This window comes from Pleuronectes platessa, chromosome 4 (assembly GCF_947347685.1).
Source record: "Pleuronectes platessa chromosome 4, fPlePla1.1, whole genome shotgun sequence".
Classification (NCBI taxonomy): domain Eukaryota; kingdom Metazoa; phylum Chordata; class Actinopteri; order Pleuronectiformes; family Pleuronectidae; genus Pleuronectes; species Pleuronectes platessa.
The window spans coordinates 5,809,621-5,881,709 of NC_070629.1; the positions used below are offsets into that span (position 1 = coordinate 5,809,621).

The window sequence follows — 72,089 nt, forward strand, 5'->3', positions numbered from 1 at the left end:
AGCAGGTACAGGGAAACTGGTCAGAATAGAGGGAAAGATGGATGGAGCCATATACAGGGAAATCCTTGAAGAAAATCTGATGCAGTCTGCAAAAGACTTGAGACTGGGGCGGAGGTTCATCTTCCAGCAGGACAATGACCCTAAACATACAGCCAGAGCTACAAAGGAATGGTTTGGATTAAAGAATGTTAATGTCTTAAAATGGCCCAGTCAAAGCCCAGACCTCAATCCAATAGAGAATCTATGGCAAGACTTGAAGATTGCGGTTCACAGACGGTCTCCATCCAATCTGACTGAGCTTCGTCTTTTTTGCCAAGAAGAATGGACAAACCTTTCCATCTCTAGATGTGCAAAGCTGGTAGAGACATACCCCAAAAGACTTGCAGCTGTAATTGCAGCGAAAGGGGGTTCTACCAAGTATTGACACAGGGAGGTGAATACTTATGCACCCAACAGATGTCAACTTTTTTGTTCTCATTATTGTTTGTGTCACAATAACATTTATTTTGCACCTCCAAAGTACTATGCATGTTTTGTTGATCAAACGGGAAAAAGTTTATTTAAGTCTATTTGAATTACAGTTAGAAACAGTACATAATGGGAAAAAGTCCAAGGGGGGTGAATACTTATGCAAGGCACTGTATGCTACTTTACAATCAATGATTCATTTTTAATGTTTTTCCATTTCAAATCTTGAGCTGGTGAAGCCATTGAATTTCCATGAGTATTATAGTAGCTTAACTTTTATCCAAAATCAGATAACCCTTGTTTTGTCTTTCCTTACCATTGTTCTAATGGGATGCTTTACAGGAAAAAGCCCTAGTGCACCCCCGAAAAAAGTCCCAGCAATGTCTTAAAGCTGTACTTCCTTGGTGTATTTTGTACAAAATACATATCATGTACATGCATTGCACCTTATATGCACCATATTGATGATATTTTACAGTATCTGGAGCTAACCACAAAAAATGGTTAAATATGTAGGAATTAACTTGACGTCTAGAATATTATCTTCATGTGATAAGTCAAATGTTTACTTTTCTCATTCTTGACTGAGAAATCACAAATCCTTTTGCGTGGTCAAACCTTTCAGAGGGTATGTGATTATTTTTTCAGAGATTATGTTGTTTACACTTGTTGCTGTGCCTTTGTCTCTTTCTCTCTTCCTCTGCTTTATCCATCAAAATAGATGGAAAACTTGTTTTGTATTAATCAAGAGTCAAAATCCAAAACACGAGTTGTGCTACGAGTTTGTAGTTGAGCTACAAACTCTAAAGAGTTTGTAGCTCTGAAATGTGTGTGTCTAGAGGGAAAGAGACATTCTTTAATCATGGAGTACCTGAGAATTTCATATTAAGAAAGAATTTGGTTTGCTAAGTTCCTATCGCTTATCTATTTATAATGTTTAATCACAGCAAAGTGTCTCACAGTGGCCTGAAATCCAAATGTTAGCGATTGTTGTGCATTGGACTTGTCTTCTTTATGCTGGTGGGCGTGGAGCAACGATGGCGGGATATCTGAGTGAAGCATCACTTCCCAGAGAGCTCATCAGTGGAGAGGCTTCTTTACAGTTCCAGCTCTCTTTAACGTCCAGCCCTCAATCCATCTCTCTCCGTGTCAATAAGCTAATAGTTCTAATGTGTCAAAATTGATTTCTACAGACCCTCTCACGGCTCTCTCTCATCCCCTTTCTGCAGACACCTTCCAATACAACTGATTTATGTGTTGTGGGTGCTAGAAAAAAGAATATTGATTTTTCTTTTGCATAAAACCTTTCTTTTCTTATTTTACATTTAAACAAAACTCTGTGTACGGTGAATTGTACTTATTCAAAGGTACTTTTTATAGGTTAGGTTAGGTATATACTTTATATTGTCACAGTGTAGCGCTGGCATCAGGACCGGACTCTCCTTAGATAGTAGCCTGACACCAGTCTTTATGATGTGCATCGATATAACACTGTCTTCTAGAAGTTGTGCGTGTAAAAGATTAAACAGCAACAGAAAAAACCTATTGCAGTCTACCGGATTTCTAAAATTTATATTAACATTTTATGAATAAGTTGTTGATTTTTGCATTTTGCAAGTCACAAATGGTAATTGGGCTTTATATCTATACAGCACTTTTCCAGTAATATTGACCAAGCAACGTGCTTTACAGTACATTGATACAACACATCTAATCATAGCAACAGTCACAAACTGCCAGCACAGTCAAGGGCAGTTTGGGGTTCAATGTCTTGCTCACCGACCCTCTGGTTGGTTGGAGATTTGCTTGCCCTCCTAAGCCACAGCCGACCTAATAATAATAATGTTAATAATAATAATAAATAGAATGGCACTCAGAGAGCACATATATCAACACTCGACAGTCCCCTCATGAGACTTTATTTATATTCATTAGATCTGGAATTTATTTGGATCTGCACCAAATTGCATTAATATAAGTCTCGGAATTTTTCATTTAAATATATATTTTTTATTCTCTATTTTGTTTCCTCAAAAAAACTTCAAGGTTCAGTGTGTAGAATTAAGTGAAATTTAGTGGTGAAGTTGCATGTTGAAGCTGAATATCCCTCACCTCCCTTTCCCCATCTAAACATGAAAGAGAACCTGTGGTAGCCTTCAGTTATAATAAAAACTCAAAATGTGTTTAGTTTGTCAAGTCTGGGCTCCTGTAGAGAGGACTCACTCCTGGTGTAAATATAAAAGATGAAACAAAGTACACAGTACATTTCATTTCATTTAGCTGACGCTTTTATCCAAAGCGACTTACAATAAGTGTATTTAACCTTGAGGGTAACAAGAAGATAAAAAAAATACCTCACTACTTATTGCTGTTACTACCTAGGCCTGATTAAAATGCGTCTTAACTGTCTCTGACTTTTTCCAGAGGGATTCTGAGGAGCTGGGAAATGTGAGGAATGCTTTACATCACTTTGTGAATCCTTTGCTTCAAACACCTCACTCATGCCACCAGCTCAGAGGTTATCTGCCGCTGCGCTGGTCTGCACACACAGTGTAATTCTGACACGATGCACACTGGTGTGCATCATGTTCAACACAAGCATCTGAAATATACTGAGGTATGTGGCTCTGGTGTCCACATTCCTGACACTGGCTGCTTGTAGCGCAGGCAATAAAGGAATACAACTTATTCTAATGCAGAAAATATAGGATCTGCCTCTGAGAGAGAATCAGGTGAATATACAGCTTCGAAGACTTATCAGTTTCTCTGGTTTTACTATGTATTCAAATAAAATACATTGTTTCTTCATTCTTTATTGTACTTACAATATGTTTTTCAACCTCCCAATTAAACAACCACTGGAATTATATGGCTGTCACATGTAGAGATGCAGATTTTGTTTTCTCTAGAGCTACATACTCTATATAAAATAATTCAGTCAGATGAACTTATATATACATAATATTTGTATGATCATATAAGTCCGGTATTGAGCAGGTCTAAAAATACAGCAAATAAATAATAATAATAATGAATACTGAATAATTGAACAAATAGGTCAGACCTTGCGTTATAAACAATATTGTTTAAACGTGGTCAATGTTTAAGTGTGTGGTCAATGGATATTGGCAGTAACGAAATAAAGAGAAGAACTGGGGAACATCCTCAACTTTACTTTTGAGATAGGAGATTATTGTAAGTCGTCTTCTTCAGTGTGTTTTGAGAAGTTGAGTGCAGCTTCGTTTAGGCAAATATAGTGTTATATCATTGTGGCAGTTGACCATGCCACGGGGCTCCCCCATACACAGCCAGAGACCGAACTGTTGCTTTTTAGCATACTTTATAAACCCACCACACACTTAAAACAGGCACAAATAAACGGACCCAAAGGGACAAGCTTTGCAGCTTTGCAGCTTTGCAGCTCTGCAGCTTTGCAGCTCTGCAGCTTTGTAGCTCAGCGTCTCTGAGTGTTCTCTGAGTGTCTTGAGAGTGACTTCTTGAGGGAGCTCTGCTGCTGCCTTTTAAACCTGAGGATCAATCAGCTAACAGCTCTTACCTGCGCTGATGGATCCTCTGGTGTAGGTGAAGGTGCTCTCCCAGCTACCTCCACAGTCATGCTTTAAGCTTAATGTGAATAAAGTTGATTGTATCTCATATTACAAGGGTTTTACATAATTTTTTGCATAGTTAACCATCTTTACCATCAGCCTGTCCACTTCTCTATACATGAAAAATAGACTTAACATAATCCAAGAGGTAGATGTCTTTTCATCGAGACAGGGTTTAGTGTAAATGTGCAATGTAGAGACTGACAGCAATACAGCACATAAATCTGACATTATACAGCAAGTGATTATTTCCCTATTGTAATTCATATTTTCGTCTGTTCCTCACATGATTGAAAATAGGAATAGGAACATATTGCTACAAAATAAATGTAGACTATAAATATTCTTCCTAAAAGTTTAATATTTTATGTATTGAACTTGAAATGAGCAGAGTAATGAAACAACATACTGTATTCTGGTGGGGGCTGCCTTCACTTGACTTTCTCATGGCTCCTCTTCCAGTCTGTCCCACCTCGAGACGTGTGTGTGTGTGTGTGTGTGTGTGTGTGTGTGTGTGTGTGTGTGTGTGTGTGTGTGTGTGTGTGTGTGTGTGTGTGTGTGTGTGTGTGTGTGTGTGTGTGTGTGTGTGTGTGTGTGTGTGTGTGTGTGTGTGTGTGTGTGTGTGTGTGTGTGTGTGTGTGTGTGTGTGTGTTTGATACCAACCCAGGCCCTGTCTCCTTTAGCACCTCTGCTCTGCTGTTAAACTACATTCCTCCCACCTACGAAGCCCAAATATGTTCACTCGCACTAACCTGTTACCACTGGGCAATTCATCAACGTTCAACTGTCCAAACACGAGAGGTGTTAGGGAGACAGCGCGGCCAGGGGAGGTTTGGAAGCTTTCCAGTGACCCCGGCTGCTGAGACGATTTCCAGTCAGAGGACCGTAGTCGGCTGGAAAATCTGATCTGAGATGTTACGGAGTTTAACATTCTTGTCAGAGATATGATCACTATTGCTGCAGCTTAGTTCAGATGCAGTGACTCACAGCAGCAGAGGTACAGTAAAAGCTTCGTAGGCTCCTGCACCTGCTTCCCCAAATACTCACAAGAGCAATAAAATGTGGATTAATCCACGGCTGAAAATAGTGCCAAACCCAATGCACATTATTATTTAAGTATAACTTTTGCTGAAAGACTCCAATTTTAAGATGTATTAGAGCCAAATAAAATATTTGAAGGATTCTGTCTTTAATAAGGGCTTGAGGCCATAGGTGTCAAATATAAGGGAAATTGTCAGGAACTTGGACCTCTGTAGGTTTTTACTTATAGTGGTTTCATATGAATGTGCCCTCTGACCTAAGGGCGCCAGGGACAGCTTGTTAAACCAAACACTTTTTCCATCTGAGGCCATGGCAGTGACACACATTGCATCCCCGGCCCTCACTGATTTTACACAGTGTCAGAAGTTGAAGTGAAGTTTCAGGCAGTCATTTCACACCTGCAGCCCAGGTGAGGAGATAGCTGTGGTGAATGAGCTCATGACTGTGTCTGTGCCTTGGATGTGGTTTGAAATTGACTGCCACTTGTGTGTTTATGCAGTGGGTGTGTTTAGTGAAAGTGGGTATGCTTGTGTGTGTAGCCTGGTGGAATTGTGCACTGTTGTATGTTTGGTAAAATCCTATAAATCTAGATGCCCATTTTTTGGGTGTTGTCCAACTTGATTGAATAATATTATGTGGTCATATTATAAACAGTTTAAATTCATAGGCATCTAATATAGAGGCATATATTTCATGTGCACCCCTAGATATAAACAATACATCTGGTAGCTGTTGCACCTTTCTCTTCATGGACCCTTTGTTGTCTCAGTCTCTTCTATTTCTCCTCAGGTTCAAGCAAGGTTCCAGTAGTGTGTGAAAAGAGACAACACAGGCTTGTGTTAAGTTCTTTATTCTGGAAAGTCCAATGAAAAGTGCAGGTTCCCCTTTTGTCTGACGAGCGAATCAGCTGCCGTCCTCAGTGTGGCTGTGGTAAACAAATAGCTGGCTGACATGTGCATGACACAACATCTGTGATGTAAAATGTATTTAAATAGACCATGGGTTCATGAATTCTGCAACTGACTTTAGATTGTCTTGTGAATCATGTGTGAAAAATGACTTTTTACTAATACTTAATTACAGTCCACAATTCACAGTGTAATCATATTTAATGAATCAAGTTACTGATACCTCCTGTGCAGAGCTCGACCCAAATGTAGGAAGGCAAAGTGCAGAGAAAATATTTAATCAAAAACAAAAAGGCTTGATAATAAATCAAGCCTGATAATAAAAACAGAGCAGGAGACACAAGCTGTGTCTCAATTCAGGATTTGCATTCTTCAGAGGCTGCATTTGAAAACCAACACTTGTTTTACAGCGGTGCGACTAGATTGTCCTATTTCATAGACCCTTTAAATGCGGCCGACCCATGAGGCCGTTACAAAACACCAAGGAGCATTAAACTAGACCCTCATTTAATTTTGGTTCTGCCTACGCAGTCTAAGAAGGCCCTCTTCGTGGTCTGGGTAGACCGTGTCTTCCTAAGGACACAGAACCTGAATTAAGACACAGATATAGAGACAAACATTTTTAATGATTAAGAACACACAGTCAACCATGATTCTATTTTAATTCTGCAGAACAAGTGATTCCATCGGACTACATAGAGATCAATAGGTCTCCACCAGCGAGAGTGACAAATTCTTTGTGTCTCATTCTTATACACAAACGTGAGACTGTAATGGAGGGGCTGTTACAACCAGACACAGCATGGGGATGGACCTATTGACATAATCTTGCAGACAGTTGCAAGAGGATATGATGTGCTACCGAAACATTTGTGGTTTTGCAACTTCTCTGCATCTATATCATAACTCTCATGTGACCTCAGACGACTAGACTTCCTCTTGTCTGCTTCTCTGCAGCTGTTTGCAGTTATGAAACCTTGCTTATCACTAAGACTAGTAGAAAAACAGAAAGATTTGCTGTTTTTTCCATCACGTGTTGCAGCATTCTGAGTGCTGATAACATGGAGATGATGATTTCTATTTTCCAGTTTCTGCACTCCTTCTTTTGGCCTCTGTTGAATATCTGCGTTCAGCTTTTATATATAACTTACAAATGTTTCATCTGAATATGGTAAATCCTTTAACAAAGTTTTTTTTCTTTTAAACTGACAAAACCTGTTCAGCCAAACCAAAGGAGATGGAGTGACTCTGTGATCACTCACCGTGCTGTTTACTATCATGGAGAGGTCTTTTGCGTCTTCCAAATAAAAAGGGAAATTTAAAACCTATCACTTTTTCTTTTCCCAGTAAACACCCACCAATCAGCAGGTGGCAGGAACAGGGATGGATACTGGGGTAAAACTTAGTTCCTCTCTCTGAGCTGCTCCCGCCTCGTGGACCACGTCTCCACTCCCTAAAGCTTTTACAACGGAGAGTGTGTTACTGGGCAGTGACCCAGGGGAGATCTACGGGTTTATCCTCAGTGACAGGTTTCACACACAGCTTGTGGGCCAAGCCCACAAATAACAGCCAGGCGTCTTGTTTGCCATGATTCTGGGGCCTGTTTCAGATTACTCACCGGCTCTTTGAAGTCATCTGACGGACAAGCAGGGTTTTCCCCTGCATCTCTGCCAGAAAAAGATTGGGTCATCCATAGCTCTGCCACCCACCCACATATCGTGAATGACCTCTGAATAAGACGTGTGCTTACTTAGGCATCTGATCAGAGGGGCTGTAACAAAAGGTCCAGTGTGAGGTATTTCCTGATTTCACAGCGAAGTCCCTGCTGAAACACAAGCCACAGTGTGTTGCTTTTAGGAAAACTGCTGTCATCCTGCACCATTGTTTCATCAAAGGCCACAACTCAGACACTGTAACAGGCTATAAATATCTGAACTTTAAGCACAGTGGTGAAAACCTTCATACTTTCTCAGGAAAAATGAAACTCGAGTGGATAAAGCTTTTGTTAGAAAATCTGACTTTTTGTTGTTGTAACTACAGATGCGTTCTTTGAGTCATGTCAAAGATGGTATCCATTAAGTGAATAGCAAAAAATGAAAGAAAAAACATTGGATACAAATTTTAATGTGAGTTCTGGGGCCAACATTAGATGAATCAGGACTCTGTAGCTGAATCATGTTTTAGCCCTTTTTTAGTGCAGAATTCACTCACAGAGAATTCCTCTGATATTGACCCGTGTCGATCTGAAGTTTGCGCTATTGCAATTTTCTCTTTGACACTAATGTCTCATTTCCATGGAGCTTTTTTGTGTTTGCATAATATCGCACAATGCTATACAAGGCATGTGCCCTGTGTTCAATAAAAGAAAATGTATTTCTTGACAGATGGATGAGGACAGAGCCATGGGAGAGAAGCTACTGTTTTCATCGTCCAGTCTTATGGAAAACGAGCTTGGACAGAAAAGGCACAAATAATGCACAGAGACAAATAAATGAGTAGGTTAACGTATGAGGAGGCTTAAAGACTTAACTTTATATATCGACATTTTTCAAAACTAGCATGCTACCAAAGTTAGCTAAATGGCAAACTTTTCACTTCACACTAACATCCTGTGGGACACAGTACAAAGGTTATCATGTCAAAACTCCAGGGAAAAGGTCCAACATTTTCAAGGGATTTGAGAAAAAAAAAGGCCACATTAAATGAATGAATGGACTTTATTTTTAGACCCAGACAGCACAATTATTCTTATTATCGTATGCCCTGTAAAATGCAACTTCCCCTTCTGGACCGATTCTGGTAGACACACAAGCTGGAATCAGCCCAGATGTGGAGGTAAGAGTGTAAAAGCCAATAAAGACCCAGATTTTCAGTTTTTAACTTGCTATCTGTGGGATTTTGTAGAAACAAGGCCCACTTCCTGACGGTTGCTCATAAACAGATAATATGTAATTTAGTAGCATTCCCCTGCACTTTCCTCCACTTGTCCTCTCACCTTCAACTCTGATGTTTCCATTTCCCTTATTCTCTGATTCTTCTACTTTCTTCCATCACCCCTCTGAACGTTGTCCTGATGTGTATGATGTTGTGCTAATGCTAAAGGGATGCCAGTCTAGTTTTCTCTTTGATATAACCATTAATGCAAGTGGGATATTCACTCTTCTCATAAATGACCAACCATACACATTGGAATGTTATTATTGCTGATCAATAAAAGCAGTCTCTGACTTATGGTTTTATTTTGTTAACTTAAATATATATCATATACTTATGTAAATTCAATGATAATATGTATAAATACAAATGTGACACTAGTTTAAACATAATTCTTTGATTAAACACAGTATGTGCATATAGGTTTAGCATTTCCTGAACTTATATTTCTGTTTTATTTAAATATTATAAAGAAATTTCTTCTTTACATTATAATTTAGTGTGACTATGGAGCTTTATGGTGTCACATTGAGCGCCAGTGTGGCACATTACGCGTGGCACACATGTATCCTGAACCTGCCGCCCTCACTCACAGAAAGCTTTTGCTGGAACGTTACGGCGCTGTCATGGACCATTGAGAAATAAAAACGAGTAACCGAACCCAGACTCTAATCCGAACGGGACAATCGCTGGCAGAGGCTGCACCTCTAAAGAACTGGATCCCGGCAGACTGTGTCCCCAGGCGGCTTTCCATGGGAGGAGAGACCACATCAGTTGAGTTCCTCCAACAACGGGGCACTGGAACGATGTGGGAAACACATCAGGATATATGTTGTCGGATGTCATTGATGTGAAGTGATTTAAGTGTGTAATTGGCTCAGGTTTTTGTGGGTTGCTTTGGGAGTAATGAAGCTGGATTTTCACCCCCTCAAATAGTTGATAAGAGCTTCATCAGCCCGTGAGGGAAGTTGAGGCAGCATTTTCCTTCACACAAAGTACAATACCAGAGAAACTCCACCCACTGCTGGGTGTCACACTCAGTCCAGAAGTGTCAAGGAGCAAATCAACTCGGACACCGCGGCTGCGAGGCAGCGCACTGACTGTGGACAGGAGACAAAACATCCAGCTGAAAAAGTATTGACGTTTTTAACTTAAATGCGTTTTTGTGATTTTTAAATATGTTATGGGGTTGTTAGGATAGGTTTCTCCAGCGGGTATCAACGTGGCGTAAAATTATAGTCGTGCGTAAAAGTTAGTTTTTCCTTTGACGACCATGCGCAGTTTCTCTGAGCCGTGCGTCCCAAGCGCAGCTCCACACGCTTTTCCAACAAGAGCCGGAGATGCGCCCCTTCGAGGGACTGTCCTGAGCGGACACCCGCTCATCTCAGCCGTGACTGTATCCCCTCGAGGGTCTCCAGAGCCCCGCTTGGATCCGATGATTCACACATCTCCTCCGGGTCAGTCTGCGATTTTGTGTCGGCCTCACGAAATTCTGGAGGGAGGGGAGATGCAAGACGATCAGCCCAAAGTTTATTTGGAGGCCGGCGACCTTTGGAGACAATTCCACAAACGCGGCACTGAAATGATCATTACGAAGTCCGGGAGGTAGAGTAAATGCATAATATTTACGCATGGATGAAGCGCTACCGTGTTTTAATGAGTGCATGCTTCACGCCGTCATCACCCCACCCTGCAGGCGCATGTTCCCGCCGCTCAGGACCAGGTGCGTCGGGATGGATAGAAAGGCCAAATACATTCTCCTGATGGACATCGTGGCGGCCGATGACTGCAGGTACAAGTTTCATAACTCCCGCTGGATGGTGGCAGGGAAGGCGGACCCGGAGATGCCCAAACGCATGTACCTCCACCCGGACAGTCCGGCCACGGGGGAGCAGTGGATGTCCAAAGTGGTCAACTTCCACAAACTCAAACTGACCAACAACATGTCAGACAAACACGGATTTGTAAGTTTGGATTTTATGTATCATTTTTTATAACCAAGATGCTGCCATACAGGGCTTTTCAGGTTCAGGTGATTTTCTGTGATGTATAATGTATAATGTATATATATGATCTACACGTAATTAAGTCTTTCTTTATTATAAACATAAAAATGATCATTAAACGAGACGAATTAGAGATTATTTCCCAAGATTTCCAGATTTTTCTCATCTTTCAAAAACCTGTTCTTATTCTTATTCTTATTCGTATTCTTATTCGTATTATCTGCAGACAATCCTCAACTCGATGCACAAATACCAGCCGAGGTTCCACATAGTGAAGGTGAATGACATCCTCAAGCTGCCGTACAGCACCTTCAGGACCTATGTCTTCTCTGAGACTGAGTTCATCGCAGTGACAGCGTATCAGAACGACAAGGTGAGAGTTGGACTTGTTCACTCTGCAAAGGATTCACTTTGTCTGGACTCAAGAGCTCAATGTTTCATCATTTTCATTATTTTCATCATTGGCAGCTATTTCAGTCAGTAAAGACATTTCTCTGTTGTTAGATCACGCAGCTGAAAATAGACAACAATCCTTTCGCCAAGGGATTCAGAGAAATGGGCAACGGGAGAAGAGAAAAGAGGCAAGTTCATTATTTGAGTTATTGATTCATTAAATGTACAAGTATTGTTAGTATCATTATTATTAGTATTATTATTATAATACAAATCATTATTATAACTAGTATTTTTTAAGTAGTATTAGCATTGTTTTTATGGTTATTACTGACTTATTATTTGACTAGACTGGATTTAAATATCACAGCTGGGTCATGGTACACTTTTAATACTGTTTGGTAGTTTAATCTAGAACAAGGTACAGTGGCTACAAAGAGTCTTGTTTTGGATTTTGTGCATGGTCAGGTTTAAATTATAATGTTGAGCAATCACAATTTATTTGAAATTATAACACAAACATCTCTGGGTTGTTCTTGTCCATACTGGATACATCAGGCCCAATATGTGAACCTCTCAGTTTAAGACATCAACTAAAGCTAGCTGGAGTAAGGATTTAGTAAACCTGCAGTCTCGTCGCTGAAAATAGATTGTATAACATTTTGAGTTAGTTCTTCACAGGTAGCATCTTCATGCTTTGAGTCATTTCAAAGAGTTTGGACACTCTTCTGTCTGAAGTTTGAGGGAATGATGATCAGGGAAATAAAAATGAAACTCAGAGTGACAGCTACAGACTTAAAGGAATCATTGGAATCTATAATGATCATGGTTTCAAAGTTTATGTATTTTACAATATAACATCAGAGTGTATGTCCCATAGCTGAAGATCAGGAGAAGTTGATGATGCAACAGGCCAGTGACCCTAAACATCAAAGTAAATCTATACATAATCATTTTAAATCTGAAAATCCACACTTTGGAGTCAAGGCTCAGATCTTAACCCAACAGAAAACCTGTGGACTGAACTCCAAAAGACATGCATAACTTGTCCCTCTGAGCAACAAGGGCACACTGAGAAAAAAATTTCTAACCCGTAGTCCTGACCCTGGAAATTTAAGGATAAGGTTTGACTGTTGGGACAGGGTTAAAATGCTGGTGGGGAATAGAACAAATCATACCTTTTTTGTAATAAAAAGTCTGGGCCTAATCACCAGAAATAATAATATTGACAATCATAATAATGTCAACAAATATTTTGTATGAAATTATAAAAATTAGATTTTTTTTCAAGATCGCTGAATTACCCGATTGAGCATTTAATTGTGTCTGTATTATACCAGAGTCATGTACACCATGGGTTCCTAAACCTCAAAGTGACAAAACAAAACAGTTACATGATCAATTTAAAATGATATAAAACAGGTAAAAATAATCAAAGTCATCACACTGGAGTTGTCTCCACTGTGGTGGGAGAACCATACCAGTGTAAACAGTTTCAACCATAGCCCTCATATATAAAACACAGTGTCTTAGCCAGTAAAACGCTGCTGTTACCAGTATTCTCACATCAGTCTCACTCAGTTGTTGATGTTTTATCCTAAAAATCCGCAATAATTTCTATTATGTCAGGAAACTACAACATTCATCACAAAAACCTAAACAGATGCGGATGACCAACCTGAAACCTGAACCTATTCAAGATTCACCTCCACAATATCCCGGTAATCCTGAATCTCCAGGTGCAGAAACACAGACTCAACATATAATACTTGTTTTTTTTAATGCGTCACATTCAGTGATGCCACAAACAAGAACACAAAATCAATAATCTTGTTTTTGTTTTTCAAGATGCCGATGAAAGTGATGTTGATGAAAATGATCATGTTGTGGACATTCTTCAAGAGAAGAAAGAAACGAGACCAGGGCCAAAGATTTCCATCACAGGCAGCAGGGTACAGACTCCAGACAGAACTCAGAGAGAAACCGACTCAAGAAGCAGCCGTGTCCTTAGTACAACAGCTGATGGAGCGAGTGGATCTGAGCCTCAAGACTCCGAGAAGGAACAAATGTGCAAATTGCACAGCACTGTTGCTCAGAGTTGTGTTTATCCACTGGAATCAAACAGCCACCTGTGGGATCCGAGCAGCCCCAGCAGTGTATACCGCTCTGCTCAGGTGAACACCTGGAACAGCTGCAGCGCTGCGGACAGAGCGGCATCGTGTGGACTGAACCCGGCAGCAGCCTTCAGGACTCCATCAGCTGCAGGGTTTCCCTTCAGCCTCCAACAGCACGCACTGGTGCAGGTAAACACAGAACCAATGACCTGCTGATCAAACACTTGAAATACTTACAGGACACATGCATTTCCCTAATAGATGGATCAATCTGAAGATCTCTGACTCACTGAGCTAACATGGTTGAAAAAAAGATCAAGATCCTTACACAAGTTTCAATATTTCACTGGAAGTGTAATTTAACAGAACTGAGCATTCAGTAAGTGTACAGAAGCACAGAAGTGTTTTGAATAAATTATCGCACTCTTAAAAGTGAAATTACTCATCATCCCCAGCATTTTGATGGGTTTCCATATAGCAGTATAATGATTGACATAAACATTTTTTTTCTATATAAACTAATAATATATTATAATTTTAGGTTTATATTCTGATATCTATTATATATTAATGTATATTAAAATATTATTCTGATGATTGAGGCATACTTGTATGTGTAAACTGGGCTTTGCTGCCTGAGCTGCACATGAAAATCGAATAATGGAGGTGTTTTAAATTCCTGATTTTCAACCACAAAGTAGCACAAAAGTTATTTCTTGATGACCATCCAGTGAAATTAATGCGGTCAAAATCCACAGTCCGCATTCCTGGAAAGATTTTTGTAAATAACCTACTGGGAATCAGCATTGATCTTTTTGTGAAATTCAAAGTAATTAAAGGAATTCATGGGATGTCATTATGCAAATAAAAGTATTATGGGACACATTATACTTCTCGCAGCATATGGTATAAACTGCTCTTTAAGCCTGTCAGGACTCATGATTGGACCTGAGCTGTATCTTTAATTCCTTATATGTTGTATGTGTTTCCTTCTCGTTAACAGGACCTGTTGGGTCTTTCCCACTTTGGAGGCCTTGTGTTTTATCCTTTCACCAGCTTGTCTCTACGGTCCAAAGTGGATTTCAGAGCCTGCCCAAGTGTCCACAGCCGGGACTACTTCACCTATCCGATGTTATCTTCATCTGTTCCTCGTGTGATTGGCGGCGGATTGAAATATCTCATCCCTGATCTGCTAATGCTTCCCACAACAGAGCAGGAGAACTTGGTTGATGATGCGGACATTGACTGCAGTAAGGACGAGTCACAAACAGGGAGACAATTCTGATCTAATCTTAAATGGAGTTACTGCTGCTCTGAAATGTCCCTGCATGAGGTGGACCCACTCCCAGCTACACACTTGAAAGGCTCTTCTGTGAATGTCAAAATGAAAATTGAGGGTCAACTTGCATTTTGGTAAAGTCTGTATCTTCCTGAAAATGTGACCCAAGGTTGAATCACTGTTTTGATGAAATTTGCTTTATTTCAACAAAATGTTGCTGAGTTTGTAAATAACATCCTAAATTGTTATATAATTAAAATGCCGGTTGGTGGATGACATGGAAGCTGAATTTATGTCTTTTCTAGAGTCAGAAAAGGTCACATCTTTGAATCCAGAAACCAGAAGAAAAGTCCAGTGTGTCTGAATTAGGAGGAGCAGAAATGTAATACAATATTACTAATGATGCTTTCATTATTCCTGAACCTGAGAATTGTTGTGTTTTTTCGTTAGAACTGCTTCACTGAGTCCGCCATGATGCACCTCCCTCCAGACTCCAACAGACCAATCAAACACAGTCACATGCAGTCAAATGTCAAAGGTCAAAGTTTAACTCCGTATGAAGCTATACCGCGGATTTGCTTCGCTACAGGAAACTTATCTTTCATTTGCCCCTTTGCTTGCATCGATTGGAGGTGGGCAGTGGGCAGAGCTTGGCCACTGCTACATTCACTTATTTGATCGTGCCCTCAGAACAGGAGGGGTGAGGGGAGGCAGTTAGTTGCAATATGCATCTTCACCTCCAGAAGCCACTACATCCTACAAACTGAAACAATTTTCTGAACAGAGTTTGGCCTTTAAATTGTCGAAATTGACTTAAGAAATGTAAAGTCCAAGGATTTAAACACACGCAAATTTAAGTAAATACCTCAAAGACATTTACTTTCTTGGCATTTGAAGAATGCATGGATGCATGCAAACATCAGTGTATTGGTGTATTGGTCAATACAATTCTTTTTCCTCAAAGACTGAAACAATAAATAATGAAAACTTATGTTTCAAAGAGTTTGTTTGTGTAACTGGTCCCTAAAATATTGTCTTCTATCTATCTTTATACATTTTTAAATATCCATCCATGTTGCACTGGAGGAGTACCTGGAGGAAGGAAATGCAGAAGAACCCGGATCCTCACTGGCAACATGCTGGCCTCAATTTGAATATTGTCATAGAATAAAGAAAGATCAATGCTGTGAATAAAATATATATCAGGTACTTGAATTAAATGGGTCAGCAGTCAGAAATCCAGCTTCTATGCATCATCAGTACGAGGATCAAATGTGAACAGAAATCCCTGGAAATAAACTACAGGCTTCTGTCATCACATCACTCATTACTAGAAACAGTGCCCTTTTTCCTTGGATGATTTTTTAAAAATAAAGCAATTATGCCATGTATGCATGCACAGATATTTAAAAAGTCAGTATGTGATTCATGATGACTTTTAGACAATCATGTATGTGGTCAAAACCCAGAACAGGAAGAATCATGTAAGTACATTAACTTCAAATGCCCAACCACAAGTGCTACATGTAAGTGCAACTAAAGGAGGAGATGTGTCTTTAGTCTGCGGCGGAAGATGTGCAGACTTTCTGCTGTCGATGTCAATGCGTAGCTCGTTCCACCATTTAGGAGCAGTGTTGCCAACTCCTCAGTAAGGAGAGCAGCTATTGGCTGTCCTAAAAGTCGCTAGATGTCGCTAAATGACGTCATCGCCTAATTTGCATAATGTAATGGTCGCTATAGGACGCACGGAAAGTGAGAAAAAAACACCCTAAATATCTTTAGAACTTAAAATAAGCTTTCTTCTACAGAAGCGTATTACATTCACTTCACAAAAAAATTATTCTGTTTTTCTGGGATTATTATCTCAGAAATTCCGAGACAAAAGCCCCAAAAAATAAAAAATAAAATTGAATGCAATACGCTTCCGTATTCTTCTGTTGATTATTTTTTTATCTTGCCATTGAAATAGGCCATCACTTCTCAAAATAACCTCATGACTTTAATGCTGGATCTAGTCCCACATACATAAATCGATTTTGTCCTGTATTGTTAAATGTTAGAATATCAAATTTAATCAAAAGGCTGTTATGTAGGGTGGAACGTCTAGCTCTAGGTCCAACCCTCATGCTTTGATGTGCGCCGCAGGATGATGTGCGCTGCAGGATGAAGTGCGCCACAGGACGATGTGCCTGCAGGATGAAGAGCGCTGCTGGATGATGTGCGCCGCAGGATGATGCCAATGGCTGCAGGATGATGTGCGCCATATGCTCCGCACAATGATGTAAGGTGATGATGATATGCACTGCAGGATGATGTGCGCCGCACGATGATGTGCGGTGATGATGTGTGCCTAAGGATGATGTGGGCAGCAGGATGAAGTGCGCCACAGGACGATGTGCGCCACAAGATGATGTGCGCCAATGTGCTCTGATGTGCGCCCAAGGATGATGTGCGCTGCAGGATGATGAGCGCCGCACGATGATGTGCGGTGATGATGTGCACCGCAGGATGATGTGCCGCAAGATGAAGTGCGCTGCAGGATGATGTGCGCCGCAGGATGATGTGCCCCGCAGGATGATGTGCACCTCACGATGATGTGCGCCACAGGATGATGTGCGCTGCAGTATGATGTGTGCCGATGATGTGCGTTGCAGGATGATGTGCGCCGCACGAATATGTGAATATGATATGTGCTGCATAGGGATGCACCGATTTATCGGCCGAACATCGGTAGCGGCCGATATTCACCTCGTTAACTGATATCGGCTTATCGGTAATAAACTTGACTTTCACCGATATCATTGGCCGATGTTCATATTTGTGGTAAAACCGCTGGGCACGTGCCACGGCTGGGGGAGCAGTCGCTCCGTCGCCCTCCTCTCCGCGCCGCCGGAGGCTCAGTGTGCGGCACCGGGAGGTCCTCATCCGGTGCCGCCTAACGGCGTCGCTGGTGCGGGGCTTTCTTTCTCTTGGACCGCGGGGCGGTGTCCATCGCCGGCACGGAGGGGACCGGGTACGCGGTCAGCGGCGGCCACTCTGGACGCGTGTCGGGCCCTTCTCGCGGATCACCTCAGCTACGGCGACCGCTGGGGGAACCCTCCGGCTGGCGCCTAGCAGCTGACTGAGAACTGGAGAACTGTCATTTGCCAGCACCTCGGCACACAAAACACACTGAGGACGTTGCTCAGTCGTGCCAGTGACGGTGAAACCAAACTGCAAATAGCTCTCGTCATATTTGCAAAGCTTTGGCTTCTTCGCAACTGGCGCATCGGTTGCCTGACTTTTACGAATCAGAAACTTGTCCATGGTTGTGTTTGTTTGATGATACAGTGTGTGTGATGTTGACTGGACACGATCCATACGCAGCACGATACGCAAGTACTAATGTTTTGAGGCGAATGGGGGCAGCCACTTATAACCAGTAAAGGGAGCGGAAAGGGAGCAGTTCATAATAATGCATTACGCAGCCTTTTACACATACTAACTCCGTAGTAACACATCCAAAGACAGTATTTGAACTGTACGACAATTTTTAAAGACAGAAGTAAGATTATAATGTAAAACCTACAGCCTCTACTACAGTGGTGAGGCTCCTCTGACTTTCTGACTCGAGTTGCAGGTTTTGACTCGGGGGTCAGAAATTCTGAGTGATATCAATGTATTATCATTGTGCTGGCCTGCATCATTCTTTTTATAATTGCACATATTTATTTAAAAGTTACATCTTTTGATGCTGGAACCTATGTACATCAAAAGTGTATATATTCAATATTTTATGTGTCGTTTCAAGAGCATTTAAATACTAAGACTTGTAATCTACACTTCACACCACTTGGTGGCGGTAGTGCGCTGAACCATTATTTCCCAACCGCCAATACATGTGAAGAAGACAGTGCCCCAAATAAACAGTACTGTCGCTGTCCCCGTGGATGTTGACGAGGATGAATGTGTCGGTTTGAGAGCGACGATGATCTCGGTGAGTTACATTCTGCTGTGCGGACAGTTCCTCCTGCTGCTGACCGTCATTCTGTTACAATGTCTGGGCGGAATTCACTCTCACAACTCCTCCACCACCGAGACCCCTGCTTCCTCTCCGGCCCGGGGAGCCACCGGGTTCCCGTTCAGCGAGCAGCCGGAAGACCCGGTGAAGTACGATATCCCGGTGGACACTGAGAACGACAACGAGACGTACGAGTACAGACCCCCGTCTCCCGTGGTCCTCTGCAGCTATCTGTGAGTACCCTGTCCTTTATATACAGTCTATGACCCAGCGTCCATTATATACAGTCTGTGGCCCAGCGTCCATTATATACAGTCTGTAGTCCAGTGTCCATTATATACAGTCTGTGGTCCAGTGTCCCTTATATACAGTCTGTGGCCCAGTGTCCCTTATATAAGGTCTGTGGCCAAGTGTCGCTTATATACAGTCTGTGGCCCAGTGTCCCTTATAAACAGTCTGTGGCCCAGTGTCCCTTATATACAGTCTGTGGCCCAGTGTCCCTTATATACAGTCTGTGGCCCAGTGGCCCTTATATGCAGTATGTGGTCCAGCGTCCATTATATACATTCTGTTGTCCATTGTCCCTTATATTAAGTATGTGGTCCAATGTCCATACAGTCTGTGGTCCAGTGTCCCTTATATGCAGTCTGTGGTCCAGTGTCCCTTATAAAAAGTCTGTGGCCCAGTGTCCCTTATATACAGTCTGTGGCCCAGTGTCCCTTATATACAGTCTGTGGCCCAGTGGCCCTTATATGCAGTATGTGGTCCAGCGTCCATTATATACATTCTGTTGTCCATTGTCCCTTATATTAAGTATGTGGTCCAATGTCCATACAGTCTGTGGTCCAGTGTCCCTTATATGCAGTCTGTGGTCCAGTGTCCCTTATAAAAAGTCTGTGGCCCAGTGTCCCTTATATACAGTCTGTGGCCCAGTGTCCCTTATATACAGTCTGTGGCCCAGTGGCCCTTATATGCAGTATGTGGTCCAGCGTCCATTATATACATTCTGTTGTCCATTGTCCCTTATATTAAGTATGTGGTCCAATGTCCATACAGTCTGTGGTCCAGTGTCCCTTATATGCAGTCTGTGGTCCAGTGTCCCTTATAAAAAGTCTGTGGCCCAGTGTCCCTTATAAACAGTCTGTGGCCCAGTGTCCCTTCTATGCAGTATGTGGTCCAGCGTCCATTATATACAGTCTGTGGCCCAGTGGCCCTTATATGCAGTCTGTGGTCCAGCATCCATATTATACATTCTGTTGTCCAGTGTCACTTATATACAGTCTATGGTCCAGTGTCCCTTATATTAGGTATGTGGTCCAATGTCCATACAGTCTGTGGTCCAGTGTCCCTTATATACAGACTGTGGTCCAGCACCAATCTCCTGCTGATGTGACTCCATTAGCATGCTAGCTACCTAAATAGGTATTACAACCATAATACATTGTATCCCGAACATACTGCAAGAACATAATAATCAAATGCTGGTCGTTAGCGTTGTTCTACATTTGACAAAAAAATGAACATGTTAGGTTGTCAGGTTTTATGTACGGAGCTTGGCGTGAATATGCTGTTACAGATGATCAGAACTTCCCAATACAGAGACATTCCACATCCCTCACTCTCTCATCTCTTTCTTCCATTTGACGATGAAGACCTGATGAGTTTGTCTACTGTCAGGACCCTGTGGATCACGCAGGAAACTACAGTGCTCTGCAGGAGTTGGGCCACGGTTGTGTCGGGGTAAGTGTTGTTTGTGAAGTTGGTGTCATGTTGTCAATGACAGAGCACTTCCCTTACAGGTTCTTTGTTTGTTTGTATCACCAGTGGGGCGGCCAGACTCAGAAAGAAGTGAACCTCACTCGTGTGATATGCACTGCACTCGATGATATAGAGTGTGCCGGATCCAGAGAGTTCCTCCGAGGAGAAGTGCCCTGCATCAAGTAAGTGATAACAGAACTGTCACACCCAACTCCATTTAAAAACTCTATGAACTGTTAAGGAAGACTGAGACCCAATTCAGACCTGGTGTTAGCATTCACCCTTCCATGTCATTTAGCTGAAGCTTTTATCCTAAGCAACTTACAATTAATGCATTCAACATTTTATGAGGGGCCATTTTTTTGTGGGGGGGATCCGCATCTTAACCAAGGACGCTTCAGCATGGGCTGGGATTCAAGCTGCTGACCTTCTGGTTGGAGGACAACTGCAGTACTCTAGCTGTGTATATTCATTCATTCAGCCCCTCCCGACTCTGCTCTCCCTGTCTTGCTTGCACCAACACACGCACGCACGCACGCACACACAAACACACACACACACACACACCTACACAAGCACCGTCATCACACACGCCTGCAACAGCTTAATAAGGTCTTCGCAAACACAAATTACCTACTTATTTATTTGCATATAGAGTTGGGAATATAGCCTACATATGCAAGGTTATTAAGATTATGTAAGTGTAAGCACAAAGTATATCAGAGTAAAGGAAAATATATAGATATTAATGTTAATGTTAATATTAATAAGGATAAAATAATACTGCATTGTGCCACTTTGTTAGACTCCTACTGAAACATGTGAAGCAGAGGCACAGACACAAAAGGCTTTCACATTATATATTCAATCCTAGGGGAGGGAATCTTATCATATTATCGATCAACTGGATCAAAGAATTTTACTTCTGCTTTTTTTTTTCCATTGTGTGACCACTAGAGATGCATCTTCACCAGCCTCCTGATCTGTGCTTTAATAAAGTAATCTGACTACATCAGTCTGTAACAGTGGTCAGTGCTCTCCAAACTGATTTGACATCCATTCAGTTTAAGACTTGTGAGCTGCGTTTGTAGCCTTTACTGAATCAGGGTGTCCCCGCCTGTCCGCCTCGGCAGCATCGAGGTTTATTACTCTGCTGGTCAACAAGACATTCTTTTCCTCTAAAGTTTTCTAATCACTCACACTTAGATCCGATCTTTATAAATACCTTTTGAATTCATTTTTATGTTCCTGGATAAATGGGACGTCACTTCTTCTACAACAATGAAGTTAAACAAAAACTCTGTGTTGTCTGATAATCTGCGGGAGGTTCCTCTCCGGTCTGCAGCCTGTGTGTGTCTCGGTCACACACAAAAACTGACCACATGTATTTAGTTATTTATCAGTGATGAAAGATCATGAATCTGGATTGTTCCAGGCGCTTTAACTCTGATGTCCTGACTGTGCGCGTCTCGTGTTTAAATACATGTGTCATGACTCTGCTGTTCAGGTCCTAATAACTTCTTATTAGTGTTGGTGTTAAGAGGGGGTGCCGAGGGATGACACTCAGAGACCCTGACCCGGTGAAAGAGGACCGGACCTTTAATGTGCGTCTGTCCTTATCCTGAAGAAGTGCTGGTTATAATATGTGGATGCATGTATTTGAGGCTAAGGACAAGGTGGCAGAGCTGAGTACTAATTAACCTTTTCTTTTAAATGAGCTTGTTTGCATGTACTTCAATTAAATTGTATATGCACAAATCACAATTTGCCTAATAGGACACAATTTTTAAAAGGTGCTACACCCTCTTTATTTTAACCCCTCGATTATCATGAGGAAAGCTTCGTAAGTTCATAAAATTCAACTGATGGAGTTGTATGTGGTAATCATGACAGCAACAGAGATTCAATACAATAATTAAAGAAAAGAATGAGAAGAAAATATTTTAGAGTGACGTGCATGAAGATGTAAATCAAAAATATGTTTAATATTGACTGTAATTAATGCTTTCCATCCATTTATTATGGACTGTAGCTAAACTGGATGTTTCCAGATGTGCAAATTAACTCAGTACTTATATTTGAAACTGATTCAGTTTAATGACATAAAAATACTGTAGTATCATGTTGACCACTAGAGGGCAATGTTTACAAACGTGTAGAACCACCACCTCACCCTTTATCCACAGCACCCCATGTTCACTCAGCGTCTCCCCATTCACCAGCACATGAGGGTAATCTCTATATAAACTGCACCCAGATCAGAGATATGCAGCAGCTGGACACGATCAAAGCAACATCTGTACAAAGAAAATCCAGCTGTGGGTTTCATACTGCCTTTGTAGAGTCTGTAATGTCCTTTTTTCTTTCTGTACCGCATCCACATCCTTATACTGTACGCAACAGATATTATATTGATTGAGTCGGTATTTGCATCTTTAAACTCATTATCATAATTGATTTCCATAACATCTACTTGAATATTAGGATATTTATTATTTTACTCTGAACACTATTGTTGATTTTTCCCTCTTGCTCACTCTCTCCCCTGTATGTGTTTGGCCGCTGGTTTTCCACAGATACACTGGACACTACTTCATCACCACTCTGCTGTACTCCTTCTTCCTGGGTTGTTTCGGGGTCGATCGCTTCTGCCTGGGTCACACCGGCACCGCTGTGGGGAAGCTGCTCACCCTGGGAGGCCTGGGGATCTGGTGGTTTGTGGACTTGATTCTGCTCATCACCGGCGGCCTGATGCCCAGTGATTATAGCAACTGGTGCACATACTACTGACACCAAAAGAATGGTGTGACCAAGGACTCTGACCACCTCCCGGTTCGATCAATTTAATATTGAGTCCGAGGACCTGCTGAGGAGTCTGGGGAAAAATGATTTCATTCAAATTGAATTCACTTGAAATTTACGACCTTGAAAAGAAAAGACCTCTGAATGACTCTCTCCAGGCTGACGGGGATCTCAGTCCGTTCTTTTTAGTACTAAATCGTAAACTAAGGTAACCTTGACGCCGGTTTCGTTCAATTAGCCTGAGCCACAGAAAAAAGTGATTTATCGTCGCCTTTTAGTTCTGATCTGTTTGGTTTCTTCACACTGAGTTATTACAAACAAACCTACATATCAACAGGAAGTCACATGGACTGACAGATAGCTTATTGATTGGACAGTTGTGGCATCTGTCATCCTGCAGCATCATTGCTGCGGTGACACACATGGAAAATTAAATTGAAAAAAAAAACATGACGGCACAGCTTATGTCTGTATTTCCTGTGTGGCTGCTGTGATTCATTCTGTGATTCATAATGAGGACACAAGCAGAGTTCACCTTCTAACATTACTGTATACGCTGCTCATGAGAATACTTTCTGGACAGTGCAAGGTCTGTAGACCTGCTAAATTAAAATTGTGTTTAGTGTTTAGATCAATGCTAAAATCACATATCTGCATTTATAAACTCATAAAACCACAAACTAACTGCACACGCTGACCAGTCTGCTCCACAGAGCCCCTGCCTAGGTGTGACAAATTCTAAGTTGTGTGAAAGATTGTATGGACTCAGCTGGACTCTGGGTGACTGGTGCGGTACAGAGGCAAGATGACCAACCAGAGGACTTTGTGATTGTAGACGCAGTGTCAGAGGTTTTTAAAGTGGGAGGAGGGCCACCCCACAGTTTCAGGGGAGGCTCTGGGAATGGAAGTAATCTGGTCAAAGAGAGAGCTGAAAGTTTTTTTTATGTTTCTTTTCACACATTGCCAGAGTCAGAAACTCATAGATGCCTCAGGAAAGAGAAACAAAGTTATTAAGATGAGGTGAGCAGTTTTTTTTAGAGGAGGCATTGTGTTATCTTAGCAGCAATTCCTGGAATGCCAACTGTTATCAAGTTATTCTGTATAAGCAGCATATATAAAAAACCCAATCATTTATTTAAAGTTAATGAAATAAGACAAAACAGTAACCATCCCTCCTATATTATTGTGTTATTTTTTACGATGTGGTTCAGCAGGATTTTCTCTCACTATCTCTAAAGGGGTAGTGCTGATGATGATGACTGTCCAATCAACAAATAATCTATCAATCATGTTTACTTCTCTTGGTTTATTTGTATTTAACGAGAATTGTTTTTCCTAGATTGAGTGTTGACCTGACCTACAGTCTCTCAGAACGTTTTGACGGCAGATAGTTAAGCACGTCCTGCTTTGTTTTCCACATCCTGGAGAGTTTTGGGTTTGATGAATGATAAAAAAACACAATTTTGTCTTGATAAACGTCTTATTCTGCAAAGTTCACATAACATAGCTGACAGCGTCTGATCATTTTCAGGATTATGCATGTCAACCAAAAATCCTCCTCTCCACTTGAACTTGGAGCAGTGATTTTAGAACCATTCTACAGCCTGAGAGCAACATCCTACACGACTCATTATCTGTTCTTTCCTCCTCCTTTCCCAAGTAGCCCGGCTTCGGCTCTTCACGGTCTTCTGCTGCTGGAGGCTATCACATTTTTGAACTTCTCTGTTGCTCTCCTGCCTTCAACTGTATTTAGACTGATTAACTTTTCAGCCTCGAGCAAGTAAGAACGCAGAACTACAGATGGATGGTGATCACATAACTGAGGTGGTGATTTAGTAGTTTTGAGACGTGGAAAGCAGAATCTTCCTCTGTCGAAAAAACTGAAACCTTACCTCTGAGCTGTGTGGGAGCACTTCTCTCCTTAGCATTCAGGAGTTGAGCTTGGCCCTGTCCAAATGTCTGAAACTTAAACAAATTCAGATTTTCATTAGCTTTATCCAGCTAAGCTCAGGTCTCGAGTTAAATATTAAAATCCTCACCTTTTATCCTGCTTTGTTAAATTCCTCGTTTTACCCCAAGTGGAAGGTTAATGTGCTCTTTTCATGTATCGAGCAGGTTTCATTACCCAAGGATCCATAAAAACCCTTTGAGGTGTTGTCATAAAAGGTTGAAGGAGACATGATCGTCAACGTGTCGACCGCTGTCATCCTGCAGCAGCAATTTGCTTTTAGCAGGCAATATATTTTCAGGCGACTAAACATCTTTTGGAGAGGGTGAGCAGTAAATCACAGCTTTCCATATTGCAATTTTCCATTTAATTCACAAAGTGTTAATGCAAGCTAAAAAAAATAGAGTTTATAGTTATAGAGTTTTTCCATGTCCGGGGTCTTGTCTTCAATCTGAATGTAATGTTTTCTTTGTTAAACCCAAACTCAGATCCGCTGAGTCGCCCTGCATTTGTATAAAACATGGTGTGTGGTGAAACCTTAATGTTGTGGGTGCTCTGCTTTGTAAAATACTGTATATAATATCGACCTGCCCAGCAGAAGCTTGGTTTTATATTCTTTAACTTTAATCCACTGTACTATTTATTATTGCCTTATGTTTTTGTGTTGAGGCATACATGTTCCTTGGAGCGAGTTCTTTGGTAAATTTGCGTAATTTTTTTCAACTTCTGCTAAAATAAAAATAAGCTAAAAAAAATTGTCCTTATCTTTTTTATTCAAACTACACACGTGCTCCAGGAAGAGAATCTCCCCTGTAACAATGCAGGGGAGGGAGTGTTGTATTAAAACTGTCATTATGACTCAATAAAAAGTATCAGGTTGAGTGTGTCCTCTTCATTCTCTGACTGGATTTAATGGGCTGTGCTCAGTGAGGTGTAGAATGTCAATGAGAGACTGAAGAACAAGGACTGGCCATATATAATATTTATTTACATAAGTATTATAAGGGCTATAACACAACCTTAATCACAATCTCTCTTGTGGTAAAAAGAGTGAGTGGAATATTTTATGGGAGAGTAAATATGCATGAACTTCATAAAAACATGAAGTCTCACACGTGCTGGTGTCAGAGGCTCAGTGCACTGACCTGTGCTCTCAATATTTCAACCAAACTCATTCTGATCATTCGTAATGACAATACACATCCAGCTCATGGGTTTCAGTCAGTCCTCAGTAAGATCAGCACATAATGTTGAGCACACAGTTCACTTTTGATGGATCGTTTCCCCCACATTAGAAATCAAGTTCTTACTTAAAGGTTCAAGTGTGTAGAATTTAGTGACATCTACTGGTGAGGTTGCATTTTGCAGCTCACCACCCTCTCCTTCCAACATGAAAGAGAACCTGGGTAGCCTTCAGTTGTCATAAAAACTCAAAAGGCGTTTATAATATCATCGTAACCACCATGTCTTGCCAATGTAATTAGGATCGGACTAATTTCAATCAGGAAGGCTTTCTCTATGTCTCATTCATTCTTAACCCTCTTTCACTCTCTCCGCCTCTTCCAATCAGCTGACTGTTGGATGTTTAATGTAAATCCAATCCGATTTTGCCATGATGTCAATCACCCGATGTTGTCGTTGCTGTCAAAGTATGAATCCGGCTCCTCTCAGCTGTTGTCAGGTGTCATTTCAGTGAACCCTCCTCCTTCCCGGGCTCCATATCCAGAGCCCTGGTTCAGTCCACTTATATCCTCTCATTCAGATCCTCAACCTTTCTGCGATCCTTTCCTATACGCAAATGTATTGTCCTGCATGACAAAACATTTCAGAAATATGTATCTCTTGATTAAACTGGGGATCCTTTGATCTTCATTATATTTTGATAAAGCAAATACATATTAGTTGTTAATGGAGAAAAAAGCCTCCCACTCTCGTCACTGTCAGGATCTTAGTGCAGGACTCTGTCATATGACCTTCTGTTGTCTTTAGTATGCTCTCTTTACTCCTCCATCGAGCAGGGGCTTTATGGTGAGAAGCACATCACTCTAGAACTTTATTTACTTATTTTATATTATATTAGTATATATTTATATCATCCATAAACAGGTTGGGAATTATCAGGCTGAGGATTTGGTGAAACTGACTTGAAGTACTAACAACTTTGTTGCCATTGTTTTGCCCTGTAAACTCAAGTTTAAATGGATAATCCACAGGACAAGCATTCAACAGCTTATATAATACTTCGCAGTTGAGTGATAATACTTCTGAGTTGTCGGTAAATTGTCTCTGGACGTACGAGTTGATGCAGGAATCAGTTTTTTCAAAGGTGTGAGCAGCACACATGGAACTCATTCATCTCTGTTGCATTAGGGTGGAGGCAGAGATGGATCTCTAAAAACCTGAGATAATAAAACATCAACAAGCATCAATTTGACCCAAACAAGCCTTTAAGCACCGGTTTGTGAAGTACAGAGCATCCCTGCCGTTATTTTGTGACCAAAGCTCATTTCTGCGACACTTGAACACATCTCCTTTCTCTGGTTTCATTTCCATCATTAATTTCCCTAATTTCCTCAATGTTCTACAAAAAAAAAGAGTAGTCAAGTTAAGTACAGTAGTTTGTGATCACTGGTGTTGTTATTGTTGTCATTTGCTGAAAATGACGGCTGTACAGAGAAGCCCTTGCCTATAAATAAAGAGAAATTGACAAAATGTCTTCACACCAGAGAATTTCTAACATAGGGAGAACTTCCACTTCCACACTACTTCTTGGTAATGTAGGGGGCGCTATTGAGGCAGAATGAATTTCAGCAAGAACAACGCCCTGTGTCTTCTTTTAGATGCTCATTTTCAATTTCAAAATTTCACTTTGGCTAAACTCTGAGTGATAGATAACAATAATTATATTTGTCTTTTTTTTTCGAGAAGCAGGTGTATATAATTTCCCCTCCAGTTCATTGAGGACAACTTTTCGTCTGCCCTTGCATTTTTTTCAATGACATGTCAATTATAAAAAATGTCAAAAAAAAAAAAAAAAAAAAAAATAGACCAAGAAATAAAGTGCACATCACCCACAGCTGTTTTACCACTCAGTACTGTACAGTGCAGTATGTTGGGGTACATTCATTCTTTGTGTTTGATATTTAGTCACTGAAACCAGTCCGCCTCCCCGGGAACGACAGTCAGTGTTACATCGCCATCCTTCCGCCTCACCACCACTGAGAGCACGCCGCTGCTCTGGACGGCTTCGCTCACTTCCTCCATGGCGCGAACAGGCTGCCCGTTGATCCCGATGATGACGTCGTGGTCGATCATGCCAGCGCTGCAGAGAAAAGAACAGCATACCTGAGTAACATGGAAAGCCTAACTAAAACAGACCCAACCCCGCAGGGTGGATCCCATACCTTCAGGAAAATATCATTGACCTTTTTGACAAGTCTACTCCTGTGTCAGTTTTCGTCCTCCACCACAGAGTAAACAGGCGGTGGGCTCACGGCGTAATTCACTGCACTGCTTGACATTTATATATGAGGCCATTATTCTGACTGATGATCTTCTGGAGAGTGATTAACAAAATGTGCAGGTCTGTAGAGCCAGTCAATCAGATCTTCCCAGACAATATTGAGGAGCACAAGAAGCAGCACAGCAGACAATTCAACACAGTCATGAAAAACTCCGCTGTATGTTAGACTGCTGCTGTTTGCTGTTCAAAGCTTCAGGCTTCACTGTCACAGGAGACGGTGCCAGACTATTAAGAACATTGAGAGTCCGAACAGACACATCGTTTCTCCTGGTCCTCACCCAGATGTCAGAGCTGTGCCTGTGGGAAGCACGATTATAATGAGCAGCCAGGACCATAGTTGTAGACTGCAGCCTTGAGAACTGCAGGGATGCTCTTATTCCACACCTCAGAAAAGATCCAGAAGCCTCCACAAGCAGGTGCACTGCACCGCTGTTGCATTTAGTAAAACCCAGTGCCTCGGCAAGCTCAGACCGTGCATCATACAGATAAGCTCAAGTATCACTTTCCAGTAAAAACAACTCAGCAGTGTGGTTGCCTTGCTTTGAATCCAACACTAGTGGGAACAAAACAAAATATAACAAATTTTCATAAGGTAAAAACGTTCATTTTATGTTGACAAAGTTATTTTAAATGATCATTATATTTTCTGGTGATAGCAACAGTGGAGAGAGACTGGATTTGTATGTTATCCTCACTGAAGCTTTAAAACCTCCCGCATATTTACCAGTACTGTGACCTGTGTTTTTCGAAGACTTCTCATTTTGCTGATATGTTCAGAAATTAAACTGCAAATGAAAGAAATCCATAAACTTGATCACATTAGCCATACCTAAATATTTATTTTATAGGCTGGGGAGGTCTCAATATATGTTAAATGTAGACTAATTAAATCCAATGTAAAAACCCAATATGTTTTTTAATTAGGGATTGATTAAATAACTAATTTGTGAACTAAAAGCAGTTGTAGAAATGAACCCAGAGAGAATTTTCATCAGATGACCACAGACACTTAACTCCAAATGAATGCTAATGCTGCTCTGTGTCATCTGAATGTGTGACCGTCAAAATTAAAATCCTGTGTTGATTGGTCAGTTGTCATTTATATGTCAAAAAACTAAATATCATATTTTAGTATTTTCTCTGCTTGAAAACAGGGTTTCAACTGTTTGGTAACTCCCCCTGCACTCAGGTGTGTCTCGTTCTGGATCCAGTGATGCTTTCAGGAATAAGTAATTTCCTCCTTGTGAATATAAATCCTGCCAGTTAGAAACCTGTGCACTGACCTACGCTGTCCTGGAGAAGTCCATGACAACAGAGCTGGTCACTGTCAACTCTGCTGGGGGTGCATCTCACACACTCAGTGCTGTTGTTGTAAATGCCAATCAGTGTAGTGTCTTTTCAACCTTTTTTGCTTGATAAATTCAATGAAATGTAGCAAAGCACGTATTCCTGGAGTATTTAACCAGACGCTTACCTTGATGCAGGTGTTCCAGGCATCACCTCATAAACATAGACTCCAGCGCTCACATCTGGAAATTGGTCTTCACGCTCCTTGAGATCTTCGATCAAACTGGACACAAAAAGAAAACATGACAATGGATGACACAAACATAAACAGCATTTCCCAACAGAGAAAACTCAAATGGGAGAAACAACACACAGAAGACACAGAAACACGATTCAACGGTATGCCATGTAATATCACTACAGACTTGTATGACTCCTAAGAATTGCTGTGTAATCACAGCAACGAATCATTTTCATTCACGGAAATGCACGTAACATATTATACAAGACATGCACTTCTAACTGCAATATTGACAGTAATAAATGCTCTGACCTGATATACTATACATCAAATCCAAAGTTTCGCCAAAATGAGAGAATCACAATAAAACAAGTGTAAAAATAGAAGCTCTCTTGGCGTCTGGTTTCAAGTTTTTTAAGACACGTCCATGCTGCAGCCTCACAGAGCTGCTTGGCTTTTATAATGAATATGTGCTTTGTTGGAATTCAGTAAATTGTGAGTTGTGATGTTAACTTACGATGGTGAGAGCTGCAGCATCCGGACGCCGATGTATTTCCTTTTTTGCACCGTGTGTCCTAAAAAAACGAATGAATATGAAAATTTGAGATGACTGACAGAAAAAAAATTTGAAAGCGGTCAAGGACTAATACTCTAATCTGTAACAGCTGCATGGGATTCATCCCACCGTTGACTCGTCTGCTGTGGGATTCAGAGAGGAACTGGCAGATTTTGTCCACAGGGACGGCAAAAGAGATTCCTGCCGTCACTTTCAGAGTGTTGATGCCGATTACATCTCCGTCCTGTCAGACACAGGGTAGAAGGACAGCTGTTGGAGTGCAGTGATGGTGTCACTGATATGGTAGCTTTGCAACATGGAGAAACAGAACAGAAGTAATATTTTGACTATTTTCCTTCTAATTCACATAATATAGCTCATTGTCTATTCAATTAAACATTTAATAAAGTGTACCAATGGTGACTGGGACTGTCTGTTAGTAAGAACTTCTAGAGGCAGCAGCCTTGATTGATGAATGCATCATCTGCATGATTTCATGCTGTAGCCACAAAGCAAAGGCCTCTATAATCAGGTCCTGTCCTAAAATACTGTGAGGGAGGCTGAATCATAAACCTGAGGGGGTGGACCAGAGATTTTGTGTATTAAATAAAAGGAAATCATGACCTTAGTCCTCACTGTCATAAATAAAACAAGAAAAATCTCTTACATAGCAGAAAGCTTAACTAGTATGCAAATATAAGGATATTATTCCTATACACATGATGCCGCACTATAAATCTTCTTACCAAGTTGACAAGTGGTCCGCCAGAGTTGCCGTACTGTGAATCAACACAGCAACAGAAACATGTTCTTACTCATCGTGAATGCAGAACAAAAACATGCATCAAAAACAGAACCACGATGACTCATTTTCGGATCCCACTGACATTAATCATGGCGTCAGTTTGGATGTACTCCATGTCGGAGTCCTTGAAGCCCAGCTCCTGGCCGGTGCGCTGGACAGTGCTCACGATGCCGGTGGTGACGGTGCTCTGCAGGGAGAAGGGGCTTCCCACCGCCACCACAAACTCGCCAGGACGCAGGTCTGAGGACTGGCCGAGATGCAGCACAGGCAGGGGCGTCTGCACCGGGGCACAAAGACATGACGACCCACAGAGAAGGTTCATATTATTAATGGCACACATGCCATTCATTATTTCATCATCTGACCTGTGAACTGTGAGGTCAGAAGGGTAACTAGCTTCTCTCTACGTTCATGGTCACTGAGGCTACACACGGCTAGCCCTCTGGTAAATTGGGCATGATTTACGAGCTGTGTTATTTGGACAAACCAAAGTGTAGCTCTTCACAGTTTACTAAGAGTTCCAATCGATTTTTTTCCAATGTTGCTTTGATAAATCAGAGCTCAGGGCACTGAACCCAAGGAAAGATTGAAAGACCTGATAACATTTGCAGTGCCTTTTTAGTAAATAGACATTTACCCTGTGTTCTAATTTGTGTTTAGATCGGAGGTTCACTCTAAGCTCTCAATCATCTTATTTTGAAATTACACTCCTAATGTTCTGAGTGTATAGAATCTCTGGATGTGTCTCAAATCACCAACTTATTCACTAAGCCTTACTTTACTATATAGGGTGTTCTATATAGAGCTCTATATAGTGAGCTCAGAAAGCAAGGCTTGATAGTATATATGGCTCATTTGACTATGGGTTGCAGACAATTTTTCTTGATGCATTGTGACACTTGATTCTCTCTGCCTTTCTTATGATTTGTGTAAAGCCCACTACGAGTTAATCGTTTCACGATGCCATCAATATGTTCTGCAGCTCAGTTTACTGAAGTCCCTGGAGAGCTGCAGCTGCTGCTTTAGAACACATCTGGTTATAGACTCATAAATGATAAGATCTTACCTTTGGGTCATAAATCAGTTAACATGTAAAAGCTGAGAGAATTCTCTATAGATTTTTTTCTCAACCTTTCTAAATTTAATGTATGTAATATAACCTCCTTATATTATTTCTTCAGTTTTCTTGTAAATTTTAATCTTTATACTTAAAAATCACCACTTTATTCCTAACAATCTCATATTTATGTACTCTAGTAATGTTTAAGGTAAAATTCCATCAGTAAAATGATCTCTGACTACAATTCGACCTCAAATGTGTGAGTGAATGGTTGCACTTGGTAGAACCTGTACTTAGTTAGTAGTCTTCAAAATTATTATTAGGTAATAATTACCTTACTCTTGATTATTCCCAATCAAGCCAAACTTATGTCACTGGTGATAACAGGGGCTCAGTATAATCTATACTACATTCCTCAAACAAGGATCTCCACTAGAAATAAGTGTTTGTTTCTTTCATAAGCTTCCAGACTATGTAGTTTCGACATGGGCCGTGGTTAGTATAGAGCAATCTAAACTACGTCTTAGCTTGTCTGTGCCTGCCTCCTCCCATTACAGGCTGAGGCCATTTATCTCTGGGGTGGATTGCAATGCTCAACTGAATTTACAGCCAATTCCCTCAGGGCATGGAGCTTTCTTACATGACGAAATCTGCCTTTTGGGCATCTTTTAAAACTTCTCCAGAGATACATGACATTGCGCAGCTTGTCCCTGCTTCTTGGTTGTTAGAAGACACATTTCTTCACCTTTACAAAAGTCAAAGATAGAGTCTCCTCTTACTCCTCGTCATCTCGACATATTCTTGTATTCAGATCAGTACTGAAAATGTTTACCACGCTTCATGCTTAACAGAGTGTGATGATAGTGTTCGGGAGCAGAGACCCCCATGTCAGAGCAGAGAAATGTTTTACTTAGAACAGCACTTGCTCTACTCAGATATTTTATTTCGAGATTTGAATTTACAAGACATGACCAAATACCACCCAGAGGAATTATGATGACAAACAAAAAAATCTAATTTTGAAGGACAAATACCCTCTGATGAGAGCGAATGTGCACCCGATTTAGTGTGCAGGATTAATACTCTTTGATGTGAGCAGTTGGCTGCCAGGCCAGAGAAAAACACAGGACAGAACTTTAATCTAAGGCCCTCGAGAGGCTGAGAGGAAACAGCAAGCACTCACATCTGGTTCAATTTTGATAAGTGCGATGTCCATCTTCTGGTCCATGTCTTTGACTGTGGCGTCGTACTGCACACCGCTTTTCAGCTGGACTTTTATCCTCTGCTTGTTGGTGAGCACGTGAGCATTGGTGATGATCCAGCCATCCTCTGACACCACAAACCCAGAGGCACTCGACACAGAGACCTCCTTGCCAGAAAATGGCTCTCTGGTATGGGAAAAGGCAAAAGATGACGGTAACTGCAGGAGCATAAGCCGTAAAGGTGACACATTCATATAAGTCTTTCATCACGTAGTTTACCTTTTGAAAAGCTCCAGATGCACCACAGCGGGGACAATCTTATCGACTACATCTGCGATGAAGTTGAACTTGTAGCGCATACTTCCTGGATGCTGCACACCTTTGAGGATACACAACATTAGATAAAAGATTAAGATAACAGACAGGTTACAAGTAGAACAAAAGAGGGAATGTCAGCCTCAGTGTGTTATTTTCTCTCCACACTGAAATGTCTAAACAATTATTGATTGTTACCTACTGACATGATTTGATTCTTGAGAATAATCTGGGGGTGATTGTTTTTTTTGTGACATGGCTTTTATGTTTTCTTGCCATTAGATGAAGTTTCCCCAGCTGAGTACACCAATGCCCATGTTGCCCAGGCAATTAAACAAGCTAAAAATTCTATTTTTTATTTAACCTTCAAAGGGGATATTACTTTTAACTCTTTTGAGGTTTTTTATTAAAACCATATCCATCGGCTAAAAGTTATTTTGTTTGGGACTCAGACTACTGTCTCTATAGACCACATACAACTTTTAGAAGAAATTGGAGAATTGCAAGATAGCTCTGTTTTCTGCTACAGCAAAGAAAAACAGCTTAATAAGTAACAATAAACAAAATCCTACATTTCTTTTTGACGCTGTTGCCAAACTTAATCAAAAACAGCCGTCTTTACCTATCTCCTCGACCCTCTTCAAACTAAACTTTACAAAAAAAGCCTCAGATTTTGGCAGATACATCGTTCATTTATCAGTAAATCTTCACAGCTTTCAGTTAACATGCTGTATATCTGCTTAAGGGTCCATCACCCCACTGATACCTTGATACCTTGTTTTCAGATGTTAAATATGGAGTAACTCAGGGCTCTGTTCTTGGTCCTCTGGGTTTTCTTTCTATATTTCACTCCAAGACTCTAAGTCTGACAGTCTAATTCCCAATTTTACGCTGATGATACTAGGCTGTATCTTGGCGTGAAACTGATAACTAATCTCAATTGATCCAATTAGAGGTCTGCTTTGTCTGCTGTTAAAAAACGCATCCTGCTCCTTAATTCGTATAAAACTGAAATGCTGGTCATTGGCCCAGCCTAACAGTAATTTTTCACAACTGTGTGATTTCTCTTGGAAGAATGTAGGTATTCTTTTTGATCCTACCCTCTGTTTTGATGCACGTTGGTCTTTTCTATTGATGGCAGATGCTCAGACTCTAAATCCCATTTTTACATCATCCAGACTTTCTTTTATATGTTTTCACTCCTGCCACTTACTAATACTAATGATCTTTCAATGGTTCAATATGTTGCAGTGAAAAGTTTAATACATTTTGAAAATATGACAAATATTACACCAATTTCAGTTTCCCTCCCCTGCAGGGCTACAACCCTTAAAACATTTATACTGAGGATCAGCGGCATTATTATAGTAAAGGTGTTAATTTGAATATCTTTTAATAATTCATGTTTAATTGATAAAACATGGAAATCAACAAATTCTGCAGGATAGAAAACTGTATATACCAATAGGATATTGTGAACCAAAAATGAACACTTAAAAAACATCTTACTAAACCAATTTACTTTTAAATATCCATCCATCTGCTTGCTATACTGCTTATCCTTTGAGGGTGGTGGGGGAAGCTGGAGCCAATCTCAGCTAACATGGGGCATTGCAATTTAAAGGCAGGTACATCCTGGACAGGTCACTAGCATATTGCAAAGCTAACATACAGAGACGAACAACCAGTCCATCTCACAGTTACAGAGTACCCGGAGAAATCCCACACAGACATGAATAACTCCACCCAGAAAGACCCCGGCCAAACTGGGTACCTTCGCGCTGTGAGAAACCAGTGCCGCACCACCGTAGCACCCACTTTAACTAAATAATGAATGTTTAAATTAGCGATAACATTTAGAGAGGCTGGTGAGTAAGTATAATTGTTGTTGGTATGATATATGCAGTAATAGTTTGCTCTGGGATCAATCGTCAACTAAATTATTCGCTAAGTCACTTGACTATTGCTCAGCTGTTGTTTCAGAACCATGGACAGCGTCATCTTTTGCCTGCCGAACTGTTTGTACTATTAATGAAATGGAGCAAAGGATATCATTGGCCAGCAAAACATATCAATTAGTCAATTAGTTCAGTTTCTTTGCACGTTCGCTTTCAGGTGTAGTTCCATTCACAAACACACTGTGATATAAATAAAAATCTGACCCCACCAGGTTGTCTCTCAGGACATGTTTCTGCCTGCTTGCTTTGACCACTCACACAATATTTTACTTGTGGGAAATTAAAAATATATGACCGAAACATTGATTGACATCCTAATTTACAATAATAGTACTTTACATTTTTCATCAAGATAAAAGTAAGACGTGAAAGGGTGACAAATTAATTTTTTTGATATGCAACAACCTGCATCTGCCGAGCCATACACTGTAGCTCCTGATTATCAAAATCGATCTGTTGCACTACTAGTACTGAGAAATACCTTGCAAAGTAATTTGTTCCTAAGTGACGTTATCTGTTAAGAAACTGGTTTAAATTATGAATTAACAATGTTAATTCATGTGTGGAAGAGCCAGGTTTAATGAAGGTAGCATGTGAGTGAATCCAGCTTCTGAATGACTCGCTGCTCTGTAGTGAACAGCACAAGGAGCTGTAGTAATGCTGGGTCAGGTTGGAGATATACATGCCTTTTAGCTACACATAGAGGCAAACATATATGTGGTAAGCATAACTGTCCACATTCTATGCAGGTTCTACACGTTTACAACACATGTTACTGCCGCATCCCACTTGATAGTACACCACAGAACTCGGACCATAAAGAACATCCTGTAAATAAAAACATTATGGAGGTTTACCTACGGTTACTCCTGAGATCACTGCAGAAAATGGGGTAACAGCATTATCGTAGATGGTATGTGGGGTCCTTAAATCAAGAACGTTGTGACCGTGGTGAGTATCTGCCACTTTACTCCCCCTACCTTTCACGTGCGTATTGCAACTATAAGATGCATAGCTTTTCATTTCAGAGTATGTGCACAACCAAACAGAGGCAGCCATAATGTGTATGTATATTTAAAAACAAGTTTTCTCTGGTTTTAGCAGGAACAACTGAGCTAGATTAGATCAGTTCTGTTTGGAAACACTAACTGGACTTAAATAGGGTCATACGTATATAAGTTGATATGAGTCTCTAAGTGACATGGACACCTATCCCCATAGTAGCAGTACACAAAAATGCTGATAGTATAATAAACAGAAGACATGAACATTTTTAAATGTATGATGGAAAAGAGATACAAAACTACAGGCAAACATAGAAAAACATGTTAATATGAGTAGTGGCATCATTGCACGACAGGGCGCTACTACGATAAGTGTTTCTTTCACTTGGGTCATGGAACTGTGAGCATGAACTTTAGCTTTAGTTTTCTATCTGACATAGAGGCTTGAGTGCCTCCAAGATTCTTTTAAAAACCTGCAGCACATTTGGGGCCGTGCAATGACAGAGTTTCTCTCAATATGTCAACACCTTCTCTGACAGATTTTGTGTTTACCGAGTTTCCCAAATGGACTCTGCAGAAACAGCCTTAAATTCAAATAACAGTGTGTCCATTGCCAAGAGCCACTTAGGCAGTACACCAGGCTTTTCTTTGCCTGTCAGACAGTATCGTATATTCTATGTAGCCGAGAGGTTGATGTTGTTGTAGAAGTTGTTGATGATGAAGAAAGGACTCCGAGGACCTAGTACCTTCAGTATAACAACGTTTATTACACAGAAGTTTCACAGGTCAGGACGGGCATCTAGAAACCCGGAGACATCACACAGCCAAATGGTGAAAATCTGACTTGCAGGGGTCTTACACACAGTTATATAGGGACATTGGTTCCGCCCTTGACTTCAAGTAAATGACGTCCCCTATGGAATGTTTAACTAAATAAGGGCACGTTTTTGTGTCCGAACATGAAGACACATTGGTCAAGAACATTCCATCCACCAGCTGGTCAAGACAACTCCCTAGGTCAAAGGTCATCCCAAAAAGGTAGAGTGCAAATAAGATAAACATCTGGAGGACTCTCTGAGAATGTCTGAGTGTCCAAAAGATAGGCATCATAAATGTTAACCTGTCATTATGTGTTTTAAGCACATACCACAACATGTTTTACTCCAACGAATACACGACAACAGCTCTACTAAAAAATCACCAGGATGTGACCTGGTAACCTGCAGCTTTGACTGTCCTCTCCATCCCACTGTGTGGCCATGCCAACATGTAAGAGGTGGATCATCCATCAGATGAAAACCACTCAGACACGATGTGTCACTGAACAAATGTAAATGTGCTCAAAGCCCGACTTGCAGCTCACACACTAAATTCAAGTTTGCTTTACGGATCTTTGTTGTGTGATCACATTCAAATGATGTTCTAAATCATGGAAAAAGCAAATGCTATATATATTTATTTAACTTGTTTTTGGCCACTAGTGGCGCTGCAGAGAAATGTTTTTACAACAGCAGCTCCATTTTGGTTGCTCTTCTGGTTGCATTTGGACTTGATTTATTGACTCAGAATCTACTTGTTTTTGGACTTTTGGACATAAGAAGTTTGTCTTTATTTGCCCTTTCAAATGTCATGTCTTGTTTTATTTTGAAACTTCCTTCCCTATATGTCTCTACTTCCTGCCTTTGTCCGAGATTTTCTGCACCTGTCCTGGTGTGTTTCACCAACCCAGTCTCATCAGAAAACGTTCAATGGCAACGTTGGTCCACTTGGAACGACGTTACCATCTCACAATCTGGCCTCTCAGATTGTGAGATGGTAACATTTATTCCTCCCATTGTTTTGCATTGGCGTGTTCTCACGTCACGTGACTCTCAAGCTCCCGTCTGCGGAGAGGAAAACATGGCGGAGATTCCTTGTTTTTTCAGATAAAAATATAATTTTGTAACTTAGTTTGGGCATAAAAATACATTCTGACACCATTTCTAGCGAGAAATGTGCTCTTTGCTTCCACAGTCTTCAGCCAGTTCGTGCTTATGATAAATATTTTAATAGTTATCACGCATGTGTTTATCGTTGCTATGACGGTTGCCATGCCACCACGGCGCAGCGTGGTGTTTAAATCACAGTCCCTGCGTGGTGTCCTTCAGTGATCGTGAATGTCATTCATGTTATATAATAGTAATATTTGAGGCTAGATAACATCTCTAATGAGAAGGAACCTGCGAGTCTGTTCATACCGAGGCCGGCCCGAGTGCGCGAGCCGAGCGGCCCGAGCGGCCCGAGTGCGCGAGCCGAGCGGCGCGAGCGGACATGACGTGTGGTTGTCGTAAAAACCCTATTTGTAAACAACCAGTCCTTTAACTAAGCGCTACGTCATAAACATGGCGCGCTTGGAAGACCACGATGTCATCTTCCTTCTGTCAGGTAAGTAGTTTATTGTTTTTAAAGATCGTTACGATCTAGGTTTACAGTCCGAGTGCGGAGAGAGTCCGTCAATCCACACTATGGACGCTGTTCATCAGCTAATACGCCATTGTTAGCCACATGCTACAGCCCACGGTAGCCTGTGCTACCTGGGAGGTGAATACATTGTTGTTGAAACCAGTTCAAGACGCTTAGCTCATCATTGAGGGACGCTACAATATAAATATAAACATGAATTTGATTTATGAATGCTTTAGATTAATAAGGAGTGTATTTCTCTACCATTACGCCACAATATCAGGTCAATTTGGTTTAATGTATAGTATGCACTATGACAATAATGTTTCCATGTTATGGAGTTGCGATTCATTTTATAAAACAATTGCTATGTTCTGTTTTTTAATCAAGGAGGATCAAAGTGAAGCTACAGGAGTTTCATTAACGTCAACAACTTGGACCGAACAGTTTGTTTTGCTTGATGAAGAGCAGGAAGGGCAGCCTGGAGAGAAAGAGAAGCCGGGTTGAGCCCACTACCATCATCCACGTACCACGAGGAAGATGAGGGAGAGAAATGATCCTACCATTAAAGAGGTACTTTTAAGTTACATACCAGAAACACCATTTTATATAATGTGCTAAATATACATTTTTATTACATCCCCAAAGTACGCTTGTTGAAATACAAGTTTATATCACACTGAAAGAATTTTGATCAATCATGCTTCCCTGCTGTGATTGTTTAACTGGGAAAACAACTTTTTCCACAGGAAGGCAAGTAAATTTAAGGAATACATGTGCAAAGTTTTCCTCTGTTATGTATAATGATGACCCCCATCAAACATAATGTTAGCAATATTTACACCTTTTAATTTATACTGATTATTTCTGTCTACATGTGTGAATTTGCCTTCATTAGTTTCAGAAAAGAGCGATGATGTATCGGTCAGTGGGCGGCAGCACGAGACTCCGCAAACTAGTCTGTAAGCAAAGCAGACGAAGGCATCGAGGTTGCGGCCTGCCATCATTGTTATTTTTGCTTAAGGGACTGAATATGTTTCATGCAGGAATATTAGCATTTCCCTTATATCTACCAAAACTGCTTGTTTCACAGACTGCAGTTTTGTTTTGGTCTGATGTGGTGTGCTAATACAACCGTATCTGCAATGGGTTGTGGGGCATTAACATTTGTAACTCTAATTTTGTTTTGACAGACTGTGAAAAGAACGTTGAGAACATCACCACTCTACAGGAAGACACAGTCCAGTAATGGGTGTCAGAATTTCAGTAGTGAACGACAGGTACTGTGGAAAAATGTGTGTCATTGTTGTACAATGTCCTTTGACTCTGTTTACACAAGGTTAACACAAAAAGGTTTGATTGTAAACTGATATTGGTATGAATTCATGTTATTCTCCTCTTCACAAGAAACAAACAATCCAAATTACCTGCAGAAAGCCCTTGATGGACGCTTCAGCTGCATCGTCAGACTGGCCAGACAGCAAGATGCCAACTTTAATGCCAATTTATTTGTGTAACATTCTGTGACCAAATGTATAGATAACTTTTTGTAGATTGTAAAAAAGATAACCCATTTATTAAAAAAAAACTACACTAGAATTACCGCACTGCGTTGTATGACTCCGCTAACCAGTGCAGTGTCCGTCTACATATTTCTACATATTTTCTCTCGTATAAATGACACTGTGTCTCTTGACAACTGAAACCATAAGATGAGGTCAGTGTGGCCTTGACCTTTTGACTTTAACACAAATACACAGTTAGACAATCCGAAAACATACAGTTATGCCAAAATATATTTTGTTTCACATTCTAGATGGCATAAGCAGAGACATCAACTCAGGAAAAATATTTCTGTAGAAAAGAAAGCCCTGTACATGTGTACGTATGTATACATACACACGTACAAACGCACTATTGAGACGTTTTGTTTTTTATCATATATTGTCAGGAAGGACTGATGCATTTACTGAGACGGGACGTGAGGGCCTACTCTGCGTGCTCAGAGTTCAAGCCCAGCAGGCTGCAGCGGTCCTGACATATTCCGGAACAGCAGCACAGTCTTTGGATGACTCCTCTGAAGATGAAACATGGCGAGGTACTTCTCCACTGATGAAGAACTGTGAGGGCTGTGATTAGCTACACTCTCTTGCTACAAGGCTACTCTTGCTACTCCCTGGCAGCCTTAGGAAGGCATTAGCTTGCTGTTGGGTAGCTGTTAGCTTCAGCATTTTTAGTTTTTAGCGGCCTGTGTGACGTTTATGTTTAAAATCAGAGGGAACCATCTTCATAATTTAACACTATGGTTTGTTTGTGTGTCCTTCAGTTCTTCTCAAGAGAAGCAGTACAGGTGTGCCTCAGCTCCACGGTCCCTCCTGCAACCTCCGCTCCTGATGCTAACCTCATGTCTCCATCACACCAAGCAGCAGACCTGGATTGACAGACCTTTCTCCAGAGCTGCCCCCTCCCTCTGAAACCCCCCTCTCCAAAACACAATTTGTGTAGTTTTTAAAGTATTTTTTGCATGAGAATTGTTGATCATAACATTTCCAGCAGATGCCTTAATGTAATGTTTGTGCACAATAAATTACATTGATCATAACATATTGCTATTTCCTTGCACTTCTACACCATGATATTGTCAGATAAGATGCTGATTACATTAAAGCAGTGAATGCTCTTCTTTAAGCAACATAAACACACAATGATCCAATGGATCGGAAGTAGAATGGGCACATTACATTCTGTAGAGAATGCCTCAGTAATTGAAGTCAGAAAATAACTTTCTTTATCTGAGGTTCCAGTCATTTATAGTCACAGCAGAGCACACAGGTCTGGTTGTCTAGGGACACCCATATCATATTGTTTAAGATGTGTAACATCAAGTTTGTGTATCAGTGCAAAATACATACCGTCATTAGTCAAGAGTTCACTCTCTTGTTTACACTAAATTTAGGTGACCCAGATGTTTCACAATGCATCTGATAAGGTCTTATGAGAAACATTCTTAACATTAAAGAAATCAACACAGAGGATAGCAGTAGATGTTTGATTTCAATCCGTAGCTGATAATCAGCGGCCTGACTTATTCAAACACATTAATACTACAATGAATGAGGCAGGGGTTTTCCATCAGAAATCATTTCTGGGACATTCATTTAAAAGATCTCCAGTATAAGTAAATGTGTTTTAAAATTGGTTTACATCCAAGTGAGAGGCTGTCCCATCACATGGATTTAAGACATATATATTGTTTGTATAAGCTGTCCCTCAGTTAAGTACTTGCACTTCTTGAAAAGCTCTATATAAATAAGATGTATTATTGTTTATACATTGCTTTATACATGTTTTCCTAAAAGTCACTGTAGATACAGAAACAACAGTATGGTTCAGGTGACAGTGATTGGAATGTGAAGGTAATTCCAATGAGCTCAAGAGAAACCTAATGTGACGATATAGTTGATTTCTGATGGAAAACCCCTGCCTCATTCATTGTAGTATTAATGTGTTTGAATAAGTCAGGCCGCTGATTATCAGCTACGGATTGAAATCAAACATCTACTGCTATCCTCTGTGTTGATTTCTTTAATGTTAAGAATGTTTCTCATAAGACCTTATCAGATGCATTGTGAAACATCTGGGTCACCTAAATTTAGTGTAAACAAGAGAGTGAACTCTTGACTAATGACGGTATGTATTTTGCACTGATACACAAACTTGATGTTACACATCTTAAACAATATGATATGGGTGTCCCTAGACAACCAGACCTGTGTGCTCTGCTGTGACTATAAATGACTGGAACCTCAGATAAAGAAAGTTATTTTCTGACTTCAATTACTGAGGCATTCTCTACAGAATGTAATGTGCCCATTCTACTTCCGATCCATTGGATCATTGTGTGTTTATGTTGCTTAAAGAAGAGCATTCACTGCTTTAATGTAATCAGCATCTTATCTGACAATATCATGGTGTAGAAGTGCAAGGAAATAGCAATATGTTATGATCAATGTAATTTATTGTGCACAAACATTACATTAAGGCATCTGCTGGAAATGTTATGATCAACAATTCTCATGCAAAAAATACTTTAAAAACTACACAAATTGTGTTTTGGAGAGGGGGGTTTCAGAGGGAGGGGGCAGCTCTGGAGAAAGGTCTGTCAATCCAGGTCTGCTGCTTGGTGTGATGGAGACATGAGGTTAGCATCAGGAGCGGAGGTTGCAGGAGGGACCGTGGAGCTGAGGCACACCTGTACTGCTTCTCTTGAGAAGAACTGAAGGACACACAAACAAACCATAGTGTTAAATTATGAAGATGGTTCCCTCTGATTTTAAACATAAACGTCACACAGGCCGCTAAAAACTAAAAATGCTGAAGCTAACAGCTACCCAACAGCAAGCTAATGCCTTCCTAAGGCTGCCAGGGAGTAGCAAGAGTAGCCTTGTAGCAAGAGAGTGTAGCTAATCACAGCCCTCACAGTTCTTCATCAGTGGAGAAGTACCTCGCCATGTTTCATCTTCAGAGGAGTCATCCAAAGACTGTGCTGCTGTTCCGGAATATGTCAGGACCGCTGCAGCCTGCTGGGCTTGAACTCTGAGCACGCAGAGTAGGCCCTCACGTCCCGTCTCAGTAAATGCATCAGTCCTTCCTGACAATATATGATAAAAAACAAAACGTCTCAATAGTGCGTTTGTACGTGTGTATGTATACATACGTACACATGTACAGGGCTTTCTTTTCTACAGAAATATTTTTCCTGAGTTGATGTCTCTGCTTATGCCATCTAGAATGTGAAACAAAATATATTTTGGCATAACTGTATGTTTTCGGATTGTCTAACTGTGTATTTGTGTTAAAGTCAAAAGGTCAAGGCCACACTGACCTCATCTTATGGTTTCAGTTGTCAAGAGACACAGTGTCATTTATACGAGAGAAAATATGTAGAAATATGTAGACGGACACTGCACTGGTTAGCGGAGTCATACAACGCAGTGCGGTAATTCTAGTGTAGTTTTTTTTTAATAAATGGGTTATCTTTTTTACAATCTACAAAAAGTTATCTATACATTTGGTCACAGAATGTTACACAAATAAATTGGCATTAAAGTTGGCATCTTGCTGTCTGGCCAGTCTGACGATGCAGCTGAAGCGTCCATCAAGGGCTTTCTGCAGGTAATTTGGATTGTTTGTTTCTTGTGAAGAGGAGAATAACATGAATTCATACCAATATCAGTTTACAATCAAACCTTTTTGTGTTAACCTTGTGTAAACAGAGTCAAAGGACATTGTACAACAATGACACACATTTTTCCACAGTACCTGTCGTTCACTACTGAAATTCTGACACCCATTACTGGACTGTGTCTTCCTGTAGAGTGGTGATGTTCTCAACGTTCTTTTCACAGTCTGTCAAAACAAAATTAGAGTTACAAATGTTAATGCCCCACAACCCATTGCAGATACGGTTGTATTTGCACACCACATCGGATCAAAACAAAACTGCAGTCTGTGAAACAAGCAGTTTTGGTAGATATAAGGGAAATGCTAATATTCCTGCATGAAACATATTCAGTCCCTTAAGCAAAAATAACAATGATGGCAGGCCGCAACCTCGATGCCTTCGTCTGCTTTGCTTACAGACTAGTTTGCGGAGTCTCGTGCTGCCGCCCACTGACCGATACATCATCGCTCTTTTCTGAAACTAATGAAGGCAAATTCACACATGTAGACAGAAATAATCAGTATAAATTAAAAGGTGTAAATATTGCTAACATTATGTTTGATGGGGGTCATCATTATACATAACAGAGGAAAACTTTGCACATGTATTCCTTAAATTTACTTGCCTTCCTGTGGAAAAAGTTGTTTTCCCAGTTAAACAATCACAGCAGGGAAGCATGATTGATCAAAATTCTTTCAGTGTGATATAAACTTGTATTTCAACAAGCGTACTTTGGGGATGTAATAAAATGTATATTTAGCACATTATATAAAATGGTGTTTCTGGTATGTAACTTAAAAGTACCTCTTTAATGGTAGGATCATTTCTCTCCCTCATCTTCCTCGTGGTACGTGGATGATGGTAGTGGGCTCAACCCGGCTTCTCTTTCTCTCCAGGCTGCCCTTCCTGCTCTTCATCAAGCAAAACAAACCGTTCGGTCCAAGTTGTTGACGTTAATGAAACTCCTGTAGCTTCACTGGGATCCTCCTTGATTAAAAAACAGAACATAGCAATTGTTTTATAAAATGAATCGCAACTCCATAACATGGAAACATTATTGTCATAGTGCATACTATACATTAAACCAAATTGACCTGATATTGTGGAGTAATAGTAGAGAAATACACTCCTTATTAATCTAAAGCATTCATAAATCAAATTCATGTTTATATTTATATTGTAGCGTCCCTCAATGATGAGCTAAGCGTCTTGAACTGGTTTTCAACAACCATGTATTCACCTCCCAGGTAGCACAGGCTACCGTGGGCTGTAGCATGTGGCTAACAATGGCGTATTAGCTGATGAACAGCGTCCATAGTGTGGATTGACGGACTCTCTCCGCACTCGGACTGTAAACCTAGATCGTAACGATCTTTAAAAACAATAAACTACTTACCTGACAGAAGGAAGATGACATCGTGGTCTTCCAAGCGCGCCGTGTTTATGACGTAGCGCTTAGTTAAAGGACTGGTTGTTTACAAATAGGGTTTTTACGACAGCCACACGTCATGTCCGCTCGCGCACTCGAGCCGCTCGGCTCGCGCACTCGAGCCGCTCGGCTCGCGCACTCGAGCCGCTCGGCTCGCGCCGCTCGAGCCGCTCGGCTCGCGCCGCTCGGGCCGCTCGGCTCGGGCCGCTCGGCTCGCGCACTCGGGCCGCTCGGCTCGCGCCGCTCGGGCCGCTCGGGCCGCTCGGCTCGCGCACTCGGGCCGGCCTCGGTATGAACAGACTCGCAGGTTCCTTCTCATTAGAGATGTTATCTAGCCTCAAATATTACTATTATATAACATGAATGACATTCACGATCACTGAAGGACACCACGCAGGGACTGTGATTTAAACACCACGCTGCGCCGTGGTGGCATGGCAACCGTCATAGCAACGATAAACACATGCGTGATAACTATTAAAATATTTATCATAAGCACGAACTGGCTGAAGACTGTGGAAGCAAAGAGCACATTTCTCGCTAGAAATGGTGTCAGAATGTATTTTTATGCCCAAACTAAGTTACAAAATTATATTTTTATCTGAAAAAACAAGGAATCTCCGCCATGTTTTCCTCTCCGCAGACGGGAGCTTGAGAGTCACGTGACGTGAGAACACGCCAATGCAAAACAATGGGAGGACTAAATGTTACCATCTCACAATCTGGCCTCTCAGATTGTGAGATGGTAACGTCGTTCCAAGTGGACCAACGTTGCCATTGAACGTTTTCTGATGAGACTGGGTTGGTTTCACCGATGTTTAGTTATCACTGCATCCCTTCTCTATAGAGGCTGTGTTCAAATAGTCAATTTAGCTTAGGAACTATCCGAACTGAGTGAAATGACACAGAAGTATTTCAGTGGCCACCATAATAATTGTTGTTTGAATCTTCTAAATGATAAGTATAGGGGCAGCTCACTAACTTATCCCCTTTAGCATAGCATGCAATATTGGACCTTCCATTATGAAAGGAAAAAAGAAAATGCAATCTCACAATTTATTGTGGTAGCAACATTTGAAGCGACACAAAGCGGTCGTGGCACCTGGGCAGGAACACTTATATAGAAAACACTATGGTTTATTTCTCATGACATGATCCAGAACTGATGTAAATCCTCACAATTGTCTGAGCTCCTGATTTCTTCTCTGTCACATCTGTCAGAAGTCTCAGTGAACAACAAGCTTAGGGAACTTATAGTTTACTATATCATCATGAGACTTAAATACAAATATAAAAGATACTCCAACCCCCCGATTGTGGAATGAACTTGATCAAATAAGAAGGTAAATTAATTAATAATAATCAAAAAGAATAAATGATAATGAATTAAATAATCTCAACATGTTTGTTTTATTTTATTTTTCAATGAAAGCTTTTTTGTTATGTGAGTAACTGATCGTTGAATGTTCCCTCTGTATGAACTGAAAACATATTTTTCATGTCATTCTGTTTGAAACAGGAAGCTTTACCAGGTGCACAGCACAAAGTAGCTACATGCTGTTTTTCTAGTATAAATAAAGTTGGTATAAAAATGTTTGCATTTGGGTCCTCACCTGTTTCTACACATGACAGTTTGTCGTTTGGTCAGACATCCACTTTAATGTCAATGTTTTTGTTGTGTTAGGATTCAATGGTTCCCATGTGATGAATCCCTCATGTCTGTTAGTCCTCTAAATTAGTTTTTTCCAATTAATCAGGTACAGTTTTTGTTTAGGTGGGTAATGACACTCCCATCATCTTTAACTGTGTTGTGTATACACTAAGTTGGTGTTTTAACACCAGCATCTCACTGTGAGGATGTTAGACTGCTGACAACAATTATCTCAAAACACCACTGCACTGCCTCCCAGAGCAGCAGCTTGTATACTGATGGTGTATTGTCATGGAAAACATTGTTTTCTGATATGATCTCAGATTTACTTACTTTTTAATTTAAAAAATAAATAAAACATAACCTCCTGGCCAAAAGCTTGCAAACAACAAATGGCTCATGTCCAGAAACAGAGATGTATAATATCTAATTGTATGTACTGTTTGTGTAAAAAGGGCTGCTATAATTGGTTTGTTTAGATTTAGAGCCAGACCTAACTTGTTTAGAGAAAGAAGAGGAAAGAAAGAAAGAAAGAAAGAAAGAAAGAAAGAAAGAAAGAAAGAAAGAAAGAAAGAAAGAAAGAAAGAAAGAAAGCTCACCTGAATCGCACCGACCCCTCCTGATCAATATGACCGGAGGGGTCTCGTCGAACTCGGCTCTCCTGATCTCCGCTCTCAGGCGGCAGATGCTGGGGTACGTCCTGCCGTCGCTGCCGCACACCGGCCCGGAGGAGCCGCACACGCAGGAGCTGCGGGGCCCCTCGCCGGTCCCAGTCCCCGGCACAGAGTCGCACCGCAGTCCGTCACCGCAGGTCAGGCCGCCTCCGCTCCGCTGCCCGCACCAATCACCCTCACCGGGGGCGCACAGCGCGCAGCAGCCGCACCCGTCCGTCACCTGGCCGTAGTAACAGGCCTGGAGCTGCCCCGGGCACCGAGAGGCATCACACACCTGCGGACACGTTTGTCTCCGTCTCAGCAGACCTGCATGACCTGCAGAGATGAGGAGGGTGAGGTAAGCGACAAACTTCGCCATGACCTGAAATCTACTCACAACAACCTTCCTTCCTAACTTCCTAACTTCCTTCTTTCCTAAAGTCCTAACTTCCTAACTTCCTTCCTTCCTTCCTTACTTCCTTGTGGGTCCACAGTAAATCCACTGATGAAGTACATCCAGACTTACACCATGACACAAAGTCCTCCCATTGCAGCTCTTTTCATAGCCTACAGCTCTGGATGAGGGCCAGTAATTCACTTCTAGTAGCAGCACGCTGCATGTCAGCACCGTAATGCACCAGCATGTATGGTTGGCCCTGCGTGTATGTTTTGTGGAAACCCAAAGGCGATGTGCGCGTGTTTCTGCCTCCAACTCTTGGAGACATTTGCATGTGTTGATATGTGGAGCAACATGCTTTCTTTTCATTTTGCGGTTTGTAATTAAAGCAGAAGAATTTATTGCAGCAATGCACCTGAGGAACACATCTGAACTGTCCGATTTTAAGATACTATAATTGATCGTTGGGGTTCATTGCATTAAGTGTTGCTTCTCTTTGCCAAAAGGATTTTTTAGGAATTGACATTCATGTCACATTTAACACTTTGAGCAGCTTAAGCTTGAGTGAACAGCTCCTGAGGTTCTTTTTGAATCAAAGAGAAGGTGGTTGGAGTCAGGCAGGAAAAAAACGACATACAACCGGGGCATGGTTGTTTCTAAAGGCCGCAGTCACAGTGGCAGGTTACTGCAGTAAAGTGAGCCGTCATCAGGGAAGCCAGCCGCCACCGGGTTTTTTTTGCGCGTCTACTTGTGGCTTTACGGCAAAATAGCATGGTTGGCTGACACGGCCTAAAATTACTACAAATATATTTTTTATTTTTTTATTTTTTAAATCTTCGTGGCATATCTGCTCATGTCAAGTATCATGTAAAGTCTGTAAAAAAAAAAATGTGTACATAATGTAACCATATTTGGATGCTGATTAAAAATATTCCTTGTGAGGTTATAAATTACTTCGAGTGGATTACTGTTCATGGTGTCTCTGACTATGCTGACACACAGTTTTGAGTATTTTTACTGTAGAATAACTGAGAAAATTAAAGAGCAAATCTGTGAAAGTGGCCAAAGGCATTCATAATGTAACCATATTTGGAAGCTTATAAAAAATATTCCTTGAGAGGTTATAAATGACATCGAGTGGATTCCTGTTCATGGTGTCTCTGACTATGCTGATACACAGTTTTGAGTATTTTTACTGTAAAATAACTGAGAAAATTAAACGGCAAATCTGGGAAGTGGCCCAATGCATTCATAATGTTACCATATTTGGAAGCTTATAAAAAATATTTCTTGAGAGGTTATAAGTGACTTCGAGTGGATTCCTGTTCGTGGTGTCTCTGACTATGCTGATATAAATTTTTGTGTATTTTTACTGTATAATAACTGAGAAAATTAAAGTGCAAATCTGTGAAAGTGGCCCAATATACATCTTTGGATGGAATTTTAAGATATTCCTTAATAGGTTATGAGTATTTCCAGTGGATTCCTGTTCATAGAGCCTCTGACTATGCAATGTCCACATTCAAATTTAGATGGAACCTCCTGTTTTCACAGACTCATTCCACTTCAACATGATAGTAGAACATCTCATTGATTCCGCTCCCTGTCTCTGTAGCTTCTCATGCAGACTATTAATGAGGGCTATTAACAGGTTCAACTAGTGCAATCAAAGTTGACAAATGTAAAGTTGACACACTCCACCTCATATCCTTGTACATGTATTTGGAAATGCTTTTTTGAGAGTACATCGAACAACATGGAGGAAGGTAAGACACCTAAATGATATTCAGTAACAATTAATTAATTGTTTAAAAAATTAAATAAAATCCCTTTTCAGTTTAAAGGGGAGTCATTTTGAAAATTTAGTTCAGTCTTTACTGATATAATGTCGCTGACACTCAGAGATGTTCTACTATCATGTTGAAGTGGCCCTGCGCGAGACACAGCTAAATGAGGGGGGGCTGTGGATGAGGGGTAGAGTGGTCGTCCTCCAACCTGAACGTCGGCAGTTCGATTCCCAGTCTGACCCATCTGCATGCCGAAGTGTCCTTGGGCAAGATGCTGAACCCCGAATGCCCCCCCCCCCCCCCCCCCCTAGAATAACAAAGTGCTGCGAATAGATGCACTGTATGAATGTGTGTGTGAATGGGTGAATGTAGAACTACACTGTAAAGCGCTTTGAGTGGTTATTGAGAAAAGCGCTATATAAATACAAAACCAATGTACCATTTAATTCAACTTAAAATCCTCCTTAGAGTTCACTGGACCAGGGCTAAACCAAGATTTCCCCTGATGTCGACCCCTCTTACCCCCGCTGTAAAAGTCAACCAGCTGATCACATTCACATGTTCTGGTCTTGCCCTCTCCTCAGAAAATTTTGGGCAGTATCTTTCATGCTTACTCTACAATTGTTGGTGTGGTCATCCCTCCAAACCCATTATGTGCCATTTTTGGCTTTACTAATGCAACTCGTCCTCTTAAGGGCAGGGCCCATGTTGTCATAGCTTTCACCTCTCTGCTTGCCAGACGTCTGATACTACTCTTATGGAAGGAACAAACACCTCCCACATCCAGTAGATGGATTAGAGACACCATGTCTTTCTTGAAACTGGAGAAAATTAGACATACTCTGAAAGGTTCCATACGGAGCTTTGAGAGAACCTGGACCCCTTTCTTGTCGTAATATGAGAGCATTCAAAACCCACTACAAGATAAAGATTAGATGGCAACCACCTCCCCTCCCCTCTCCCTCTTTTATTTATACTTTTATTTTATTTACCTTATTATTAATTTTTTATAATTAAAAAAAATATTTTTTATTTATTTTAATTTTATTTCCTTCTTTCTTTCTTCTCTCTGCTTTGTCTTGCAGCATTGTTGTATGTAGTTGTATTGTAATAATCTAATATTCCTATATACATATATATTAGAGCTGTGAAAAATAACGCGTTAACGCGTTATGATTAAATTACAGGATTAATTTTTTTTTTTTTTAAACGCATTTAACGCATGCGCAGAAGGACCTTCCAATTCCGCCACCTCTGCACTAGTTGCCGCTCTAACGCCGGACGCGGAAGCGACGCCGAAGCGTGGTGTAAAGGCAGAATAGTCCCGCGACTGCAACCGCGGAAGGCAACGCAGCTGCATCGACGGACTCGTTTTGGTTTATACTTCTCTAACGTGCTCTCTTTTTATCTTTATGACTGTGGCTGTAGTGGATGGGCAGAGGGGGACATTAAATAATGTGGTTGGTAAAAGTGGTAAAATTCAAGACAACAGAACGTGAATACAAAGTATGGGATGCATGTTTGATCATTTATATCATATAAAATATGTCATCTATATCGTTTAAAATCATTTTTCAGTGTGTTTCCTGTCGCGATACGCTCGCGTCAAGCGGAAAAAATAGACTCGACGCCGAAACGATCGCTTCACGGCGCTAGGCAGCCGCGGCACAACGCTACGCTTCAGCCTCCGGTGTGTTCAGCGCTGCGGTTTAACATGGGAGTGGATGGGAGCCAGAGGATTGGCGCTGCGCTTACGCCTCGCTTCGGCGTCGCTTCCGCGTCCGGTGTGAACCCGGCGTAATGCAGTCAGACGGCAGCTGCCATTCAAACAAACAAACAACATGGATAATTCTGATGAACCTGAGGACCTTCTGGACGGGAAGATCGTGTTCCAAAAAAACAAAGATCGAACATTCAGTAAAACCAAGGTGATATGCACACTCTGCGAGAAGTTATCGTTTCGACGTAGCAATACCCGCCTAACCACCGCAACGCGAAGCATGTGTTGGTCGGCGAGGGGCGTTCAAGTGGAATGCGCCAAACCAGACTCACTCGCAGGACACATTGTGCAAAAGAAGCGGTCAGCTTTACTGTCAGAGAATTTGAACAAGTTAGTTTGCCTCACCAACTGGCTAAAGACCGAGTAGCTAAGAGGGCTTTTAGAGGCATTAGATTGTATCATGGTGTGGTTAATGGTTGTGTGACAAAAAATATAAAAAATGTCAACCATCCTATGGCTAAGAAGCTCAAATAATTTCTGTTTGATTTAAAAAAAAAAAAGTTTTATTCAACCACACAATGGCTAAGGAGCCCGAATATTGTTTAGGATGAAGATTATATTAATGTTCCATATGGAAAAGCAATGATAACTGCTGAAGAACTGTTGAGTTGCAGCACAAAAGAAAAGTTAAATGTCATAAATCTTGTTTTCACAAAAATATTCCGAGAAAATCGGTAATGTGATTAATCATGATTAATCCATAGAAACCTGTGATTAATTTGATTAAAAATTTTAATAATTTCACAGCTCTAATATATATATATATATACATTCTAAAGTCTCTCCTAATGTATGTACTTCTGCTGCATGGGGTAGGCTGGCTGGGGGTGGGTGGGTCCTTCTGTGGGTAGGGGTATAACCATTAGATATGTGATGTGTAATTGTATAATTGTATTGATTACCCAAAGAAAACCAATAAAAAAGTGTTAAACATAAAGGCTGCAGTCAAGGTCAGAAAGGGTGAAGCATGCTGTCACAGTGAGTGGTAACACGCCAATCATTTTAATATTCAGAAAGCTTAGGAAATACTTGTCACTTCTGCTGGAAGACATTCAAAATGTTGCAAATGTGGCAGAAATTTTTGATTTGTGCAAGAAAAGTGGAGATGGGGCAGTGGCAGCTTGTTAATACAGGGCGCTGGGGCAATGCCCCTCCAACATCCTGAGAAAAAAAGCCTATTTAAACACAAGTTAATTAGATGATAAAAAGTTTCCACCAATTCTATCCACCAATATGCATTTGAAATCTTTGATGGACATATTTGTAACACACACACACACACACACACACACACACACACACACACACACACACACACACACACACACACACAAACACACACACACACGGACAGGAGGTATCAACATTATACAGTAGTCAAGATGCTTGAGCAATTTAAGCAGAACAAATCAATATTTTCACAACAAAATACACCTGACAACTGTGTATAATGTGAAAGGGGTCACTAGTAGTGACAACCCGACAGACCTCTGTCACTTGACTGTAAATTGATGTGTGTGCTCATTGAGGTAAATGTAATTCTGTTCTGCTTGATATGTAAATCCTAGACAACAGAGCTTTTATTAAATGGAAGAATGCTGTCATGCACTGTTTGGCCATAACCCCCAAATCTGACCTGATGCCTCATAATGTAAAGCAGAGTGTAGATCTTGTATACATATATATACATATATATTTATTTTTTTAATAGGGATATTTTTTGCAGTTCAGTTACACCAAGGATTTCAGTTATAGTCAATTGAGGATTTTTCATTGATGTGTGTTGAACACTTAAAGAGTCAAATTGGTGTATTTAAACTAAGGTATATAACAAGATGAATGACTTGACCAGCAGCGGAAATTGTTAATAGCTGGATTCAGCTCAGGCCCGCTCAGTGCTGCTTTGCAGTCCTAACATTTTTTGAAATTGTATTTAGATTTATTTATTATTCAATAATGGTCAACCCAGATTCACTTCTCATAGTAGATGGTATATTAATATAATGAACATTGTAACTAGAAATGGTGCCACCTCCCACACATATTTGTGTGTAGTGTGTGTAGTGTGTATAGTGTGGTGTCTAGATTGCTGCAAATGTTTTCTCTACATTATCCATCGGCTATAATTGAGTGGTAAATCTTATCTTATCTTGCGCTTTTGCCATCATTTGGAGCCAGAGTCGTTTTATTTTATTTTATTTGTCTTTATCTACACCTTGCACTTCAGCACCGACGACCTATCAACTGACTTTGACCCCTTGTGGTTTTGTGTATAGGCATGTGTGTGCTTTTCTGGGCTATAGGGGCTGCATCACTATAATCTTACTACTGCTTCAAATAGGACAGGTAATCGTGACAGTGATATTTATTCTTGTTTTACTTGAATTCTCATTTAGATTCGATCTAAAACAGTTCAGTATTGTACTTTTGTCAAATATTGTCCCAGGAACTCTGCAGTCCTCGGTGCTTTTTGTTAATTCTTGGGAAAAGGGGAAATGTAAAGTTAAAGTTCCCAAGTTTTTTTTAATAATTGAAATGTTAGGAAGAACAGAAAAAAAATTTTATATGAACATTTTATTAATTTCAAGTAATATTTCCCACATGAGTTTCCATTGAAATCTTAGTGGGGGTGGAGCCTGCTCACTTCCTTGAGTCAGCTGTGTGCTTCAACAAAAGGGAGAGCCTTGGTGCCCTCTTCCCTTTCTCTGCGATAAAGTCCAGCTGGTTATAGTAGATGTCCATCACTTCCTTTGACGTCACCACCTCCAGGTCCTGCTGGATCAGCTGGAGGAGCTCACAGAGGCTCTCCTTTTTGCAACAGCCTCCTAATGCAGCAGTGCATGGCTTTCTCAGTCAGTACCTTGGAGAGGAACAGCTCCCAAATAAACCTGAGTGTATTGAGGAACTGATCGGAAGGTTTGGCATTCTTTTGCTCTTCCCTCAGCCGGTCGATGACCCTCACGTCCCGGACTGGCTCCAGGCAGGACCCACTCTTCTGATAACTGCCCTCACTGTCACAGTTCTTCGTGAACTCTGCCTGGCAGTGTTTGACCAGCAGAGACCTGAAGGAGACGCTGGCTGACGAGTCGGACAAGGATTGGACTTCCACCTGAAGAGGAGAAAACCATAGAGAAATATTAACACAAATGCAAATCACATACTTAGGAAAACATCGTGATTATTTATATGCAAATAATCATTTTATACATCAAACACCACATGCAGTCAACTCTAAATTAACTTATTATTTGATTAACCAAAGTGACGATTCATTCGGTATTTCAGGTATTCCTAAGTTTACCTTGTTTTTGATCATCACAAATCCTTATTTAAATTTATCCTTTCTTACTATTTGAAAAAAATATACTTTTTGTATCGCTAACCTTCTAGTTCACAAAAAAGATAAACTTCTCAACTAAGTAAGAAACAGGATAAAGTAGCTTCCGGTCATGAGGCATCACTTACTGTTGAGAGGTGTTGACACAGCTCGGCGAAGACTGCAGCAGAGTGTGGTTTCTGCACGGCCCTCTTGAAAACGAGCTCAACCATTTCCTGCAGGCTCTCCTCACCGTCCAGCTCCTCATGACTCAGATCCGTCATGAAAGCTTGAACGTTTTCAGTGACGCAGCTGACGGACTCCTCCGGCCGGACCTGCTCCTTCCTCACAGCTTCCTCAGAGGCCGCTGGAGCTTCGTCCTCTGTCGTCTCGATCATCTGGATGGAGGGAGCGCCCAAGGTTATGTCCACCTGCGGCTGATCCTCGTAGGAGGGAGGGCCAAAGGTGATGTCCAGCTGCGGCTGATCCTGGTAGGAGGCAGCGCAGAGAAAGACCATAGGCTCAGATGGAATGCGTCGCCTCTTCCCGTCCCTCTGATCAGCTGGGTTCCATGGCTTCTTTGAGGCGCAGGAAGCCTCCAAGAACACAACCGGCTTCGTGTCACGGGGCCACCGGAACATCTTCCTCTTCTCTCCCAGCACAAGAGGAGCTGGCTTGGAAGTTAATTCCACGCTTTTCTTTCGTTTTGGGATCATGTTGATTCAAATAAATCGTAGTTGTCTTCAAGGCAAATCCAAAGAAACAAGTTCCGGTGCAGGAAACGAGATCAGGTGAAAGAACCGACATAAAATAAATCGTTGTTGTCTTCAAGGCAAATCCAAAGAAACAAATTCAGGTGTAAGAAACGAGTTCAGGTGCAACCAGCCAAGTAGTCCGAAGAGAACTTACTGAAAACTGACTGAACTAAAAAAATGTTTTGATTTGATTCTGGCTCTCCATCCACTGAGATGTTAAATGGGAAAGACAGTTTAGACAATGTATGGAAATATTATTCAGATTTATCCCTTGCACGTATATACAAAAAGAAATCGTAATAACAGAACCGATAAATACAGATTTATAAAGTGGATAGAAGTTTAATATAAAGAGTTTAAGCATATCATCTTAAAGAAAGCTTCTAGTTAGTTCTTAAGTAAACAAATGAAGTGGACAACATGACCAGATTAACTCAACTTGGAGCTGCACTATCAGAAAGTGTATGAATATCAGTCTGTTTTCGGGATTGCTTATGTTTGCTTCTCTTCCTTCATAATTACTGGATGCAGCAGTTACGGCGATTATCAATCACAAACCAATATCACACTCTGTGTAATATCACGTCATATCGTTTATTTAAAATAGAAAAAGCACAAGTGTATTTGCATTGACATGTACAGTGGCATACAATACAAGACAACTCAACAATAACGGCGTTCTCCAAAGTCTGTACAGGGTTAAAGTGACAAATGTTGAATTTACAGTGTGGATCGATAAAGACGAGGTGGAAACTGTACAAACCTCTGACTGAAGGAACTGTTCACCTGAGCTGGTGAGGATCAGAAACATGATGTAAAAGTTTAGAAAATATCTCATCTCTCATTTGATATTTGACACATTTTCATAAGACCAGACATTGATCATTATTAATAAAATCTGGACAGTGGTGTTTCTTCAGTACATTTCAGTTTCCCAATAAAACCCCTTTAAAACGTCTTTCTGCTGGAAAAAAACCCCAAATGAAATGTCTTTGTGTGACGTTTTACTTTCACATGAAGTCATTTATTTCCTTAATAAAGACCTGTCTCATCAGGAGCCCCCCCATCATAGCACCATGGTGGGGATGTGGTACACCAGCGGCATCTGGTGCTGGTGGACCATGGCCGTCATCTGTGGGGGAGGATGGGTGACACGCGAGGGCACGTCGGCGTTGGACACCACCGGCTTGTGCCGCGCGCTCCGAGGCCCGCCAGCTGCGAGTACGCGCTCTGGCACACGTGGCACTTGTAGGGCCGCTCGCCGGTGTGCAGCCGGACGTGGTTGCGCAGCGTGGACAACTGGCTGAAGCGCCGGTTGCAGAAGCGGCACACGAAAGGGTTGTCCAGGGTGTGGATGCGCATGTGAGAGCGCAGGTTGCTGCGGGAGTTGAACCCGCGGTGGCAGATGACGCAGCGCATGCGACCCGCAGAGGATGAGGAGGATGAGGAGGACGAGGAGGAGGAAGTGGGAGAGCATGAGATAGGGCCCTCACAGGAGTGGGATTCATCTGGAAGAGGAAACAAGGAGGGGGGTTATTTAAATGTCTCAGGTGGGTGCTGCTGCACGGAGGAGTATCTACACACTATTTAAAATGTTTGTTGATGCGTCAAAGCTACTCACCATTCCTGCTTTACTTCAGGTGCTCTTCGTCTATTCAAGGAACTCCAGGGATTCCCAGGAACGTGTTGTGTGTTTTTCCATACCAGACGATAAGCTCCTGGTCTGGAGGGATGGTCTGAGAGGAGGAGGAGATGAGGGTCAAGCTCAATTAATAACAATGCCAGATAACCTGACTATCAACTTTAAATTGCATGACGAACAAACGCAATTCTCCTTGCTCATCAGCAGGTGGCGTTTTTCTAAAGGACATGTAAATCCTTGCCAGGCCTCAAATAAAAATCCATGCTCAGCCACAGTGAAGTATCGGTGCTGATGGTATGAACTTGTTCTCATCTCCAAAGCCTTGTAGAAGATGCTGCTGCCGATCTGCACCACCTCCAGATTTAGCTCCTGCTCGTTCCTGGCGCACTTGATGTAGGTCACCCAGCTGCGCTGATCCTCCTGACTGGCATCGATGAAATAACGCGTCGTGCCATCTTCATTGAACACCTTAGCGCACAAGTTGAAAAAAAGACAATTTAATATAAAAAACATTCGATAAAATAGACATCTGATCTGATGAATCAAATTTCTGGCTGTCAGGTCTTTTTTCGCAGCTCACCTCCCACATGAGGTTGTTGTTCTTGAGCAGGATCCCGTGCTCAGGGGACAGGACTCTCCCAGTGAAAGGACCCATCTCCGTCCCGGCCTTGATCCAGTACTTTGAGAAGATGCCCAGACCTTCTCCGGGGATGGAGCTCTGCGCAATGATCACCTCGCTGGGCAGCACCAGACTGGACAGCTTCTGCACCTCTGCAAAGGAAAAGGAAGAAACGTGAGCATGCAACATACACAGGAATTAACCTACATCGAAGGCCTACAAAATGTTTTAAATGTGCATAGGGAACAAAATCACACAAATGTAGAATAAAGTCGATAAAGCAGAGAGGGGAGTCTGTGTTCAGGGCTTCTCATGAAACAGGATTTGCCGGAGAGATCCTGAAAGCAGCAAATGGACTGGATCTTATTTTGGTCACGAAATATTAAGCTACCCCTTATCCTCCGTTTAATTCGATTTTCTGGCTGAATTGAAAGCTTTTGTTGCGCACAGAAACCCCCTTGGAAAGCATTTTCATCCATCAGAAAGGATGGAAAAAAGAAAAAGATAAAAGATTCTTTAATGTCAAAATCATAGATCTTCTTTTTTTTTTTCATGTGCGGCTGCGAAAAAAAAAGCAGTGGTCAATGGGGGTTAAATGGTCCTCTAATGCCCAGGGTCCAGCAATTGGTCATGCTTCAGATGTGATATTCATTAAGGTTTACTGGAAAAGAAACGGCTACTTCCAAATTCATTATCCTTTTAAGAACTTTGTAGCAATAAATTTGTTTAAAAGACGAAGGAATTTTTGTATCATGTTATTCTGTGTTTTGAAATATCTGTCAGTCAGCATTGTGACAGTAGACCTCTGCTCATGTACCGTGGTCTCATACACTTTGCCTTTAACATCTGGCTGTTACCAACATTCTTGCTCAAACAGCCAACAGCTGGAGTTAGTGAAGGGTCAGAGCTGAAGCAGCATGTACAGCTGTAATGGATGACACAGGGAAGCTGAGTAAAGAAGATGCTTGTGTCATCAGTATTCAGCCTTGCATTAATTTGTACTGCTGGGTGCCCTCTTGTCTGAAGTGACAGAATTTAGACTCGCATAACAAAAATGATTATATAAAGTAGGCTACCAGATGGTTCTTTAAAGGAGTACTGATTTATCTTCATGGCCACTTGGGGGTAGCAGAACGATGTTATCATAGTATTAGTGAACAATAAGCCGAATTAGACATCTATCAGATATATGCAAAGTAGTCTTAATTCACAGTTTTGGATCCATCCACCTGATAGTCACTCTTCTTTTAGCTCCACTATGCTGGAGCATGGAAATGGTAAGCTGAATCTGTGAATAGGGTTTATAGCAACAATTCAGTATTCAAACCATTTTTCAGACACTATTTTTGAAAGAGGACCCAAGTTCAAAGATTTGTGTTTTGGCTTCTGATCTCTGTTTGGGCTTTCAGATACTATAATTAACTGTCTGCTCCATCACGACAGAGAAAAGCAATGTATTGATCAGAGGCTCGTATCTCTCCCCATTAAATTACACCTGTTGGGGGGCTGTGTTAGCGTTTGATCCGTAGATGGAAACCATTTGATGCTCTTTCTTTAAAGTTGTGAAATACTAATAGTGTGTGACTCACCCATGTCCTCTCCAAGGAGACTGCGAAAGATCTAAAGCAACCGTTGATCTTGTCCTGCAGTCTGGTAATGGAGAAGGACACAGGAATCTAAAGTCTGCAGGAATGTGATTCAGGAACTGTAAGATTGTCTTGATGACCTGAGCATTACCAGTGACAATCACAATTAAATAAAATATGTCATTTTTTTAAGTCAGTGTAATCTAAAACTGATTTACGAATTCCGAAAAAATCTCATAAAAATCTACAACATTGACCAAGCATAGTTCTGTGGTGGCTGATGCTGACCCTTTTGATGTGATGCCGTGTGGTTGATTATATGCCAAAAACTGATTAATTCACTGGTTATGCCGAAAGCTCTTATAGCTAATGGATGTAATGCTGGATGTTTATCTATCCATTGCAAATATGTGGTAAATATATGGTTATAGGCTGATAATTACTCATGAGCAAGGTCTGATTGTATGCGTCAGCATGATTACACAAAATGTATTGAACTGATTTGCCCTAAAATTGGTCGAGGGATAGCGAAATAAGTCACGTTCCTAGAACTGGGCATTTGTGGCATTTTTTCAGGAAATCATTTTCCCTGTAAAAATGTAACAATTGTGTTCACTTTAAATGTTTACAATTTTGTGTAGATGATCTGAATTCCACTTTCCTTCCCTAATTTTTCTATTAAGGACAGCTTGACAGATATGTGAAGGAATGTTTGCCCTTTTTGGAAGTCTGCTTTTTACTGAGTGCCATTCTAGAGTTGGTATTATATTATTGCTATTCTTCTGGTGTAGTTTTATCTTAATATCTCTCCCATACGAGGAAAGGTTAGACCTCTGGCAGTTTCATGTCAGGAAAATGACCATATGCAAAGAAGTACAAAAAGTTGCTTTTGCTAGCATAATAAGGAAATAAGCAATTCTACAGGTCTGTTGTTGAGTTGACCGTAAGTAGCCTAGCTTGATAATGGCACTAGTCATTATTTAGGGATAGAAGCTCGATAAGTCTGTTACAGTGAATCCCTGAGGCGCACATGGCAGCTAGTAAACAGCTTTTAAATGAATGAGGTGGAGTAAAAAGTAAATAATCCTCTGATATGTATTAGAGTATAATTATGATGTAGTGGTCACTAGCAAGGGTCCTCTGTCTTAAAGCTTGTCAGTATCCGTCCGTCTTGCTCAGCCTCTCTATTGCTCTGCTGAGACTGGATAGAATGTGTGGAAGCAAAGTCCCTGAATGGTGCTCCAGAGAACTGTGGAATGAAGAATGAGCATTCCGGGCACCTTGTGGTAAACAGAGACTTTATAGCCATGATGACGTCACCTGGATCTTAGAAAAGTCCATATATTTCTAATAATTATAATCCATAAGCAGAACATTGTTTTTGCTTTTAGGTTGAACTTTTAGCAGTGGTGATTACCATATCCACAGCCACACAAAATAAAAATGTTGGTAAAATGTTTTCTGTCTCACAACAGTTCATGGTCTCACATTCTCGTAATATTATCTCAGTGAACAAACATTTTGACCTATAATATTGCTCATTCCCACATTTTGACACTAAATGATTCCTTTTCTAAATTTGTCCTGGCCATAACGGCTCCATTTTTATGTCTTTTATTTCAGTCTGTTCAAACTGAACACTTACAGAATGATGTTGAAAGGCTGCCTGAATTGAATGTGTGGCTGAGATGGAAAAGAATTGTTGAAATAGTGAAGCCTTTATTGTCTCTGTGTGTCATGTGTCTATCACTGTCACATCACGGCCATTCGAACCTGCAGCTGATGAATACCTGAGACTTCTACCCAGTCATTCGACCTGGGAACAAACACAATTTACCATTTCTAACTCAAGACCAAATCCAGTTGTTAGCGAGTGTTTTGTCCAGTCTGAAGGGGACAATCGTTGAAGGAATGAATAAAAGACTATCGTCAGTTCTGTTTCAGTGGTGCTATGCAAGTATTTATGTTGGGGTCATCTGTTTATGGACAGGTGGTATTCATACAGAGCTTTGCATTAATGTTATCAACAAACATGTGTTTCATGAGCTGAGTCAGCACTCGTCAGCAGTGGCACACGTGGCTCCTCTCTAGATAAATGAGTTTGAAGCGTCTCTTGGGAGCAGCTGAAGAACCCTTGGGAACATGTGTGCATGAGACAAAGCAGACTATACAGGTTTTGTCTATGTTTTAATGTCTGTACATCAGTGGCAGCAGCTCTTCAATCTCTACCCACTTTACACTGATCAACCTGCTTAATAAGGTGCATGCAGGTTTCTCCTATCTGCACCAATACTGTCATGCCCATTTACTACAGAGGGGCACTTCCTGGTCCTTGCAGAACATTTTCCAATTCATGCAATTTGGTCTTGTGCACAGAGTTGAACAGATAGTTGGAGCTCACAGTGATATCTGCATCAGTTTTGATTTTGAACATGTTCAGTATGTGTCGAATCTTTAATGTTTTGTCAGTCGTCAGTGAATCACCATCAGCCTGATCCCAGAAATATGTAGTCATACCCTGTGTACTTCCCTCTCTGACCTACCAGAGGAACACATTCGACTGAAGTATGACTTTAACAGTGCTTTTCACAGTTTTGATCAGCAGCTTTTCTTTTTATGATGTGTTTTTATCTTTCTTTGATTCCATCAACAGAGCATGGATCCTTTACTGTCCCCTTTGAAACTGCTCTGCTGTCATTTTATCTCCTTGCCTTGTCCAGCCATCTCTTTTACCTCAATCAGAGTCAGATCTTTGTCCAGGTGACATTCTCTGTCATGTATTATCCTGTCCCTCAGTTGTCTTGTTAAAATTTACAAAGCAGTAACAAAAGCATCCACAGTTTAATTTTCCTCTTTTATTTACACTCATATGTCGGATTATCAAGTGGTTCTCCATCTAAAGCTAATAAAGTCTAATTCAACAGCCTGACACTAAATCCTAGGTTCATGAGGTTATTATGCGTTTGGAGAAGGTATTTTTTGCCACTGTTGTCTTTTTACAGGTGAATCTATCATTCTCTCAATCCTGTTTATATCGAAGAGTGAATGCTGAATAAAAGAAACACCTCTAGCAAAGTGCAAAACCCAGCAGCTGGCCCCAGGAAAAACAGGGGACACGGTGGTGGGAGTTGTGGTGGTGCACGGTGTGTGGAAGGTGCACGGAATACATGATGATGACCTTATTCGGCAGATGTGTGGAAATGGCACAGAAAGAACAAAGCTAAGTAAAATGATCACAGCATTCAAACAGAGTGAACAAATGCATGTGTAGTTGTTTTTACATATGAGGTACTTGAACACTAAAGCAAGGGAGGACATACTACACAGGGAACTTAAAATAGTTTCCCTAGTATCATGCTAAAAATGCTGAGGTCCCAAGCTGTAACTCTCTTTAACCTTAACCCAATCTGAGACTGGTTATACAGATGTTAAAATGGTCATTTTGTCTGGTTGTGTGAAGCTCTACATGCAACCACTGTTGTGTGTTTTCCCAATCACCATGTCCGTATGTCATGTCTGTAAAAAAAAATGACACCTCATTAGTATGTGCTCCTCTAGTAATAGACTGAGTGAAGAACACTGAGAGAGCGACCATCTATATCTGATGATGATTCATTGACAGCTGACAAAACATGAATGAGTCTATACACATCGTGTGAAGCACTTCTCACAACCAGGTTCCCCAAGCTATCTGCAACTAGAAGAAAGTCACATTTCGTTTAAATGTATTTGAGTCAAGCATAAGCGTTGAAATCAATCTGATCCGGAATATGCATATTAGGATTCATTCTGGTTAGCAGACTAGCACTAGTCTTTAATATCAAATAAAAACACAAGCTACAGTATATTTTAAAGTCATGTCTGTCTGCGACCTGTCGGTAAACTGTGACATTATGTGTATCCGTCTTTGATAATATAGACAAATAAAAAAGAAGTATATTGTTGTTATAGTATAAATTTATAATAGACATTCTAAAATCACATCTTGTAAAAGAAGAATGTTCTGCCTCTGACCTTATGCTCACTTGTGACTGCAAATATATGAATCTGTGTGATGAATTTACTCCATAGTTTTAGAGATGACTATTTATTTTGCGTTGATCGGAGAATACATACAGATTGACCGTCTGTGCTTTTACTTTCTCATCACTGCAGTCAGTGATAAAGTAAAAGTGTGAATGCACACAGTTTCAGTCTGCTTCTTCTGCTCGGTGAGAGAGCTCTTGACTTTCTTCTGGGAATGAGAAGACACAGTCTTTGTCAGTGTAAAACTACACCAACTCTATGTTCCCTCCTGAGTTGATCAAAAGTGTTGACCTTCTTTTCTCCCTGGTTTCCTGCTGTTTTCCTCTGAACAGTTAAACTGCCTCTAAACTTCCTCATGCAGCTTTTGAGGAAGAGAACAGAACTTTATTGCTGACACCACTTTATTTTTTTAAAGTATATAAATTGATAATGTGTGTGTGTGTGTGAGTGTTTGTGTGTGTGTGTGTGTGTGTGTTTGTGTGTGTGCGCATATTGACACTTGTAGTTTGATAAATAATAATCTAGATGAAAGTATTAAAATATCCAAACTCGAATTAATAATTTAGAGGTCATTATTGGTCTAGCACTGCAATTTATTCAATTGATTTATGATTTCTTAAAATTATAAACAAATGATAGCCAAATTAATCATAACGCTTTGTGAACTCTACAAAATATATTTATATAAACAAAGAAATTAAGATTTAGATTACTTGCACTTATATATTAGATATTTTTTCTACTTTGTTATTCCCCTATTTTTTTTTTTTTTCTTGTTATGTGTTATGCTGTGATTGTTGTCTCATCATGGACACACTGAGGCAAACTCAAAACAACCGAAGTGTGTCTTGTTGAGACACCTGTGATCTTTGTTCCATTCAGCCTCAACATGTGTCACGTTATATATCATGACAGCTTGTATTATCCTTTTATGTCAGCGATCTTCAACAGACCTCAGGGGGTTGACTTTGTTACAGTAATTGGACAGGCTGATTAAAACATATGGAGCAGTGTTCCTTTTAATGAGGTCCTGATGAGAATGGGAACATTTTGGGTAAAAGTAATGATACTGACATTACGAACGCCTCACCCTTTGGCTAGAGTTCAATTACATGGAGTTATATGATGTGTTGACTGCCTTCCAGACACCATTATGTGGTGATGGAGAGCAGATGAACCAAAGAGTAGCATCTGCCAGTTTGGGTGTGTGTGTGTGCATATGCACAAGTTTCTATGGCTGTGAAGAGGAATTTTGACTCAATACCATTGTTGTACCGCAAATTTAGCTCCTAAGTGCTTCGAAAAGGGCTTTTCCCAGGGTTAATAATTAGGTTTAGGTTAGATTAATGTTTATGGTTAGGCATTTAGTTGTGATGATTAAGGTTAGAGTTTGGGGCTATAGGGAAGTGTCGTAAGAGCTAGAGAACGAGAAATGTGTGTGTGGGTGTGTGTGTGTGTTTGTGCAATGTGTTTTTGTGGTTGTGAGGGCAAAGTTGGGATCAACAATACTTCAAAGGGCTTTTTAAAGGTTAAGACTTGTTTTTATTAGGTTTTATTGGGTATTAGGTTTAGGTTTTAGCAGTTAGATGTGGTGGTGAAGGTTAGGATATGAGTCCAGGGAATGCATTATGTCAGTGACTGTCCTCCCAACTAGAGAAAGACCCATTTTATGTGTGTGTCTGTGTGTGTGTGTTTTCAGCCAAACACTTATGGTCTGAAAGCAAAAAAATTAACCCTTGTGTTGTGCATGAGTTTATTATGATGCGATCCCTCCTGCGAGTGTGAGTACATTCTTGTTGTACAGTCTGCTCGTATATAATATGTTTTGAACGCTCAGCCTCTGCAGCACCTAAGCATATTGTGTGATTTCATGGTGAAGACTTGGACACGGACCTTCTGAAGCCTGGCGCACGTCACTCTTCTCCCTGAGCTGACTGCGTAATGGCCAAAGTGAGACACAATAATGGCTGTGGTGGAATTCAATTTCCTGATTGTTTTTTTTATGATTATAATTACAGTATGTCCACATGGTGAATGGATTACGTTTAACATTATGCAGTTGAGAACCCTTACATCAAGAGGCAAAATAAATGACCTGACATTTCCATAATGACTGACTGTAACTGCACGAGTCGTTTTTGTCATTTATATAGGCTGTCATTCCGGCTGCTCCTTCAGCATACAAATCCATTATTTCCCCTCGAAAACTCATAATTCATAAGCTCATTACAGCGGATGTGAATTAAAGAGGCTGCACCCGTCCTTTGTGCAATTTCCTGATCAGGAGTGGCCTAGTTTTGAAAGTCAAAAACAGTTTCAGAAGCGTTTATTCTTCCAACTTCCTGAGATTTCTTCAGTGACTTTGAAAAGAGTCACTTTGTCCCTGTGTAATGGAAAGTGCGGATCACACAGAGTGCTCGTTCACTGGGTTTTTTTCTGCACACTCCACTTAGCCATGACTTGTCACACTGCTGCCATGAGCCCGGCCTTTGTGTCGCTCTACCTTCTCCAGGGTCCTATCTTTTCCACTGCGCCACCATTTGATCATCACCTGCTGTTGGTCTCTGGATACGAGCTGAGAGGGGATGGCAGATCATCTTCCTGCCAGTAGGGGGCAGAAGTAATCCGTATGTCATGTTCTGTGTAATCTAGTGCCTCCCATCAAATTTAGGACAGGTGTTGCAGCAGGGAAAAAATGCCTTTAAGCTCCACTGCCTCAATGGACCCAGATGCATGCAGGGAGGGTCTGCTGCTCCCAAGGTCAGCCATCTGAGGACCAGCACTGACCGCAGCTTCTCTCCTTTCCCACTGACGACCACTGATCTAATTGGCTATGGGTTGCCTCCGCGACACTTAGAATGAAACTGTAGCGAACTGACAGCCCCTCTGGACTATATTATGTGAAGCTTTTTAAAGGTCCCATATGGCAATTGTCAGAGGTGGGGGTTGAGGGGGAGCTATCTCTCTTCTCTTTCATTAGCCCTGTCTGATGTTGTGGGTGAGATGTAATGTGGTGGCGAAGTGCAAGTCAACATCCCCTCTCTGGTGGTAGCTGTCAGATCACCACCAGGCTAAATCAGCTTAGTCATGGATATTGCTCTCTGTCTCTCTCTCTCTCTCTGTCTCTGTCTCTCTCTCTCTCTCTTTTCTCTCTCTCTCTCTCTCTCAAACAAGGGGTAGACACTCAAAACCAAGCCAACACAGAAACCCGTATTCAATCCGTCCCATCCATTGTCAACCCATGGGTCATACAAGTTCCAATGGGAATTTTTTAAACCTCTTGCTGGTGATATAATTTGGAGGCAGAGTCTGCGCACAAGGGATCATGATGCGGAGCCACGGTTATCCAAATCCTGTCGTTACATATGATTAACCAATTAAGTCAGTCTCAGCTGTCAATCAATATGTTTTGCCCTGTTTTTGTACTTTTAAATAATCAATTAATTAACATTAAAATTAAACCTGATCTGAAACCATGAAAACAAGAAATACATACAAGTAGAGAGAGCATTTAGGGAAGAAAAAAATTATTTGAAGTGAACTCCTTGTCCCATTTGCTAACAAGGAGGAGGCCGGGGGTTATCAGAATATGTTTTGGCTTCGCTTCAGGAGAGCAGTCACATCATCCATCTTAAAGTCTATAGTTAAAATGCAGCATTAGATTTAATGTAGCAGGAAACAAAGTTACCTTACAAGTTGAATTTATTTGTGGAACTATGGTACAACTTACCTTTATTGCTTCATCCCCACCAGTGATGTCACTGTGCCCTGACCAAAGGAACAGTGTTAAGGCATTCTGCACTGTCAGGACAGAGCCACCTTTAAGAACACTGAGGTTAAGGTTAGGGTCAGTATAGAGCTGCCATTACATGTGTATTGTGACATTGTTAGATGAGTCTTATTAAATTCAGTAAAAGTTTTCGGGTTGAATGTGTTAAAACAGGGTTAAATACATAACATAAAGCTATGGAGTACTTGTAGTAAAATAAATTTCAACTAGCTCCTGTTTAGGATTTTTAATTACTTCTTTGAGTCGGCTGTGGCTGAGGGGCAGAGCGGTTGTCCTCCAAACCTGAAGGTCGGCAGGTCGATCCCCAGTCTTCCCCATCTGCATGCCGAAGTGTCCTAGGGCAAGATGCTGAACTCCAATTGCGCTATATAAATACAAAACCATACAAAACCATTTACTTTCTGAGCTCAGCTTAAATCCTCCCATGCGAAGATTCTGATGCTGGACCTGTAGCTGATTCTTTCTGCAGCACCTCCAGCCATCAATGTTTCTCTCAGTGAAATCAATGCTGCTTCATTTATCATCAAGCTCACAATGATAATAATAGCATGCTAATCACATAATAACCATTAACTCAGCAGTGAGCAAGTTCCGTCTTTTCATTTTCTCTTTTGGTGGACCTGAAATTACTTTGAATCAAATGACATGATGACTTCAAAGTTCACAAAGGTCCTCGTCATCATTAAGCAAACTACTACTGAGAACTACACAACAGTTTGTTGCTCAGACTATGATATATGATGGGTTTACTAGAGCTGCAAATAAAATTAAGTATGTTTCTCTACAAGAGGCAGCAGTGTCGTATGGGTACTTATTTAACTGCCAGCTTGGCTAAGACAGGACAGTGTAAGAAATACTGACCCATTACCTTGCAGCCTGCCCTCGGATATTTACAAGAAAAACACTGAGGCCCTTTTCCCAAGAAGTTATATCTGAAATCATGTTGAGGGGGTCAGAGAAAATGTATCTTTTCTTGCCCTCCTACTTATTTGATTTCCACTTTGTTTTATGTGTAAGGGTTCTGAACTTTTGGCTGTCGGAGAGTTCGATGGCCATTTGAAAGGAGATAATGGTCTTTATTTGCCAGTGCAATTGCGAGTGGGCAGTGACAGCCGGGAGAGGGTGGTGTGGGTTTCAGTGTGGACATTGTGAATGTCATGCAAAGTGCACTGTGTTATTTATACTTTCATATCAACTTGGATCTTCCCAACTGCTACAAACCAACCTCCACGGAACCTTTGCCTGTAAAGGTTGTATTTAAAAGTAGCTTGATGACATTTTATTTCAGTTTATGTGTGAAACTGTGCATGTTTTAGCCTTTTTGAAGTATTCTATTAAACAATGTAGCCCACAAGTATTTTCTTAGGCCTTGAAATGACAAATGTTTTAACATGGCAGGCTATCTTTCGAACTGGAAGATCAAAACATTACCAAAAAAAAATGAATAATGAATGAAATAACAGATAACTTAATTGTTTTGCTTACGCCTATAGCTATTGCATTACTGTATTGTATAGCACAGATGGTGACAAAGAATAGTAATGATGACAATATGTCATATGTTGGTGAAAGTATCTGAAGCTTATTATTTTTATTTCATATTTATGTCTGTTCTGTGGAAAAGGGCTTCTGCCTTCATTCGTCCTCCCTGGTGCTGCAGGAAGCGGTCTCACATGTCTTGTAGGTTCTCAAGCTAAGGTCATGCACTCAACTGCAAAAAATAAGGAAGCACAGACGAGCATATGCAAAAAACGAAAGAAAAATGAATGATGTTTTTCCATCATTCATATAGGAGATATTTTATTTTACCTTGGCCCCAGTGGAGAGGGCAAAGACACCACAATCTGTCTGATACCCACCATCTGTCACCCAGTGCATCTGTGGACGTGAACTCTCAGGAAGTGCGAATCCATCAACCTGTCAATCTGCATTTATTCATTTTATTCAATGATTTATTTAAATGAATGAGTTTAGATGCCTAAACATACTCTGATGTATTATGACATGGATCTGCTGCGGCAGATTGAAATCAATTCCCAACACAGGAAGCCAAATGAAGAGGTGTATTGAGTTAAAAGTGTTAAACAGCATAGCTTGTCAATATTAACAGTCATTAGTTTTCATGAGAAGGTGGAAAGGAGCTTTCTATTTTTTACCGATGACAAAATGAAAAACAATCAACTGTCTGATTCAGCTTGACAATAGAACCATGGGTGAAGTTTAGTGCCACTGGCACAGGCCATTGGCCGCCATGACAATCTTTCATATTTAAACACTTTCCTGTCTGTGTACAGTGCCCGGAGGTGCACTCCTGTTCAGCACTCTACTCAGATGTGTACTTGACTGCAAGTTTAAGTGGTGGATTGTTCGGCAAATGGAAAATTTAAAATGATAGACTATGCCTTCAAGAATCGGTCTTAACAAAAAGTCTTTACTATGAGCAAATAATGAAATGTAAGAGAATGTATAATTAATAGTAGTGTCTCTCCAAACCTGATAGTCCACAGGAGACAGTTTCATTGTTAAAGAATGTCTGTCAGGGCTGCTGCCAGATAGCTTCTGGCTTCTTAACAGCTTCCTCATCAGCTTCTGAGTCCAAGTCCCAACCAGAAATCTGAAACATCTGACATGCTAAATAAAGTCAGTGGATAACAATCATACAACCATCCCCTATAAGCCAGTGCATGTTGTTTAATATTATTATTCCTTCAGTGCTATCAGAATTTGAATCCTTGCTTGTTCTGTATTCTACAAGTACTTAATTCAGGCAATGCTAATTGGTTCATATTGTAGTAATGCCATTTCCTGTCATTTATGAATATTTGGTTAATCAAAATAAGATTAATGGCTGTAAAAATTAATGTATTACCACACTATATGAAATGATGTTTTAGTCTTCTTTTCAATGACATGAAGATGTCCCTGTGACACTAGATCATCAATTATTTTTGACCTATGTAAAAACTCATTGGAAAAATAAATTTTCTGAGCCATGGATGACATTTCTGATGTCATTGTGATTTCTTCATGAGGTCACTTATCATATGATATAATATGATGGATGATGATAATCTAACAGTATAAACTTAAGGTTGTCTGTTGTTTTTTTTACCATGACTTTTGACCAGTCAGCCCCTGATGATAACTAATGCTGCCCTCTGCTGGACTCGGGTGAACCGCAATGCACCCCTTCAGTGTGTACTCTGCTGTAATTTCAGCAGGACAATCAACTCATTTCAAATCAGAGCAACAGGCTAGTTTACAGGGATGCCTGGATCTTCTGGTGCGTGTGTCCTGAAGAGTTTCCCAGAGAGCTGTGAACGCCTCACGCACCAGAGCATTACACACTGTGAAGGGCTCTGCTGAAGGCTTCACCCTGGATATTGAGTCATGAATATTTCATGCTTCATACCTTTACTCTCTACATGTGTCTGCCAGCAAAGTCTGCTGGTTCCCTTCCCCTTGCCACATGCAAAGTGCAGACACACAGGAGGGAGGTGTGTGACAGTTTGTTTATGCAGTGACATCAGAGGGACAATCCAGCCTGCCTCAGCATGACTGTAATACATGAAAGGCCACGGCGGCAGTGCAGCGCGGAGAAGGTGACTTGTGTTAGTTCACATGCTGTTTATCAGTAAGAAAAAGGAAAATGTGAGGGTGTCGGCCAGCGAGTCACCTGACATACAAACAGGTGCTGTACAAAGGATTCACGTGCTGCACGTCTGAGTCTTTGCCTCCAGCTCAGTGTGGAGCAAGTGGAGCTTCCAAGACCATTCGTTTGT

General features: G+C 40.9%; 3 protein-coding genes, 2 long non-coding RNA genes and 1 pseudogene across 6 annotated transcripts; 3 read left to right on the forward strand and 3 right to left on the reverse strand.

The window, feature by feature from the left end:
• Positions 1-9,542: 9,542 nt before the first annotated feature.
• LOC128439007 (T-box transcription factor TBX2) lies at positions 9,543-15,742 on the forward strand. The gene is made up of 7 exons (XM_053421809.1): positions 9,543-10,564; positions 10,656-10,923; positions 11,192-11,338; positions 11,470-11,546; positions 12,988-13,097; positions 13,207-13,661; positions 14,476-15,742. Exons 1-7 carry the CDS (start codon positions 10,233-10,235, stop codon positions 14,755-14,757), a joined length of 1,671 nt encoding a protein of 556 aa, XP_053277784.1. The 5' UTR covers positions 9,543-10,232; the 3' UTR covers positions 14,758-15,742.
• Positions 15,743-18,632: 2,890 nt separating this feature from the next.
• Positions 18,633-26,138, forward strand: tm2d2 (TM2 domain containing 2). Its single transcript, XM_053421024.1, has 4 exons — positions 18,633-18,984; positions 20,404-20,491; positions 20,576-20,691; positions 23,086-26,138. The coding sequence occupies exons 1-4, from the start codon at positions 18,719-18,721 to the stop codon at positions 23,297-23,299; spliced, it is 684 nt and encodes a 227-aa protein (XP_053276999.1). The 5' UTR covers positions 18,633-18,718; the 3' UTR covers positions 23,300-26,138.
• A 2,268-nt stretch (positions 26,139-28,406) lies between these two features.
• Positions 28,407-48,988, reverse strand: htra4 (HtrA serine peptidase 4). Its single transcript, XM_053420254.1, has 9 exons — positions 48,556-48,988; positions 34,213-34,312; positions 33,915-34,119; positions 31,754-31,948; positions 31,613-31,645; positions 30,996-31,110; positions 30,828-30,885; positions 30,257-30,352; positions 28,407-28,581 (listed from the first exon to the last, which is right to left on the reverse strand). The coding sequence occupies exons 1-9, from the start codon at positions 48,986-48,988 to the stop codon at positions 28,407-28,409; spliced, it is 1,410 nt and encodes a 469-aa protein (XP_053276229.1).
• Positions 39,539-42,139, forward strand: LOC128439013 (uncharacterized). Its single transcript, XR_008338407.1, has 5 exons — positions 39,539-39,634; positions 40,043-40,225; positions 40,846-40,932; positions 41,604-41,750; positions 41,979-42,139. It is a non-coding gene; the product is annotated as an uncharacterized LOC128439013 (long non-coding RNA).
• On the reverse strand, positions 43,768-46,371 carry LOC128439012 (uncharacterized). Of its 2 annotated transcripts, XR_008338405.1 has the most exons (5): positions 46,273-46,371; positions 45,681-45,863; positions 44,975-45,061; positions 44,157-44,303; positions 43,768-43,928 (listed from the first exon to the last, which is right to left on the reverse strand). It is a non-coding gene; the product is annotated as an uncharacterized LOC128439012 (long non-coding RNA). The 2 variants fall into 2 exon arrangements; XR_008338406.1 differs by lacking the exons at positions 43,768-43,928; positions 44,157-44,303 and having other exon boundaries at positions 44,656-45,061.
• An 8,722-nt stretch (positions 48,989-57,710) lies between the features above and the next one.
• Positions 57,711-59,094, reverse strand: LOC128437945 (PR domain zinc finger protein 12-like; annotated as a pseudogene).
• Positions 59,095-72,089: the final 12,995 nt, after the last annotated feature.

What these genes read in the sequence shown, in the direction of transcription:
- LOC128439007 (XM_053421809.1), top strand. Translation starts at nt 10,233, where the DNA reads ATGCGCAGTTTCTCTGAGCCGTGCGTCCCAAGCGCAGCTCCACACGCT. An exon ending in ATCATTACGAAGTCCGGGAG is followed by an intron (nt 10,565 to 10,655) that starts GTAGAGTAAATG and finishes CCCACCCTGCAG; the next exon opens with GCGCATGTTCCCGCCGCTCA. An exon ending in CGGTAATCCTGAATCTCCAG is followed by an intron (nt 13,098 to 13,206) that starts GTGCAGAAACAC and finishes TTGTTTTTCAAG; the next exon opens with ATGCCGATGAAAGTGATGTT.
- htra4 (XM_053420254.1), bottom strand. Translation starts at nt 48,988, where the DNA reads ATGGCGAAGTTTGTCGCTTACCTCACCCTCCTCATCTCTGCAGGTCAT. An exon ending in CCACAGCAGACGAGTCAACG is followed by an intron (nt 30,886 to 30,995) that starts GTGGGATGAATC and finishes TCGTTTTTTTAG; the next exon opens with GACACACGGTGCAAAAAAGG. An exon ending in ATGCTGCAGCTCTCACCATC is followed by an intron (nt 30,353 to 30,827) that starts GTAAGTTAACAT and finishes TTTTGTGTCCAG; the next exon opens with TTTGATCGAAGATCTCAAGG.
- tm2d2 (XM_053421024.1), top strand. Translation starts at nt 18,719, where the DNA reads ATGATCTCGGTGAGTTACATTCTGCTGTGCGGACAGTTCCTCCTGCTG. An exon ending in GTGGTCCTCTGCAGCTATCT is followed by an intron (nt 18,985 to 20,403) that starts GTGAGTACCCTG and finishes TTGACGATGAAG; the next exon opens with ACCTGATGAGTTTGTCTACT. An exon ending in GGAGAAGTGCCCTGCATCAA is followed by an intron (nt 20,692 to 23,085) that starts GTAAGTGATAAC and finishes GGTTTTCCACAG; the next exon opens with ATACACTGGACACTACTTCA.